Raw genomic sequence first — 72,089 nt, 5'->3', positions numbered from 1 at the left:
CTCTTGTTCTTCAACATTCAAATTTGCGTTGAGAGCTTAAAGTGTAGCCTTAATGGCATCATCTGCCTCTTTCCTCCTCCTCTCATCCTCCTCTTCCTTCTCTTTCATTGATGTGCGTCGGATATGTCTAAAAGAATGACCCTCACAACTAAGCTTTAAATATAAAACGAAAATCCTAAAACCACACACAACCGACATGTGTACCGATCGCAAGTAGTATAGAGCTAGGAAGTCCGAGTATCGAACACAAGGGCACGTCAGAACGCTAATGATCACTAACCCTAGACAAGACCTACCTAAGAATAATATTTTAATTGATTTTAATTTTAGTTTTTATTTTTTTAAAACTAATTTAAACTAATTTAACTAACTTACTTAACTTAACTTAACGGAGCTAACGGGAAAACTTAACGGCACTAACTAGATTTTAACGAATATGGAGAAATGACTACGTAGGCAGGAATCCTATTGGCGGTTCAACGGCTAACGGAATTAACTAATCACACGACACTGGGTTCTTAAAAATAAATCAACTAAGGCTCACGAAAGTTCGCTAGATCACCTCTCAGTCTCACCAACTAACTCTCACGAATCTAAGAAGGTTAAATCAACCTACCGGGATAAAGATTACTAAGGTACCCTAATGACGTATCTCCTCTCGGTCTCAACGACACAAAACCCGCTAAAAATTGGTACTAGCAACTCTAGGGATAAAGGGGTAACAATATCTAACTTGATCTAGGACACTTATCTGCACGCAAATCTAAACCGGGCATGACCAAAACTCACTCTCGCGCAATTCTAACCTAACCGGATAAAGACACGAGACAAACCGACTCCCCATTACCTCTCGGTCGCAAGGAAGGTGAACCTATTGAATTTTAGTAATTAATTGCATAAAAGATTCCTTTGGTCGCGCTAACCATAAATAGATCAAACACACCAAGTCTATGAACTAAACGTAGAACCATAACCGAACGACACACAACCAATCAATCAAAGTCATACGCGGAATCAAAAGCAATATTTTAACACACCCAAGATCAAATTATATAAAGTTTTTCGATAATAATACGTCGTGTAACTAGTCAAAACCAAATAAACCGTCAAACTAAATCAATATTCATCTCAACCTAGGTAGTTAAAGAGGTTTAGCCAATAATCATACCCAGCGACACAAAAATATAATTGTAATAAATATTATGTTTCATTGTCAAAAACCTCACCACGAAAATAATAATATAACTTGGTGGCGAATTCTTTATTGTCCTTCGTATCATGCAGCTTTCCTTTGAAGAGAATAAATGCCCTTTTGCTCTTGTTTAATTCTTTCTTCCTCCCAATAATAGCTGCAACTCAATCAATTCACCTCAAAACCCACAGCTGCCTCTCCAAGCTGACTTATGCTCCACAAATTCAAACACAAAAGATATCAAGTGGCGGCCCCACTTTCCTTTGACTTTTTTCTCTGCCCCCCGTGTAGGGTTTTGTTTTTTCTTTTTTATAACCCCTCATCACACATAAAACCCTTTGATTTATTAATAGCCTAGTAGCCCATATAATCTTCTCATATTCGTAGCCCATAGTTCAAAAGTTTAAATCTTCATGTAGTAATTCCACCTCCAATTAGTGATGCACATGTCAATGTATGAAAACAAACATAATTCATTTAATGCCTCATTACTTTGTATAACAATTATTAAAACCCCTTAATAAAATCGACATAGTATTGGTATAATATAATTATCATCCACTTATCGTAATATGCATTAGATAGATGTAATTCTCTAAAAAAAAAATAGTTTAAAGTGTATAAGAATATTTGTAATATTTATACATAATTTAGAGCACATCAAATATCCCCACACTTAAACATTTTTCGTCCCTGAAAAAGAGTTTTACACAGGATCATAACCGAGTTCAGCCGACACTTAAACATTTAAACATTATTATTATTATTATTATTATTATTATTTCTTTTTAAAGTATTAGAACAAGTGACCCGTTACCCAAATATTTCTTCCAACTCTCACCTAATAAGCTAGATCAGGTCGATTGCCGGTATTGCTATCCACTTAAACCCATGCCCCTAATATTTACCGAGGAAAATAAGGCGTGATAATTTCATTAGTTTGTATGACCAAGCGGGACCCACACTTAAAAGCCCTGCCGCCACTTCACCACGTTCCATTATGGTTTTACCCCGAATCACCCTAATTTGACTTAAACCTATTGCCACATGATCAAAACATTTTCGACTCATATACAACCTATAAACTCTAGCTTGGTCCTTGATCGACCGACAGTAGTTTACTTCATGGTGGTTTTGATTTGATAAATTTTTTTTTGCCTTTTGGCTTTTTGCATTGTCTTTTTGGCTTTTTGCATTTATTTTTTTATTTTTGTTATTTTTTTGAAAATACACCATGTTGGACGATAATACAGACTGCTTCAAGGCTCAGGTCTGCGCCACCGCGCAACAAAGGGCCGAGCAAAACTGTCTTTTGCTATTTGCAGGAATAGATACGTATATATAAGATTATACATATAAGTACATATACAAAAATTAGGTTTTTATATAAAGGTGATCATATGACTCGAGGCTTGAGTATAACCCGGCTTTTCATTCCAGTCCTATTAAGGGCTTAGTTAAACAAACAAAACTCTAAGATGTTTCCCAATAAATTCAGGCCATTTAAAAGGTTCAATTAGGTCAACAACCAAACCGCCCTTTCATTCTCAAAGGCTGAGCCTACCAGCACATCGATTATTGAGTCTAAAGTGTTCGGTTGCCATACATTATGTGCGGGTCTAATGGGCCCTGTTCTTATTTATTATATATATATATATGTATATATATACATATATATATATTTGAAAACACCAAGAAGTTATAAAATAACCACTACTCGGTAATAATATCATTTCCTATTTAACGTATAGAAAACAAATTTCAAGGGACTACTTTTTTTCAAATTTTTCGATTTTTTTATTTATTATTATTATTATTATTATTATTATTTTCAAAAATTTTTCTACAACTAAGTAAAATAAATCCCATCCCCAAACTTAGAACGACATCGTCCTTGATGAGAACAAGGAAAAGAAATAAAATAAAATAAAAATAAAACAAAAATAAAAATATAATATACAAGACTAAAACAAAGAACGGGTTACTCCTCTAGTTTGTGTGCAGAATCTTCCGCAGCTGCGTAGTAACCAAGCGACCGTATAGCATTTCATTCGCGGCCGCAACCTCGGAGAACCTGTTCCAAAACGCCATCGTAGCTACCATGCGCATAATATAACCTGCAAAACTCAAACTCGCTCGCATGTAGCGGCGTACAAAATGGAAAACAAAAACATAAAGAAATAAACGTATTTTTTGTGTTTTTGGTTTTTATAATTTTTTTTATATATATATAGAACACCCCTTAAATCGACCGACTCGAATGGTGATTGAGTACGAGCGGTTTCATTTTGGAACCAAATAACAAATAAACAGATAGCACAACCAAATAACAGAGATAAAAACTCTACAACTCGGGCAGTCTCCCGAGTGATGCATCCATCATGTCTACTTCTCGAAGAGCGAGTCAAGGTAGAATACCTCGACAGCTGATCAGCCATCGGCTCGCCAATGTAGTGCTTCAGTCCATGACTGTTCACCTTAAACTTCCCGCTTTTATCCTCTATCCCTATAGTACCATATGGGAAGACCTCAGTGACCGTGAACGGTCCCGACCATCGGGATTTCAACTTTCTCGGGAATAACGGCAACCGTGAATTATACAATAAGATCGAATCCCCACACTTGAACTGCTTGTTCCCCTTCAATTTCCTATCGTGCAGTTCCTTCGTCCGCTCCTTATATCTAAATGACTGTGCGTTGGCGTGATCCCTCAGCTCCTCTGACTTGTGCAACAGGTGGAAACGAGTGCTCTCTGCGGCGGACATATCAAAATTGACCCTCTGTAGGGCCTACGACGCACGGTGCTCTAACTCAACAGGAAGGTGGCAGGCCTTCCCATAAATCATCCGAAACGGTGTGGAATTGGTCGGAGTTTTGTAGGCTGTACGGAAGGCCCATAGCGCATCATCCAATTTGTCGGACCAATCTCGACGATTCGAACCAACCATTTTCTCAAGAATACGTTTGATCCCCCGATTACTCACTTCTACCTGCCACTAGTCTGTGGGTGGTAGGCAGTCGCAAGCCGATGGGTGACCTCATAGCATCGCAACGCCTTCTCCATCTGCACATTGCAGAAGTGAGTAACTCTATCACTGATCAACGCCTTCGGGACACCAAAACGAGCAAAGAGGCTTTTGAGAAAACGGATTACAACTCGGGCATCATTCATGGGTAAGGCATTGGCCTCAACCCACTTCGAAACATAGTCAACCGCCACGAGTATGTACTTGTTTCCACGCGAAGATGGAAACGGTCCCATGAAATTAATGCCCCATACATCAAAAACCTCACAAACCTGAATAGCAATCTGGGGCATTTCATTTCGCGACGAAATGTTGCCGACACGCTGGCAACGATCACAACTCCTAACAAACGCGTGCGCATCCTTAAAAATCGAAGGCCGATAAAAACCACAATCAAAGACCTTCTTCGCTGTCAAACTCGCACCGTGGTGACCTCCTGTCGGTCCAACATGGCAATGGCTCAGAATCTCCCATCCCTCCTTAACGTCACACACCTCATGATCAAATGGTCAGCACCTATACGAAAGAGATATGGGTCGTCCCAAAGGTAAAACTTAACATCAGCAAAGAATTTCTTCTGTTGCTGATAAGACATCTTCGGGTAGTACCCGTCTGCAAGATAGTTCGCGAAGTCGGCGAACCATGGATAACCCTCATATGTCAGAAAGTGGTCATTAATCCTGACCCTCGGCTCTCCTAACTCAGCTGCCTCAAGACACGAAAGATGATCGGCTGCCACATTCTCGGCCCCCTTTTTATCACGGATTTAAATATCAAACTCTTGAAGCAACAGGATCCATCAGATAAGGCGTGTCTTAGCATCCTGTTTGCTAAAGAGATAATGAATGGCAGAATGATCCGTGTACACAATCATCTTGGACAAAACAAGATAGGACCTGAATTTATCGAATGCAAACACCATAGCTAAAAGCTCTTTCTCGGTGGTGGTGTAACTCTCCTGTGCACCATTCAGGGTCCGGCTTGCATAGTAAATCAGATGGAAGTGTTTATCCTTCCACTGTCCAAGAACCGCTCCGACTACGAAGTCGCTCGCATCACACATCAACTCAAAGGGAAGCGACCAGTCGGGAGCAATCATGATTGGGGCGTTAACGAGTTTGTCTTTTAAAAAATCAAACGCCTCGATACACTACTCAGAAAACACAAATGGGGCATCCTTCTCCAGAAGTTTGGTCAGTTATCTCGCGATCTTAGAAAAATCTTTAATGAACCGATGGTAGAACCTATCGTAACCCAAGAAACTCCGGATGGATCTCACAGAAGTGGGCGGGGGAAGATTAGAAATGGTCTCGACCTTCGCTTGGTCGACCTCTATCCCCGCACTTGAAATACGATTCCCCAAAACAATGCCCTCGCGTACCATGAAGTGACACTTCTCCCAGTTAAGGACTAGGTTGGTGTCAACGAATCGGGCCAACATCCTCTCAAGGTTGGAGAGACAATGATCAAAAGAGCTCCCAAACACAGAAAAATCGTCCATGAACACCTCCGTGGAGTCCTCGATCATGTCATGAAAAATAGCCACCATGCACCTATGAAATGTGGCTGGAGCGTTACACAGTCCGAACAGCATACGTCTATAGGCAAACGTTCTGTATGGGCAGGTAAACGTGGTTTTCTCCTGGTCATCTGGAGCAATCGGAATCTGAAAGTACCCGAAGAAACCATCCAAGAAGCAGTAGTACTGCTGACCTGCCAAACGCTCCAACATCTGATCGATGAAAGGTAAAGGAAAGTGTTCTTTCCTCGTGGCATCATTCAGTCTGCGGTAATCAATGTAGACTCTCCAACCGGTCACAGTCCTAGTGGGAAAGAGTTCGCTCCTCTCATTGGTGACGATAGTCATGCCACCCTTTTTAGGAACCACTTGGACTGGACTAACCCACGAACAATCAGAAATGGGGAAAATGATCCCCGCATCAAGGAGTTTGATAATCTCCTTCTTCATGACCTCCTGCATCTTCGGATTAAGCCGCCGCTACGGCTGAACAACAGTCCTATAATTATTCTCCATGAGGATTTTATTAGTGCAGAACGAAGGGTTGATACCCTTAACGTCGATAATCTTCCATGCAATGGCCTCCTTGTGCTCTCTCAGCACCCTCAACAACCTCTCTCTCTCGACCTCCGTCAAAGCAGATGCAATGATAACCGGCAGCTTCCTTTCCTCGTCCAAAAACGTGTACTCCAAATGGGCGGGTAATTCCTTAAGCTCTAAGGAAGGAGGGGGACTCTCGACGGAAGGTCGGTCCATCAGATCTTCTCGTACGATCCCAGCAGATACTTCAGACTCGGTGTCATCTTCCGTTGACTGATCGGTCAAGGCAACCATCTCAATCTCCGGAATGTCCCTATCGAGAATCTGAGTGCCGGAGGCAGATCCTCCACATATCTCACTGAAAAACTCCCTAACATGCTCCATGATGGTATCGATAAAGTACAAGGAGTCATCAGCAGACTTGGGGTGTTTAAGTGACTGTCGAACGTTAAAGGTGACATTCTCATCCCCAACTCTCAAGATAAACTTACCCTCGCAGACATCGATCAACGCTTGTGCAGTGGCAAGGAATGGTCGGCCTAAGATAAGCGGTACACTATCCTTATCGTTCATGTCTAGAATGACAAAGTCCACCGGGAAGATAAACTTGTTGACACGAACCAGCATGTTCTCGACCACCCCTCGAGGGGATTTCACAGAACGATCAGCAAGCTGGATACTCATCTTGGTAGGCCTCGGTTCGCCTAAGCCCAGATTGCTGTACACGGAATACGGCATAAGATTAATATTGGCACCGAGATCAGCCAGCGCATGAATCACCGTATCATCACTCAAGATGCAAGGAATCGTGAAACTCCCTGGATCGGATATCTTCTCTGGTAACTTCCTCTGTAAGACAGCAGAACAACTACCGCTCAAATGGATGGAAGCGACCTCAGCTAACTTCTCCTTATTCGAGAGAATATCCTTAAGGAACATCGCATGTTTAGGTATCTGAGTCAATGCCTCAAAGAATGGAATATTAAGGTGAAGCTGCTTCAAAAGATCAAGGAATTTGGAATTATGCTCCTCATCTCTATCTCTGCGGAGTCTCCCGGGGAATGGTACTCTGGGTTTGTAGACTCTCGGCGGCTTGCTCGGTAACTGCTGTCTTTGGGCCTGTGCTGAACTCCCTGGGCTGCTCCTCTGATGCACCTGGGCCGGTGGAGACTCCATCTGAATCTCCTCATCCACCTGCTCCTCTCCATCATCAACTGCAGGCTCTTTGAATCCTCCTCCTCTAGACCTCTGCTGAATCCCAGGCTTATCTCGCGCCCCTGCACCGCTTCTTGTCGTCACAGCTTTCGCGAATTGCCTCGTGTTCTGCTCGGTATTACTCGGTAGCGTACCCTGCGGCCTCTCATTCAATCGACTGGATATCTCTCCCATCTGCCGCTCGAGACTCTAAATCGACGCTCCTTGATTCCTCATGAACTGCTTGTGCTCGCGAAACTTCTCCTGGGTCTTTTTATGTCGGAAATCCTCTTGTGTCATGAGCTGTGACAACATCTGCGTCTGCTGCGCCATCATCTCCTCTAAAGTGGGCTTCTTCTCCCCACTGCTCACTCCCTCACCGGCATCCTGGAATAAACTCTGACGCTGCTGGAAACCGGACTGATTGTCGCTCCTCCAGTTGGAATTTTGATTGCCTCTCCACCCCGAATTATAAGAATTGAAAGAATTTGGATTTCGGTTTGGATTTCCAATAAAGTCAACGGGCTCCTCCTGTGAACTGACTGGGCACTGAACGGTATCATGCCCTCCTCTGCATATCTTGCACAATTTGCTCTTCGTCTGCAAGTCCTTCACCAGCTTCACCAACGCGTCTACCTCTGCCGTGAGTGCGGTTGTGGTGTCCACCAAATGCATGCCGCGTGATATGGAATCGACGGTCTTACCTCCTCTGGTGGGTGGTCTCTGGTATCCACTCATAGCTAACCCGTTAAATTAAGCATTGCACTCATCCGGGTCCTTCGTCGTCAAAAGAAATCCTCCCGCAGCCGTGTCGAGCATATTCTGCGTCGCGTACGTCACTACATTATAAAATTTCTCAACAACCACCCAATCTTGCAAGCCGTGGTTCGGGCACAACGCTAACAGATTTTTAAAAAGCTCCCATGCCTCGTAGAAACTCTCGGTGTCCTTCATCTGAAGAGAATGAATCTGGTTACGCAAACGAGCGGTCTTAGCTGGAGGATCGTATTTCTCAAGAAATTGGGTCTACATGGCAGCCCGAGTAGCTATAGAGCCCTGTGGGAGGGACTCGAGCCACAGACTCGCCTGATCAACGAGTGAAAACGGAAAGACGCGGAGCTTAACGGCGTCTTCGGATATGCCGGTGATGTGCGTCGGATAACCTTATAACAATGACCCCCACAACTAAGCTTTAAATATAAAACAAAAATCCTAAAACCACACAAAACCGGCAAGTGTACCGATCGCAAATAGTATAGACCTACGAAGTCCGAGTATCGAACACGTGGACACGTAAGACGCTAATGATTACTAACCCTAGACAAGACCTACCTTAATATAATATTTAATTGATATTTGATTTTTAATTACCTAACTGAACTAACCTAACTGACTGAGAAAAGTTACCTAAAATAGAAAACTTAACGGGGAACTAACTGTGTCAACTTAGGATGGAGAAAAACGTCTACCTAGGTCTGAATCAAACTGTAGGCCTGACAAGCTAATGGATTTGATGACTTCAAGACACCGGTCCCTAAAGATGACACGACTAAGGATCGCTCGGGCTCACTGGATCACTGCTCGGTCTCATTCAATACACCTAAACTACTCAAAATCGCCTTATCGACCAAACCGGCAAACAATTGTTAACGTGTTCTAATGTTGACTCGCCTCTCGGTCTCACCAACACTCGAACCTAATGGCAATGAATACTACAAAACCAAGGATAGAGGAACAATTCTACTTAAACCAAAATAGATCAACTAGTCGCTCAAAATACCTAAACCTGACAAGAAACGAACTCGCTCTCGCGCAATCCTTATTCTAGCATGCAAAGGTAATGAGACGACCCTAACTTCTTATCACCTCTAGGTCTCTAAGAAGGTGCCTAACCTCTGTACTTAATCCAAAAAATCATGCAAAAAAACCCTACGGTTGTACCTACCGCAAACAAACCCTAAACACAAAGTCTAGAATCAAGCAATGCCCCGATCAATCAACACAAAACTAATTAACCAACACACGGGGTTTATGCAATGAATCACCAAAATTTCTAGCCACTAAACACAACCTATTTCATGTCTAAATCAAACTTTACATTAACAAATCAAGTCTATCAATCAAACAATCTATAAAACTCATCAAACACTAACAATTAACATCATTCCTATGTAGAACTAACAAGATTAGCCAAGCATATTATTTGGACAGCAGAAAATACTCAATAAAAACATCTTATAACTCATCTCAAATATCAATTCAAACATTCAATGATCAACAAATATCATAAACAAGTCAATATCTCAAGCAATTGCAAAACTACTAATCAATTGAACAAGTAAATCAAAGTGTATGAACAATGAAAAAAAAGATGAAAGGATATGGCTGTTCCGGGCTGCTCTTGGCTGTCAAAAACAATGGAGAATCAATCCCGAGTCTTGGTTCTTGTGTCTTCTTCCTTCCCTAGCCGCTACACGATCAAACCCTAAGCCGGAAAAACGTTTTTTTCTTTTTCTCCTTGCTGCCTCCTGTTGCGATACGCCAGACCTCGCACCCCTTAGGGTTTTTTTTTCTTTTTTTATATTATGATATAATATGAGGCTTGGGCTTTTTCATGTTGTAGACGGGCCGTGCTTTGAGTTTTACTTGAAAACGTATGCGTAAAAGGCTCGTAAACTCCTCGAAAAGCTTGTTTTTTTCTTCCTTGTAACCCATAACCTACAATATGATTAAAGCTATGTAAAACCTATATAAAACAAATTAAAATACATATAATATAATATAAAAACGTGGATAAAAGGTGCGGAAAATGCGTGTGTTTTGCAACACATCAAATACCCCACACTTAAGACTTTTTCGTCCCTAAAAAAGAATACTACACAAGATCATATCCGAGTTCAACCGACAACTCTTGGTTTTATTTATTATTATTATTATATATATATATATATATATATATATATTTCTTTTTAATGTAATAGAACAAGTGACCCGTTACCCAATATTTCTTCCAAGTTTCACCTAATAAGCTAGATCAGGTCGATTGCCGGTATTGCTGTCCACTTTAAACCCATGCCCCTAATGCTTACCGAGGCAGATAAGGCGTGACAATTTAATTAATTTGTATGACTAAGTGGAACCCACACCTAAAAGCCTTGCTGCCACTTCACCAATTCCATTATGGTTTTACCGGGCCGTGCCACCTCAACTTGACTTAAACTTTTTTGTCACATGATTAAAACATTTCGACTCATATACAAATTATAAACTCTAGCTCTCTTTCAAGTGCACACAATTACAAATGTATCTTTTTTTTTCTTTCTCTGCCTTTTGGCTTTTTGCAATTTTTTTTTTGATACTCATAGTACATGGCTTTGCATGAATAGAATACAAAAGATAAAACAGCTAATATATACAGACGATCATGTAACTCGAGGCTTGAGTATGACCGGGCTTTTCATTCCAATCCTCTCATGAGCTTAGTTAAACAAAAAAAATCCCTAAGATGTTCCACTAAAGTCAGGCCATTTAAGAGGTTCAATTAGGTCAACAACCAAACCGCCCTTTCATTCTCAAAGACTGAGCCTACCGACACATCAATTACTGAGTCTAAACCGTTCGGTTGCCATACATTAAGTGCGGGTCTAATGGGCACTGATCTTATTTATTATATATATATTTTTGAAACCACCAAGAATTTATAAAATAACCACTACTCGGTAATAATATCTTCTCCTGTTTAATGTAGAGAAAACAAATTTCAAGGGACTATTTTTTTAAAAATTTTTCAATTTTTTATTATTTTTTTTTTCAAAAATTTTCCTACAACTAAGTAAAATAAACCCATCCCCACACTTAGAACAAAATCGTCCTCGATGAGTACAAGGAAAAGAAATAAAATAAAATAAAAATAAAACATAAAAAATAAAAATAAAGTATACAAAACTAAAACAAAGAACGGGTTACTCCCCTGGTTTGTGTGCAGAATCATCAATAGCTATGTAGTAACCAAACGACCGTATAGCATTTCATTTGCGGCCGCAACCTCGGGAGAACCTGTTCCAAGATGCCATCGTAGCTACGTACAACATAGAAAACGTATAACCTGCAAAACTCAAACTCGCTCGCATGTAGTGGCGTAAAACACAGAAAACAAAAACATAAAGAAATAACACATATTTTTGTGTTTTTGGTTTTTATAATTTTTTTTTAATTTTTTTTTCGATAATGGAACACCCCTTAAATTGACCGACTCAAATGGAGATTGAGTACGAGCAGTTTCATCTTGGAACATCCTGAAATAGACAAAACAAATAAAACAGATAGTACACACAAATACAGAAATACAAACTCTACAACTCGAGCAGGCTCCCGAGCGGTGCATCCATCCATCTATGTCTCGGGGAGCGAATCAAGGTAGAATACCTCGACCATCTGATCAGTCACCGGCTCGCCAATGTAGTGCTTCAGTCTGTGACCGTTCACCATAAAGTTCCCGCCTTTATCCTCTATCTCAATAGTGCCGTACGGGAAGACCTCATTGACCGTGAACGGTCCCGACCATCGAGATCTCAACTTTCCCGGAAATAAGCTCAACCGGGAGTTATACAATAAAACCAAATCCCCACACTTGAACTGCTTGTTACCCTTCAACTTCCTATCGTGTAGTTCCTTCGTCCGCTCCTGATACCACAATGACTGCGCGTAAGCGTGATCTCTCAGCTCCTCTAACTCGTGCAACTGGTGGAAACGAGTGCTCTCTGCGGCAGACATATCAAATTTGACCCTCTGTAGGGCCCAAGAAGTACGGTGCTCTGACTCAACAGGCTGGTGGTAGGCCTTCCCATAAATCATCTGAAACAGTGTGGAACCGGTCGGAATTTTGTAGGCTGTATGGAAGGCCCACAACGCGTCATCCAACTTGTTGGACCAATCCCGACGATTCGAACCAACCGTTTTGTCAAGAATACGTTTGATTCCCCGATTACTCACTTCCACCTGCCCACTAGTCTGTGAGTGGTAGGCGGTTGCAAGCTGATGGGTGACCCCATAGCGTCGCAACGCCTTCTCTATCTGCACATTGCAGAAGTGAGTACCTCTATCACTAATCAACGCCTTTGGGACACCAAAACGAGCAAAAAGGCTCTTGAGAAAACGGAGTACAATTCGGGCATCATTCGTGGGTAAGGCCTTGGCCTCAACCCACTTCGAGAGATAATCAACCGCGACGATTATGTACTTGTTTCCACGCGAAGATGGAAACGGTCCCATGAAATCAATACCCCACACATCAAAAACCTCACAAACCTGAATAGCATTTTAGGGCATTTCATTTCGCGACGAGATGTTGCCGACCTGCTGGCAACGATCACAACTCCTCACAAACGTGTGCGCATCCTTAAAAATTGAAGGCCAATAAAATCCACAATAGAAAACCTTCTTCACTGTCAAACTCGCACCGTGGTGACCTCCAGTCGGTCCAACATGGCAATGGCTTAGAATCTGCCATCCCTCTTTAACGTCCACACACCTCCTGATCAACTGGTCAACACCTATACGAAAGAGATATGGGTCGTCCCATAGGTAAAACTTAACATCAGCAAAGAATTTCTTCTTTTGCTGGTAAGACATCTTCGGGTAGTACCTGTCCGCAAGATAGTTCGCGAAGTCGGCGAACCATGGAAAATCCTCATGCTGAGTTGAAACAAACAAGAGACTCTCTGTCAGAAAGTGGTCATTATCCTGACCCCCGGCTCTCCTAACTTAGCTCCCTCAAGATGCGAAAGATGATCGGCCGCCACATTCTCGGCTCCCTTTTTATCACGGATTTCAATATCAAACTCTTGAAGCAAAAGGATCCATCGGATAAGGCATGGCTTAGCATCCTGTTTGCAAAAGAGATAACGAATGGCAGAATGATCCGTATACATAATCATCTTGGACAGAACAAGATAGGACCTGAATTTATCAAATGCAAACACCACAGCTAAAAGCCCTTTCTCGGTGGTGGTGTAACTCCCCTGTGCACCATTCAGGGTCCGGCTAGCATAGTAAATCGGATGGAAGTGTTTATCCTTCCGCTGTCCAAGAACCGCTCCGACTGCGATGTCGCACGCATCACACATCAACTCAAAGGGAAGCGACCAGTCGGGAGCAATCATGATCGGGGCGTTAACGAGTTTGTCTTTAAAAAGATTAAATGCCTTGACACACTGCTCAGAAAACACAAACGGGGCATCCTTCTCCAGAAGTTTGGTCATGGGTCTCGCGATTTTAGAAAAGTCTTTAATGAACCGGCGATAAAACCCAACGTGACCCAGAAAACTCCGGATGGATCTCACAGAAGTGGGTGGGGGAAGATTAGAAATGGTCTCGACCTTCGCTCGGTCGACCTCTATCCCCACACTCGAAATACGATGCCTCAAAACGATGCCCTCGCGTACCACGAAGTGACACTTCTCCCAGTTAAGACTAGGTTGGTGTCAACGCATCGGGCCAACATCCTCTCAAGGTTGGAGAGACACTGATAGAAAGAGCTCCCAAACACAGAAAAATCGTCCATGAACACCTCCATGGAGTCCTCAATCATGTCATGAAATATAGCCACCATACACCTTTGAAATGTGGCTGGAGCATTACACAGTCCGAACGGCATACGTCTATAGGAAAACGTGCCGTATTGGCAGGTAAACGTGGTTTTCTCCTGGTTATCGAGAGCAATCGGAATCTGAAAGTACCCGGAGAAACCATCCAAGAAGCAGTAGTACTGCTGACCTGCCAAACGCTCCAACATCTGATCGATGAAAGGTAAAGGAAAGTGGTCTTTCCTCGTGGCATCATTCAGTCTGCGGTAATCAATGTAGACTCTCCAACCGGTCACAGTCCTAGTGGGAATGAGTTCGCTCCTCTCATTGGTGACAACAGTCATGCCACCCTTTTTAGGAACCACTTGGACTGGACTAACCCATGAACTATCAGAAAGGAGGAAAATGATCCCCGCATCAAGGAGTTTAATGATCTCCTTCTTCACGACCTCCTATATCTTTGGATAAAGCCGCCGCTGCGGCTGAACGACAGTCCTATAGTTTTCCTCCATGAGGATTTTATGCGTGCAAAACGAAGGGTTTATACCCTTAATGTCGATAATCTTCCATGCAATGGCCTCCTTGTGCTCTCGTAGCACCCTCAACAATCTCTCTCTCTCTCTACCTCCGTCAAAGCAGATGCAATAATAACCGGAAGCTTACTCTACTCGTCCAAAAACGCATACTCCAGATGGGCAGGGAAATCCTTAAGCTCTAAGGAAGGAGGGGGACTCTCGACGGAAGGTCGGTCCATCGGACCGTCTCGTACGATCCCAGCAGACACCTCAGACTCATGGGTATGAAACTTGGTGTCATCTTCCGTTGACTGATCGGTCATGGCAACCATCTCAATCTCCGGAATGTCCCTATCAAGAATCTGAGTGTCGGAGGTAGATCCTTCACAGATCTCGCTGAAAAAGTCCCCAACATGCTCCATGATGGTATCGATAAAGTACTAGGAGTCATCAGCAGACTTGGGATGTTTAAGTGACTGTCGAACGTCAAAGGTGACGTTCTCATCCCCAACTCTCAAGATCAACTTACCCTCGCAGACGTCGATCAACGACTGTGCAGTGGCAAGGAATGGTCGGCCTAAAATAAGTGGTACGCTATCATCCTCGTTCATGTCCAGATGACATAGTCCACCGGGAAGATGAACTTGTCGACACGAACCAGCATGTTCTCGACCAGCCCTCGAGGGTATTTCACAGAACGATCAGCAAGTTGGATACTCATCCTGGTAGGCCTCGGTTTGCTTAAACCCAGCTTGCGATATACGGAATACGGCATGAGATTAATGATGGCACCGAGATCGGCTAGCGCATGAATAACCGTATCATCACTCAAGATGCAAGGAATCGTGAAACTCCCTGGATCGGACATCTTTTCTGGTAACTTCCTCTGTAAGACAGCAGAACAACTAGCACTCAATGGGATGGAAGCGACTTCAGCAAGCTTCTCCTTATTCGAAAGAATATCCTTGAGGAACTTCGCGTGTTTAGGCATCTGAGTCAGTACCTCAAGGAATGGAATGTTAAGGTGAAGTTGCTTCAAAAGATCAAGGAATTTGGAGTTCTGCTCCTCATCTCTATCTCTGCGGAGTCTCCTGGGGAATGGTACTCTGGGTTTGTAGACTCTCGGCGGCTTGCTCAGTAACTGCTGTCTTTGGCCTTGTGCTGAACTCCCTGGGCTGCTCCTCTGATGCACCTGAGCTGGTGGAGACTCCATCTGAATCTCCTCATCCACCTGCTCCTCTCCATCATCAACTGCAGGCTCCTCGACAACTCTCACTCTCGACCTCTCCTGAATCCCGGGCTCATCTCGTGCCCCTGCACCGCTCCTCGTTGTCACATATTTTGCGAATCCCTTCGGGTTCTGCTTGGTGTTACTCGGTAGTGTACCCTGCGGCCTCTCGTTCAATAAACTGGCTATCTCCGCCATCTGCCGCTCGAGACTTTGAATCGACGCTCCTTGATTCCTCATGAACTGCTCGTGCTACCGAAACTTCTCCTGGGTCTCCTTATGTCGGGAATCCTCTCGCGTCATAAGCTGCGACAACATCTGCGTCTGTTGCGCCATCATTTCCTGCAGAGTGGGCTTCTTCTCCCCACTTCTCGCTCCCTCACCGGCATCCTGGAAAAGGCTCTGACGCTACTGAAAACCGGACTGATTACCGCCCCTCTAGTTGGAATTCTGGTTGCCTCTCCATCCCAAATTATAAGAATTGAAAGAATTAGGATTTCGGTTTGGATTTCCAATGAAGTCTACGACCTTCTCCAGCGAACTGACTGGTCACTGAACGGTATCATGCCCTCCTATGCATATCTCGCACAGCTTGCTCTTCGTCTGCAGGTCCTTCACAATCCGCGCCAACGCTTTTACCTGTGCCGTGAGTGCGGTGGTCGTGTCCACCGAATGAATGCCGCGTGAAATGGAATCAACGATCTTACCACCCTTGGCGGGCAGTCTCTGGTATCCACTCATAGCTAACCCAGTAAACAAAGCGATACACTCATCCGGGTCCTTCGTCGTCAGCAAATTTCCTCCCGCAGCTGTGTCGAGCATATTTTGCGTCACGTACGTCACTCCATTGTAGAACTTCTCGACAACCGCCCAATCTTGCAAGCCGTGGTTCGGGCACAATGCTAAAAGATTTTTGAATCGCTCCCATGCCTCATAGAAACTCTCGGTGTCCTCTATCTGAAAAGAATGAATCTTATTACGTAGACGAGCGGCCTTAGCCGGAGGATCATATTTCTCAAGAAACAAGGTCTACATGGCAGCCCAAGTTGCTATGGAGCCCTGTGGGAGGGACTCGAGCCACAGACTCGCTTTATCGATGAGCAAGAACAGAAAAACGCGGAGTTTCACGGTGTCTTCGGATACGCTGGCAAGATGGAAGGTGTCGCAGATACCCGCGATGCGAGTGAGATGATGATGCGGGTTTTTGTGAAGTAACCCGTGGAACTGAGCAGAATGAGAAATGGTATTCAGAATGTTCGACGGAATCTGCCAGTTCGCGTTAACTCCAATGGCGGGTGGTGCCATGCTGGATCTCGCGCCAGCATTGGCCGGACGGGCCCGGTCTGCAACTATCCTCATTGGTGGTGGAATGTCGCCCATGATCCTATCCCTATCGTTGGAGTTAACGGATGAAGAAGTGGAAGATGGCGAAACGGCTCGACGTCTCTCACGAAACTCTCTCTCTGGCTCGGGAAATGCTTCCGTGTCGGGTGGTCCTTGAGATCGAGTTTGTCGCATAAAACTATAATTAGAAATAAAGTTAACTAAACTATTCTAACAAATAAGCAAAACAAAACAAAAATCAATACAAGTAGCACACAAGGGAAGTCCTAACTCGGATTGCTCTCTAAACGCCTAAAACTGTGTCCCTGGCAACGGCGCCAAAAACTTGATGTGCGTCGGATAACCCTATAACAATGACCCTCACAACTAAGCTTTAAATATAAAATGAAAATCCTAAAACCACACAAAACCGACATGTAAGACGCTAACGATTACTAACCCTAGACAAGACGTACCTTAATATAATATTTAATTGATTTTTGATTTTTAATTACCTAACTGAAGTAACCTAACTGACTGAGAAAAGTTACCTAAAATAGAAAACTTAACGGGGAACTAACTGTGTTAACTTAGGATGGAGAAAAACGTCTACCTAGGACTGAATCAAACTGTAAGCCTGACAAGCTAATGGATTGGATGACTTTAAGACACCGGTCCCTAAAGATGACACGACTAAGGATCGCTCGGGCTTACTGGATCACCTCTCGGTCTCACTCAAAAAACCTAAACTACTCAAAATCGCCTAAACAACCAAACCAAGAAACAATTGTTAACATGTTCTAATGTTGACTTGCCTCTCGGTCTCATCAACACTCGACCCTAATGGCAATGAATACTACACAACCAAAGATAAAGGAACAATTCAACTTAAACCCAAATAGATCAACTAGTCGCTCAAAACACCTAAACCTGACAAGAAACGAACTCGCTCTCGCACAATCCTTATTCTAGAATGCAAAGGTTATGAGACGACCCTAACTTCTTATCACCTCTCGGTCTCTAAGAAGGATGGTTGTACCTACCGCAAAAAAACCCTAAACACAAAGTCTAGAATCAAGCAATGCACCGATCAATCAACACAAAACTAGTTAACCGACACACGGGGTTTATGCGATGAATCACCAAAATTTCCAGCCACTAAACACAACCTATTTCATGTCTAAATCAAACTTTACATTAACAAATTAAGTCTATCAATCAAACAATCCATAAAACTCATCAAACACTTATAATTAACATCATTCCTTGGTAGAACTAACAAGATTAGCCAATCATATTATTTGGACAGCAGCAAATAGTCAATAAAAACATCTTATAACTCATCTCAAACATCAATTCAAACATTCAATGATCAACAAATATCATAAACAAGTCAGTATCTCAAGCAATTGCAAAACTACAAATCAATTGAACAAGTAAATCAAAGTGTATGAACAATGAAAAAAAGATGAAAGGATATGGCTGTTCCGGGCTGCTCTTGGCTGTCAAAAATGATGAAGAATCAATCCCGAGGCTTGGTTCTTGTGTCTTCTTCCTTCCCTAGCCGCTACACGATCAAACCCTAAGCCGGAAAAACTTTTGTTTCTTCTTCTCCTTGCTGCCTCCTGTTGCGATCGGCCAAACCTCGCACCCCTTAGGGTTTTTTTTCTTTTTTTATATTATGATATAAGATGAGGCTTGGGCTTTTTCATGTTGTAGACGGGCCGGGCTTTGAGTTTTACTTGAAAACGTATGCGTAAAAGGCTCGTAAACTCCTCGAAAGGCTCGGTTTTTTTCTTCCTTGTAACCCATAACCTACAATATGATTAAAGCTATGTAAAACCTATATAAAACAAATTAAAATACATATAATATAATATATAAACGTGGATAAAAGGTGCGGAAAATGCGTGTGTTTTGCAACACATCAGCCGGAAAGATGGAAAGTGTCAAAGATACGCACGATGCGAGTAAGATGAGAGTGCGGGTTCTCGTGAAGCAACCCGTGGAACTGAGCTGAATGAGCCATTCAGAATGTTCGATTGAATCTGCCTGTTTCTAGTAACTCCAATGGCGGGTGGTGCGATGCTGGATCTCGCGTCAGCATTGGCCGGATGGGCCCGGTCTGCAACTGTCCTCCTCGGTTCGGCCATAACCCTATCCCTGTCGTCGATGTCAAAAAACGTGGGGGAAGAAGCTAGACTACCAATGGATGATGAGGTGGACGATGGTGAAACGGTGCGACGTCTCTCACAAAACTCTCTCTCTGGCTCGGGAAATACTTCAGTGTCGGGTGGTCCACGAGATCGATTCTGTCGCATACAACTATAGAAATCAATAAAAGTAGCCAACTATTCTAACAAATAAGCAAAGCAAAACAAAAATAATTACAAGTAGCAAACAAGGTAAATCCTAACTCAAGTCGCTCTCAAAACGCCTAAAACCGTATCCCCGGCAACGGCTCCAAAAAAACTTGATGTGCATCGGATATGTCTAAAAGAATGACCCTCACAACTAAGCTTTAAATATAAAACGAAAATCCTAAAACCAAACACAACCGGCAAGTGTACCTATCACAAGTAGTATAGAGCTAGGAAGTCCGAGTATCGAACACAAGGACACGTCAGAACGCTAATGATCACTAACCCTAGACAAGACCTACCTAAGAATAATATTTTAATTGATTTTAATTTTAGTTTTTTTTAAAACTAATTTAACTAACTTACTGTACTTAACGGAGCTAACGGGAAAACTTAACGGCACTAACTAGGTTTTAACGAATATGGAGAAACGACCACCTAGGCAAGAATCCTATTGACGGTTCAACGGCTAACAGAATTAACTAATCACACGACACCGGGATCTTAAAAATAAATCAACTAAGGCTCATGAAAGTTTGCTAGATCACCTCTTGGTCTCACCAACTAACTCTCACGGATCTAAGAAGATTAAATCAACCTACCGGGATAAAGATTACTAAGGTACCCTAATGACGTATCTCCTCTCGGTCTCAACGACACAAAACTCGCTAAAAATTGGTACTAGCAACTCTAGGGATAAAGGGGTAACAATATCTAACTTGATCTAGGACCCTTATCTGCACGCAAATCTAAACCGGGCAAGACCAAAACTCGCTCTCGCGCAATTCTAACCTAACCGGATAAAGACACGAGACAAACCGACTCCCTATTACCTCTCGGTCGGAAGGAAGGTGAACCTATTGAATTTTAATAATTAATTGCATAAAAGATTCCTATGGTCGCGCTAACCACAAATAGATCAAAAACACCAAGTCTATGAACTAAATGTAGAACCCTAACCGAACGACACATAATCAATCAATCAAAGTCATACGCGGAATCAAAAGCAATAATTATATAAAAACAATATTTTAACACACCCAAGATCAAATTATATAAAGATTTTCAATAATAATACGTCGTGTAACTAGTCAAAACCAAATAAACAGTCAAACTAAATCAATATTCATCTCAACCTAGGTAGTTAAAGAGGTTTAGCCAATAATCATAACCAGTGACACAAAACTATAATTATAATAAATATTATGTTTCATTGTCAAAAACCTCACCACGAAAATAATAATATAACTTTGTGGCAAATTCTTTATTGTCCTTCATATCACGCAGCTTTCCTTTGAAGAGAATAAATGCCCTTTTGCTCCTATTTAATTCTTTCTTCTTCCCAATAATAGCTGCAACCCAATCAATTCACCTGAAAACCCACGACTGCCTCTCCAAGCTGACTTATGCTCCACAAAATTCAAACACAAAAGATATCAAGTGGCGGCCCCACTTTCCTCTGACTTTTTTCTCTGCCCCCCGTGTAGGGTTTTGTTTTTTCTTTTTTATAACCCCTCATCACACATAAAACCCTTTGATTTATTAATAGCCTAGTAGCCCATATAATCTTCTCATATTCGTAGCCCATAGTTCAAAAGTTTAAATCTTCATGTAGTAATTCCACCTCCAATTAGTGATGCACATGCCTACATATGAAAACAAACATAATTCAGTTAATGCCTCATTACTTTGTATAACAATTATTAAAACCCCTTAATAAAATCGACATAGTATTGGTATAATATAATTATCAGCCAATTATCATAATATGCATTAGATAGATGTAATTCTCTAAAAAAATAGTTTAAGGTGTATAAGAATATTTGTAATAATTATACATAATTTAGAGCACATCATTCATCTTTATCAGTGCTTCAATTACTTCCTGAGGAATTTCCTCCTCTTCTTCTCGATCCATAGAGTCTAATTCTTCATTCATCAACCTTATGGCGGTCTTGACAGATTCAGCTTCTGCAACATCAGGATCAATCAAATTTTTCTTGTGTATTATATCATCAGATTGAACTTTATGTCGGGGCAGGGGATGTAAATCATCATCAGTAAGTGCAATCCCCTTTCCGTTTTCTTTTATTTTCAACATTTCTTCTTCAGTTTCTTCTTCTTCCTTATTCTCCCCCTCATCACCAAATTTTTCATCTTCATACTCTTCATTTATTAACTTCAGTGCATCTGATGGTCCAACTTCCACAATTTCCTCATCAGAACTTTCATATAATTCTCCGATCACCTTTAAACTCTCTGCACCTTCAGGTTTCTCCCCCTGTTTTGGTGCATCTGAGGTCTTCTCAACCTCAGACTGCCCCTCCAGGGTTCAAATCCTTAACAAAGCTTCATTCAATGCAGCCTCCAATGTCGAGTTCCTTGTAGTTAAGATGGGATTGTTTTCTCTCAACATGATGTTTTCAAATTCAAGCTTGGCATTCTCACAACAAATATCATAAAGATTAGGGCTTGAGGGTGGAGTTTCTTGATTTGGCTTTGGTGCAGGTTCAGACCATGGTTCAGACTTAGCTGTCTCTGGAGATAGAGCTTTATACGGTTCAGAATATGGGATTGATTGAGTTGGTGGGGTAGTGGCAGTAGCAGGTTGATCTTGTACTGGGGAAGATGGTGGTGATTGAATGGGTTGGGATAGTTGAGGTGGTGAGGTATGAAGTGGATCTCGTAGTGGAGATGTAGGTGGTGTTGTAACAGGAATGTTATCAGTTGGTTCAGTATCATATAAAGCAGGTTCAGTTGTGGGTGGTGAGGAAGGAATATCGTCATTTACATCATCTATCTCAATAGAGTCCGTGTCATCATGGTAAACTTCAGGTGGTGGTGAGTCTGGTGGAGTTATTCTGTTGACTGTTTCAGCAACATCTGATACAACATGTGCTGTAAATACATCATCATCCATTGGTTCTGTAGCTTGGTTGACTAGACCCACAACCTGTTCATCTGTCTCCTCATGTACCTCTACCTCAGCATTATCTGTCTCATGTGCAAATTGTTCAATCAAAGGCACATTTCCCTCAACAACCTCTTGTGCATCATCATTACTACCAATAACCATGTCATTTCCTCCTTCTGGACCATTGTCCCCATCGTCGTTTTGATCATTATCATCACCACCATCATTCACATCATCATCTTCTTCAACATCACTTTCCCTGGGGTTCTAGGCACATCAATTTCTCCTAGAGCATGTACAAGCAACCATGGGAGTACATCCCAGTCATCATTGTCAACAAATTTGCTCTGAGCATCTTTCATTCTCTTGCATATGTTGGGGTCCTGTAGTCTCAAAACCTCTCCCATTCTCTGAAGATCAGGCAATTCTCTATTTATCAAAATCTGTAGAAACCTTGGATACATAAGAAATAGTTGATTCACTTGCTTCTCTGCATTTGATACCAACCCTTGGAAGATAAATCTTGAAATGTTGAAAGGTTGCTGGTATAAAATCGCAACAGTGAGAGTCCCTAGCTCTCTACTCAATAATGTCCAAGTCCCTCTCCTAGGAGACAAGGACTAGATGACGTGGTGTATCAGGAAACGGTAGATTAACGGCCCTCCTTCACTTCTCCTTGGTATCCCATACTCTCCTGAAAGACTCTCAACAATCTGGGAACCGAGTAGGATGGTTGTGCATTAAAGTTATCATTTAGTTCCAATGCAGCTCGTATAGATGCTTCAGTGATCTCAATATCGTGATTTAGGACCGATGCCTCCATTCTTTCTCCGTTAACATTACTGGCATAGGTAGCTGAGCCCAAAAAATCTGCAATATGATTTCTGTAAATTGTGGGTCTTTCAGTAAGAGCTACTCTCAAGTTAGAGTTCCTCAAAAAGTTTATCATTAACTCCATTTCTTGATTGTCAACATCGAGCTCCAACTGAGCGCACATATTGTGCCTCTTCTCGAATTTTAAGGCCATCAGTTCTGGAAAATAAAAAAATATGTCAGTACACAAAGTTGTAGAACTAATAATCGAAGATGAGTAGATGATTTTAGTGTCTTCAATAACCTGTTCCGTAGTAATATGCGTACCTGCACAAACAAGTAAAAAATTAGTTCGTAAAGCAATTGGAAACCCTAATTCCGAAATCGGTGTAACGATTATCGAATAACGATGTCTTACCAAAGTCGAAACAGAGCTAATGGCTGTATTCGAAGTAAAATTTAGCAAGTATTAGAGTAATAGAGCAAGCGGAAGATAACACGAGCAAGAGGGTTTTTTTTGTGTTTAGGTTTTAGAGAAGAAGAAATATGTGAAAAAGTTTCTAAGTCCCCCTTTTATACCTAACGTTTGGGTGGTACAGTACCTCGATTAGTCGTCTAGCACACAAAAGTTGTCATTTAATTTCAAATTTAATGTACCTCCCTTGCTCGAGCATACAGCCAAGGCAACAGCTATCTCCCACTGTACTCGGTAACAGTTAATGAGTCAAGTGTTGTCATAAACAGTTAACAGTTAATGAGTCAAGTGTACCTCGATTAGTCGTTAACAGCTATCTCCCACTGTACCTCGATTAGTCGTCTAGCACACAAAAGTTGTCATAAACACTTGTACTAGGTAACAGTTAATGAGTCAAGTGCATAAATTGGTTTGAGAAAAGTCCATTACACGCGTCACCAGGTGAGTTCATGCTTTTTCCAACTTGTTTTCTGGATTGAAAAGAACAAAGGATTTTACTTGTTTCCCGGATTGAAAACAGAAAACATTTGCGTACACTTGTTTTCTGGATTGAAAACACCAAAACATTTTCTTACTTGTTTTCTGGAATGAAAACACAAACATTAGCCTATGCTTGTTTTCTAGATTGAAAACACGGACATACTTACATACTGGTTTTCTGAAGGAAAACACAACGACTTAATTTGGATTTATGTATTTCTTATATATCACAAGTGGTAGCAAAGTGTCAAGACTATAAAGTATGTGTGAAAGAAGTAATAGCAAAGTAAGGTATGAATACGTATCTTCAGATGCGTATGAGTAAGGGCAGGAATGTACTGTATGTTAAATTGATTAACTAGAACTCACTCAGCATAGCTGACTTTTAGTATGCACGCAGGCAGATAGGTTGAGACAGCTGGCTTGAGGAAGGACACATGGCACGAGATAAAGAGACTGGCATCTATGATGAAGTGTCAAGACTATTTTATGTTATGTTATGAGAAGACAATTTGTATGTTATGACAAAAATGCATGTTTGTAATGTGATGTTGAAGTTTTAAATTATTTCCGCGAAAGTTTAAATTAACTCTGGTGTTAGAATTGTGTTTATGAGTAAATCCAACACCAAAGTAGGGTTACCGGGAACGGGGCCTCACAAAGAACATCAAAGCCATTAGGTTTATAACAACAACTGGAGATACCTATTTGGAAGTGGGATATGATAACCATGGATTTCATCATGAAATTACCAAAGACTTTTCATCAAAATGATGCAATCTGGGTTATTATAGATAGACTTACGAAGTCTGCCCATTTCATTCCAATTCAATAATCATTTAGCATGGATAAGTTAGCACAATTATACGTAGAAAATGTCGTATCATTACACAGTGTGCCTCTATCCATTATTTCAGATAGAGACAGTCGTTTTACCTCAATTTTTTAGAGAAGTTTTCAAGAAGCGGTTAAATTTAAGTATAGCCTATCACCCACAAACATATGGACAAAGTGAAAGGATAATTCAAACACTGGAAGATATGCTTCGTGCCCGTGTTATAAATTTAGGTGGTAGTTAGGACATTCATCAATCCTTAATGGAATTTTCGTATAACAAAAGCTATAATACAAGTATTCAAATGGCACCATATGAATCATTATTCGGACGAAAACGTAGAACGCCCGTATGTTGGTCTGAAATCGCTGATAATAAATTATCAAGACCCCCGAAATTGTTCAAAGAACGACTGATCAAGTAAATCAGATTAGAGAATGGTTGAAAGCAGCAAGAGATAGACAAAAGAGTTATGCTGATATGCACAAAAAACCGTTAGAATTTCAAGAAGGAGACAAAGTGTTGCTTAAGATATCACCTTGGAAAGGTGTCATACGTTTTGGAAAGAAAACAGAGTTAATTCCGCGATTTGTCAGACCACTCAAAATTCTTGAAAGAATAGGTCCTGTAGCTTATCGTTTAGAACTACCGCAAGAAATGAAGGGAATTCATGACGTGTTTCACGTCTCCAATCTACGTAAGTGTTTAGCTGATGAATCACTTGCAATGCCTTTGAAAGATGTGCAAGTAAATGAGAAACTTAAGCTTGTAGAGGAACCGATACAAGTTGAGGATAGTCAAATCAAGTTCCTTAAGCGCAAAAGATTGAAATTAGTGAAAGTTAGGTGGAATTCCCGACACGGTCCGGAATTTACTTGGGAACTTGAATCCGAAATGTCCGCATCTATTACCGTAAATCTCGAGGACGAGATTTTTCTAAAGGTGGGGAGGATGTAACACCATGAAAATACCCCATTTAATTTTGGGCTAAAAATGTCAAATCTAAAAGTTAAGGAGTTAAAATGAAATTTTTGATTTTTAAAGTTCTTCGCACTACTCGAAGCAGACAATGAACCTACTTCGTGCTACGCGAAGTAGCAGGAACAGATGCCGAGACAATGATGTTTCTCGCTACGCGAAACCACGTTAAGTAACTGGGTACACGTGTCCAAGTACGTGTCAACACGTGGCAAAATATTGCAGGCCACATTGCATGATCAGATAAGATGCCTTCACGCGACGCGAAGGAACATTGACTTAAGTCCTTCTCACGACGCGCAGTAGTCAAATTTCAACTATAAAAGGGAGCGATACGGGCTTGAGCCCAAATTATCCCAAAACACCTTCCTAAACACATACTTTCTAGAAATCTGTGTCCTAACCTTCCCGGCTTTCCGACAGTTTGTTTTCTCGAAGTTTGTGCAAGAATTGAAGTCCTGAATCTCTGTTAACGTACAACCATTTTAATTAGAGAAGTCATGTCGACCAGTTGCTGGTCTATTCTTGTTCTCATTCTCAAGTGATCGTTTAAGGTAAGGATTATGATTAAATTATTTCGATATATATAGTTATAGTAGCTTAAGACCTAGTCAAGAATATAATCGTTAACCGTAAATGATTTCTAAATAATGTTTTATAAAAGTAATAAAGTTACTTTCACAAGTAATATTATCAAATTATATATTTTGACGGGCATGTAGTAACTGGAAAGGGGGGTATCATTAGTAGAAGTTTCTTGCCTAAGGAAAATAATTCGTACAAATCCTAATCAACCGCGGGACCCGTTTACTTACCTAGAGAAACTTACCAACGTGATTGAACCTATTAGGCCAAAGCATGCTATCCCAAACGTCATATGTAAATACAAATATATTTTTTGTAAAACGACTATAACTCTACCAAAGTTAAATCATACCTAAGGTCTGCTGATTAATCAAGAAACACCGTCAAGGTATTTATGTAAACCTATTTCAAATATAGGTTGACAGCATACAGACATGAAAAGTTTTCAAACGAAACCGAACTAACAATCACAGGTGAATACATTAAACCTTTTACAGACAGAACAATTTTTACACTTGTAGTAAACAGGTTGTTTATTGCAAAGAGTCTGATAAATATTTGCATGTGATTACAAATCTCTAAAATTGTGATAACACAAAATAGAAAATAGAAAGCAACTCAGATCGAATACACATGTGAATAGATCCATTCATAGCTAACTAATTGGCATACAAAACCAAGTCAGTCATAACCGGTTCTCCTTTTTGGGTCACATAGCTCGGGGAATGCTGTCTCCAAACCGGGGCTATGTAACTCGGGGAACTCTTGATTGTGTGTGTAGGGCAGTGGTACAAATCCCGTAATGACCGCATTCCTGCTGAGATTGTGAAACAGAAAACTATGTTTGTATTTAACGACTGTTATAAATTCTTTTAAGAGTCAGTCAACGTTTCACCAGCTCATCGCTGTCGTATTTTTCCCAACCAGTACAGGAAATTAAGTGTAGGTAGCTATAGACAAGGATTAGAGTCATGGAGATAGATGATCGCAATACAAGATGGCTCAATTTTGAATATAATCCTTGTATTATCATAAAAACAATATTTTGTAACCTAATACTCGGGTATTTAAATCCCGAGTAAGTTTCAATTTAAATTAATACTTTTAAAGTCATCCGCTAAAATAAATCCGCAACTCTGATATATTTACAAAACAGGTACTAACTGTTCGTCACACTCCTAGGCCCTGAGTCAGGGTGTGACAGAATGTGGCTCCCAACATGCATCTTAGAAGGCCCACCATGCCTAACCGTGCCATCTCTAAATTCAAGTCGTTGTCTTCCTCAACTTTAGTGATGCGAGAAGAGGTGTAGATGCTAATGTGACAACAATATTGATGTGTTGCTCGCCTGTGGAAAGTGTTGTGGATGATGTCAACTTACCAGCAATGCATTGAAATATTCATTTGTTATGTACGTATATACCTCATGTACAAATAAATGCGTATACTATGCATGAGTATCTATGTTGTTCATGTATAATTGTATATCTAACAATGAAACTAATGCGGTGTTAATATTATGTATATACCTATGTAGTGCATGCATGAATGAAATGTATGTTTGGGTTTGCAATTTGCAAAAACTGATGTGAAGCTTTGAAAATGGTTATATAATGGTTTCCAAAAATAAACCTAATTCGCTATAACCAATGTCTCTGATATCAATCTGTCACACCCTCAATTTTTAACTAACAGGGTTTTACAGGTAGGCACGCGACATACCAAGGTGCACATCTAGGCGCCCAGATATAACATTTAATGAAAAGCTCTAAGCATGATTAGATGCTTGATGAAATCCATGCATCCATGAATTAACCTATTTTCTGGCATGCACCTTAGTGACTTGAGAACGACATGCTAAAAAGTGTCAACACAATGGTTGGTGAGTTCGCGAGTTTATAAATAGATAAAGCAGTGTATTCCCAATCCATGTTCGTGCTACTAATAGTTGTTCTAAACTAAAGCTGACTATTTAGTTTGTGTGCCTCCCGCCATGTCTTACCAATACAGTGGCACTGTGTTAGCATAATTTACACTCGTCCTTCCTTCAATCGAGTTTTAGCGCAGGTGGGGTTTGTTAAACCCGGCAGTACTACTTAAATCTCCTTGCAATAAATGCTAACGGTCTGAGGTATGAGAGGGTATTCAAGTTGGCAATGTGCCACAATATTACGCATGTGATATACAATTTTACAAAATCAAGAACGTGTGTTTGTGTGCATGCTTTCACCCCAACAGGAAAAGTATGTAAAAGAGAGGGGTTGTGAAACTCAGCTAGAATGCGTGTGTTAGAGCATAATGTCTATTCTAGGGTCTTAGATGTATAGGTATGATTGAATAGGGCTATAATTGTCAAATGTTTAAAGTGTATGTTGGTAATAGTGCATAAGTCACAAAAACCGCATAAGTTATGCGGCGTATATCTTATATGCCATATAACTTATATGGGGTTTGATACCTTAAATGTCGAGTCCTATAAATAGTGTACTTATGCGTTATTATGTAGTGTTTTGGCAGATGTTAGAGTGAGAGATATGAGAGAGAAAGTAATCAAAGTGTCATATCTTGTAATACTTCAAGTTATCAATGAATGTGTGCTTAATGTTTTACTTGTTTATGTTCATTGTCAATGGATTCCGCACATTGAGTTATAGGCTGTAACATCTAGATATCTTGTGTGTCATATACACCATCATTCAAGGTCTTTTCAAGTGGTATCAGAGCACTATGGCTCGTTACCAGCTTGAACACTTCAAGTTTTCTAAGGTTTTCTCTCTATCTACCAATTTAACCGTCAAAAGTTCACCAAACTTTCACAAGTTATTTCTTAACTATCCATGACAAACCCTTAAAAATTCACTCAATTTCATCATCATTTGAAACTTTAAATTCCCAAAATACTAAAATGATGATTTCCCTCGTATATGTCATGGCACCGTATATGTTGATCAGGTATAACATATACGGCGTATAACATATACGCCGCATATGTTATAAGGTGAACACATATACATTGACCAAACCTAAAGTCTTATACGTTGACCTTATTTGACCTCATAACATATCCGTTGACCAGAAACATATACGTTGACCATTTCTTCTTCATACATATCCATTGATTCATTTTGACCAAGATGGAAAACCTAAGTGCGTTTGTGTCACAGCCTTCTACCCTACTTCAAAACATTAACCTGGAAAATGAAATGGGGACTGCCAACAAGCCTCCTAAGATTCTTAGAATGGAAGACTATTTGTCATGGGCCGACAAGTTTGAGACGTATGTTCAAGCTTTGAACTACGAAACATGGACAGCAGCTGAGGAAGAGTACATAATTCACAAGAATGAGAATGGGGAAAATTATCGATTGTCTCAAATTGCTTATGCAGATAAAGCTTTGTTTCTAAAAGAGAAGAAAATGTTGAATCTCTTTCAACAAGCCATCAAAGCTGAGATCTTTCAACTATTGCAGCATAATGGTTCATGTTATTCAATATGGCATGCATTCTTGAACAAAGATCGAGGAAACCCTGACATGAGAAAGAGAAAAATAGCACTATTAAAGAAAGAATTTGATATCTTTACTCAAGTAAAGGGAGAATCTTTCTTACAGTTGGTTGAAAGATATTGCTACCTGGTGAATGAAATGAAGAGACTGAAGATTGACAAACCAGAGTATGAATACATAGATAAACTTGCTGATGCATTACCTGAAGAATGGGGAACTTTTATAATGATTCAACAATCAAACCCCATTGCATATGCTTGTCTAAATCTTGCAAGTTTTATCAAGAAGCTGGAAGCTCATGAGCTAGAGCTCAGAAAGAAGCAAAAGATGAAATTAACCGCAGTATCACAAGATGTGGGATTATACTACAAAGGTTCACAGTCAAGTGCTTCTTCAAATCCCAAAATTCCTTCTGTATTCTATGTTGAACAAACTAGTCAAGCCTTTGCAACTAGTGTACCTGTTACTTCTGCTACTCCATAATATAGTAGTAGTTATTCAAGCACCATTCCTATATCTCAAGCTTTTAACACACAACAACTAGATGTGTTACAGTGCAACATTGCTATAAATTTGAAGAAAACTGGGTGCCTAACCACTGAAATTGTCAAGGAACATATGGGCATTTCTGGGTTCAATGCTGGAATCTTGTGAATGTTTAGTTGCTAGACGAATTGGCAACTACAACATGACAAGGGAAGATTATGATCAAATCGACCCAGAAGAGATGGAGATGATTGACATTCGTTAGTACATGGACAAAGATTCAAAGAGATCACTGGAAGAAATGTATTGGATGGATCCAATTCAAAGCTTGGCTTTGACAAATCCAAAGTGAGATGTTTTAGATGCAAAGAAAATGGACATTTTAAAAGAGAATGTACAAGCAAGAATATAGATGACAATGCTGCAAATCCATTTAGAATGGACTATTATAACCAAGTAATTTATCATCGTCCTTCTCAAAATGAGGATGATGCAATCAAAGGTAAATGATCATAGGCTTCTACTTCTCAACAAAAAGCTGCTACTACACAGATGGATGAGGGGTTCAACTGGAACTCGGTATTTCAAGCAAATATAGCTGAAGTTGTTGATGAGTGTGAAAAGGTTGAAATAAGGGAAGAAGTCAAGTCGGTTGAGAAATAGTTGATGGATGATAGCAAAGAGGTTGACAAAGTTGATCAAGAGGATGATCAAGATAATTCTGATGACAACTTTCCAAGAACCTATGGCAGAATTCACACAGTTCCTTCTGATTATCTTACCTCATTATTTCCACCTGATATAATTGAAAGCTTTGCAGGTTGGTTTAATGGCGAGGAAGTGCCACACGGTAAGATAGATTTTGGAGAGGAAGAAATTGATGAATCAGATGCCAAGGAATCAAGTAAGGTTGAAGATTCAAAAGAAAAGGTGGTTGATGAAATTATTGAAGTCGTTACTGATGAAGATTAAGAAAATTCAAGTGATGAACCAACCGATCAAGCATTCATGGCAAATGAGGTAACTCTAAACTCAAATTTATGTGAAAAATGTGAATTGCCTTGTGATGAATGTGACTTTAAGACTCTTGAAATTAAAGAGTTAAAAAGACACTATGACAAATCATTGTTTGATCTGAATGTTGTTAATGAGGCATATTTGAAACTTCAGTAGTCTGAAAAGTATTTATGGGAAAGGATTTTATAAGATTAGAAAACCATTTCAAGGTTAAAACACACGGTTGAAGAAAAACAAATTGCCATCAACAGACACATAGATGAAAATGCAGCACTCAAACTTGAGCTTCAAACACTCAAGATTGAGACTGAAAGAGTTAATTTGAAATAGTAAGTTATGCTGCATCGTCATATGTACTTTATCACATTATTCCTAAAAATTCATCAACACACAAGGATAATGGGACCGAGAACATAAAAGAGGATTATCATATTATGCCTCCACCTATGTGGAATGCTTATATTCCAAAGAAACCAAAAGGTTTCAAAAAGGCACTAAATGTGGAACTCAACACTCCACATCATGATAACTCAAAATCTGCTAATGATAATTGTGTTAAGTCTGAGAAGAATGAAAGTTCTGGATGTGATTTGTCAACTAGTGTAAAAGTGGTAGAATCGGTGTTAACCAAGGAAAAGGTTAAGGATTATGGGTTGGGTAATGAAAAAGAAATTGTGAATTCAAAAAGATTTGCAAAAACAAGTTTTTATCACAAACAATCTAAACCACTTCAAGAGAAAAAGATTGTGTTTGTGCATGGTAAAACATCTGAATCTGAAAAAGAAGTTGTGTTTAAAAATCAATCGAATAAAGAGTTTTATCGGTTGAAAGCAAAACGTGATCAGGTTGAAACTACATCTCAAATCAATAAGTTTATTGATAGGGCACGTGTTTTACGCTCGTCCCGGTCGATATAAACATGATCACATTCCGCCTCAAAAGACTGTGAGAAAGAAACCTGGCCTAGGTTATGTGAGTGAGAAGAAACCAATGAGTGTTCCAAAAACTGTTAAAATCTTAAAAAGAGATGAGTCAGTTAAAATTGATGTCGAAAAGGTTGTTAAAACTGATGTTCCAAAATCAAAAGTTACAAAATCAATTCAAACATCGTTTTATAACAAAAGACAAGCCACAGGTCAAAACTGAGTGGTAAAAACTGTTGTTAAACCACTAGAGGTTGTTGAGAAAGTAATAACTAAATATGAGTCACAAGTGACTAGTGAAGATTCATTAACTGGTGATTTAGATTATGATGATGTTAGGTTGTTATACAAGAACTTCAAACAACCCAAGACCAAGAAGGCTTGGGTTTCCTTGTTTCACTAAACTTTAAATTGTATGCGCAGGGGCTTCTAAGATCCCACGATACTCGTTGAATAATGGATAGTGGAGCCTCTAGGCACATGATAGGTACTCTCTACTTGCTGAATGATGTCAAATCAATAAGAGGAGGGTATGTTGGTTTTGTTGGAAATCAAGGAGGACAGATAGTTGGTGAGGGAACATTAACAAATGGGAAAGCAACTTTCAAGAATGCTAACTACATTTCAGAATTGGAGAATAATTTGCTCAGCATATCACAGATTTGTGATAAACACTTCTACACACTTCACGAACTGAGAATGTTTGATTTTGAAACCGGGTTTCAAAATTCTACAAGAGTGAATTCTTATGCGGGCTCCACGAGAGAGTGATCTTTACGTCATGAGTATGAGCACTACATTAAAATCTCAAGAGCATCTGAACGGGAATCCGTTTTATGGCATCGAAGGATGGGACATATGAGTTTGAGGAAGATGAACCATCTGGTTCACAAGAACTTGGTAAAGGGAGTGAATTCAAGAAATTTTCAATTAAGCGAAGAATGTTTGGACTGTAAAAAGGGAAAGCAGACAAAGAAACCTCATCCAAAGAAAATTGTCAACACCATTAACTTACAGTTCAAACTTCTCCTTATGGATCTATTTGGACCAGTTAATGTCAAAAGTATCACAGGAGAGCTTTATTGTCTTGTGGTTACTGATGATTTCAATTGATTTTTGTGGGTGATGTTTTTGGAATCAAAGGATGACACATATGATTATCTAATGATCTTATTCAAGAAGCTGGAATATTTGTATAATCTACCGATTCGATGAATAAGAAGTGATAATGGGACGGAATTCAAGAACAACAAGATGATAGAGTATTTTAATGATCGGGGGATTCTTCATAAATTTAGTGCACCATACACTCAACAGCAAAATGGGGTTGCTGAACGAAAGAATCGGAGCTTGATTAAAACGGCTCGAACTATGCTTTCATATTCAAAATTAGCAGTTAACTTTTTGTCAAAAGCAGTAGCGGTAGCTTGTTATACTCTAAACCGGGTACTTACAGTCAAGAAATTCGGCAAGGCGTGTTTGGAGCTACTTAATCATCGAAAACCTAATCCTAGGTGGCTTGAACCGTTTGGATCAACGTGTACTGTTCTTGAACCAAATGGCAAATTTGGTCCCAAATCTGTCGAAGGTTTCTTCGTGGGATATGCTAGTCCACTCAGACAAGTCTACATTCCTAGCCTCCACATGATTTTTCAAGTCCAAAATGTCGATTGTCAAAAATACACTTCTACCATTCAACGACCAGGGGATTCTAGGCTATTTGATTATGAGAGTCTTTGGGAGAGTTTCAAACTTCCTAAGGAAGATTTTTTCAAAGAAACTTTGACTATGATTTACAATCAACAATTATCGAAAAATCAAGTGACTATGCCTGAAGAACCTACGTCTATTCCTCAAGAAGTACCTGACCATGTTCAATCTGATGATGTTCCAGAATCTAATCCAGTTTTTGATGCCGATGGTGAATCAGATGAGGAGATTATTTAAGCTATTTCTCCATCCACTGTTATTACTGAAATGTGTGAGAACAATCTCCAGCCTGAAGTGACAATACCTACTGAAGTGATGCCGAGAACTTTATCTTACCATCCCGAGGATAATATAATAGGAGATCTGAATGCTGGAGTGCAAACTAGACGTCAAATCGATCAGAATCTCTAGTGTTTCTATTCTCGTGTATCTCCTTTACAAAATCAATTCTCATTTAAATGTTTTATTTCTCAGGTTGAGCAGAAAACGTATAAAGAAGCTCTAACTGAAGAAAGCTGGGTCAATGCCATGCAAGAGGAGCTTATGCACTTACCTGAAGACAATATATAGAATAACACCAAATGGCAGATCTTTTCACCAAAGCTTTGGATAAGTCAAGATTTCATTACTTATTAAAACTAAATGATTTAAAAGTTTTGGGAGGTGTTGATAAGGGGGTTACCGAGATTACAAGTGTGTTGGATACCTTGTGAACCCAAACATCAGAGTCAAATTTTATTTTGTAAATATTTTTCACATAGTTTTTTATTTTACGGGGAGAAAATTTCTAGAAAAACCAAAAACACTGAAACTTTTGAAAAAGCCAAAAATATTTTAAAATTCAAAAAATGACAAAAACATTAAAAATGTTGCTCCTCTGAAAATGAGTTTTTGAAGCAAAAAGAGAAGATGATAGTACATTGATCATCTGGTCCCATATCTAGTAAAAAGTAGGTATAAAAGGTTCTTTAGTTAATTGTATTGGTGCATTGGTAGGCCTTTAAAACAAACAAGTAGGGAAAAGTAAGTGATATAAACTTAAAATTTCCAAATTGATGGGGTGTTAGTTTCTAGCAAAAGTCTTGATAATGATGGCAGAAATGTAATAGCTGTTCATACTCAAGCCTTTTAATCAGAATGATTGTTTAAATTTGTTAAAACATAGCTATCAGTGAGTGGTTAAAGCTTCAATGATGTATGGTTTTATGGCCTTAAATCATGTATTGATGGGATGCTTTAAGGTTCCTGGATCCATTGGGTCTTTATGCGGTTTATCATTTGGGTATTCATTTCGGTGAATATTTAAACAAGCTTTAAAAAGCAAACCCGCAGATTAAGCTGCTTTACAAGTCATTAAACTTGATCGCACAAGTACTTATGTACTAAACTCATTACTGACTTGATCAAAATCCGCTGTTAGACACACGTTGTCCCCTTGCTCGCCAACACCTTGGAATGGTATATCTTGTAGTGGGGATTATTTGCTGATATGCTTAATATAAAAGTCTTTTTATCTTCTGATTCTAAGGTTTAAGTCAAGTTGGGGTGACTAAGTAACAATCAAATTACGCCTGAATCAAGATTAGAACCGATAATTCCTGATATTTTGTGCCTAATTGAACCATTTAAATATATCACAGAAATTTCTGAATCATTTGTTTAAAAGGTTTAGGTGGAAGGACAATTTGGTCAATATGATTCCCTGCTCAAACTCACAAAAATATGTGATTTCTATATTGATTTCTAGTTTCTGTTTCAGTTGTTAAGTTTCATTTGAAATTTGTTTCTATTTGAAAAACCAAAAAGATTTTCTTTCTGATTTAGTTTTCGACTCTTGATATGCGGGTGAACTATCTCTCTGGGTGTTTCTTTGAATAACAAATTTTGCCAAGTTTGATAAAAAAAAAAGATCAAAAGTTTATCTGTTTTGCTCAAGGTCATTAATTTGGCCTTAGTAAAATAGTAATTTTTTTTAAACTGGGTATTTTTTTAAGTTATTCTTTTATTGTACAAGGACATTAATTTGTACTTGAAACATTACATTGGTGTGAATTGGAAATAAGAACAATGATGGGTCTGACATACTTGTGCAACGTATAAGTATTGAGACTTATATGCCGCATAAGTTATGCGTCGTATAAGTCTCACACTTATACGACGCATATGTTCATGTGTATATATAAGGTGTTATAAACCGTATAACAAATGGAGGAATGATGGAAGTGACTCTGACAGAGCTGAAGAAGAAAGGTTAATCTTGGAGTTTAAACCCGTGGGAAAACGTTTTATCAAGATTGAATCTGACTCAGAGGGTGAATCTATTGCACCCAATAAAAAGAAGCAAAAAATTGTGAAGAAAGAGGTCGTTACTCCGGTCACACAAGAAGAGGTCTATTCTGCAACATCTGAGAAAGATCCTGAGGAAACTGAGTCTGATTCAGAAGGCCGGAGAATGAGACTAGCCAATCCAAGGGCTAAGTATAAGAAAAGGGCTGAGAGTTCTAAGAAACGAAAAACTACTGATGAACAGGATGATACATATAATCCTGAAGGTGTTATGGAGAGAACTGTGAAGAAAAAGGTGGTTCGTATCAAGAAGAAATCAAAGAGAGCTGATTCACCAAAGTTAAAGTTGATTGATGAACCTGATAGTGAAAAACCAGAGGTTATAGTGACCCCGATCAATCCAACATTTGTTGTGGAAGAACCAGTTGTGGACTTGGGCAGAGATGATAATATATTGAAGACGCCAGTGGTGGAACCATCTCCACAAGAACAAGTGCCACAAGTTTCACCAAAACCTACTGATGAAGTTCCTGATTTTAGCTTACCGTCTCTGGATGCAAGCTGTTTTGGAGATTTTTTTTCCTACTTTCAAAGATCTTGATTCATTAAAGGCTACTGTTACTGAACAAGGAATAAGAATTGATAGTCTGGTGGTTGAGAATGAAAGACTAAGGAAAGAAAATGCTGAACAAAGACAGATTATTGAAGATGGTGAGATAAGGAGAAAGCATCAAGCTTATTTGTTGAATCTTCATATGAGATACTTTACCATATTGGAAGACAAATTAGGAATCAATCTTGTTGAAGAACTTAGGAGGTCAGAAGATAAAGTGTTCACTAGAGTATATGGTGGTGAACCACTGACTGAAGAAAGTAATTTCAAAGTACAATATGACCAAGACCGGGTTGAGGGAAAAGGTAAAGGGAAAGTTGATGGACCAATTGTTCATTTTGATATTCCAGAAGTTAGTGGATCATCATCGAGATTTATGCATATTAATGAACCAGAGCAGGTGGTTGAGCCGGTGTTGGAAAAGGTGGTTATTGAGCAAGAAAAAGAACAAGTTGTTGATGAACCAGTTGAAGCTGATACTGCTATACCAACTGAGCCAGTAGATGAAGAAGAAAAGGAAAATGAAGAATTATTAGACAATGGAGATTTTCTTTCTCAGGATGATAATGATGATGATGATTAGGATGATCCAAGTGCTGGTGGTGGTTTAGGTGTGTTGGTTGGGTCTGGTACAAGTGTAAATGTTGAATCTGTGGTTGAACCAGTAATTGAAAGTGAACCTATTCAAGAATCTACTCAAGCAGGTGGTAATGTTGATGAGAATGAGATACTTGATGTTGATCCGATTGCATATAAGCCTCCTGTAAGATTTTCATCTACTAGAGAAGAATTGGAAGAAGGAGAGATCGAGGTGACACGAGCTGATCTAGCTAGAATGCTAAACATAACTGAAGAAGAGTTTGATTTCGATTTTGAAAAGGATTTGGGTTCAATTGATGATAATGTTCTTGTGAATGAACATATTTCAAAGGAAGAATTGGAGAAAGAACCAGTGACATATGTAAATGTTGCGGATCATGTGTTTCCTGATTTTGATGAGGAAATTGACATGATAAGTCAGGAATTTGATGATCAAGGAAATCCTGTACCTTCTGATAAAAGTAAGACTACTGAAGAAGCTGAGGTAAACAGTCAGGAACAGGAGGACTGGTTTGAGAAGAAAAAGATTGAACTGAAATGTATACACTTAAATCCTGTCAAGTATTACAAGAAAGGAAAAGAAGCTAAGCTTGGGAAGGTTGTAAGTATTGCATATTTGCCAAAGATCCGAAAGATTGCTGTAAGAAGAACGTATGGCGTGCAATATTTTGAGAGCCTATGTGAATTAAAGTCTTTACTGTGGATGGACGTGGTGGATATTATGGAAAAGGAGTTATTAAATTATCCAAAATGTGGGCCGATAAAAGAGATTTAGGAGTTTATTAAACGTCAAGCCAAATGCAGATTCAGAAACTGGACTCCTCAAACTCCATATCTTCATGTATCGAAAGTAAAGTAAGATCCTGAAACAGATGACTTTGTGAAGACATGGAGGTATAAACAGGCTGAAACTCTGAAGGTGATTCCTATGTACCCAATGGAGCAAGACTTTCATGTGTATTTTCGTTGGTGGTACTATGATGAAAACAGGGGAGAGGCTCAGATTGTGCTAAACCAAGATGGTGTCTGGGACGTAATAGATATGATGGACCCCATGTGGACTAAAGAATTAATCGATTTGGTTAAGTTTTCAATAGGTTATGACTCTTGGAACTCAAGGTTACGAAACTGTCAAAACTCAGCAAACATCAAAACTCAACAATCCAACATGATCGCCTTTAAATTTCAGAAGGATTACACCCATATCAAGATTTTGATATCGGATTTCCATATCTCCAATCTCAAGAACACAAAGAATAAATTATAGCATAACCAACTACTCGATGTATGCAAAGAAATCAACCAATTAAGCCTCTAGGTATTGTTCTTGATCCAACTCCATAAGAAAGTATATGTGTGTGTATTCTTGAGAGAAAAATGAGTCAAGTGTGTGTGCGCACGCGCATGTGTGTCTGTGTGTGTATAGGATTTCATCCCAGAGAAGAAGAAAGGAAGAAGAAGGAAAGAAAGACCAAAGGATAAGAAACCAACTTGATTCTTAATGTATTCATAATTTATCATTAGTGTTTTGCATCAATGTCCTACTTAATTAACTTCGTTAATTTATTTTCTACAATAGATTATGTTAACTTATGAAATAATATAAGTATTACATATACATGTAGCAAGTAGGCATGCATCATGTCATATAAGTATTGCATTACATATATTAACTTATGAAATAATATTTCGTGTAGGCACGTATTATATTCCAACACGTAATAAATACATGTAAAGTGATCTTTGAACACATAGCTCCTAATACATATAAATGTATATTTTTATTCTTATTTGTAACTTGTTATTCTTATTAGAACACTAACGTTCGTGGACAGAATCATGTTTGTGTTTCATGTAACACTTACGTGACATGCATGTGTATTTCCTAACTTACTTAACGAATATAACGGAGTTTAGTTAACGGAGTTAACCTGAATATGTCAGGTGTCACATGGAAGAGTAGATAATAGTAGTTTAGAAATTAAATTAGTTTTACTTTTAAAAGTTAATATATATATATATATATATATATATATATATATGAAAAATAAAAAAAATAAAAAAAAACTAAGAATTTAACTTAAAATTTAAAATTTTTATCTTTGAAATGAAAATATTAATCGCTCAAATTCTTAAACGGGTTAATAGGTCAACCCACTTTTTAACGATCGTGTTTGGGTTGACCCATTTAAGAAAACAGGTAGTGTCAGCTGGCCCAAAACCGATAATTTTTTGTTGGGTTTCTGGTTGTGTTAGGAATTGCCGCCCCTAACACGCATCGGGATAGTCACATGGAAAATTTGAGACAAAGATTTGTACACTTAGATTTTAAACACATAGAGGTCGATTATCAACCACAATCCATATGGATTCAACAACGGGTCTATGAAGCGTGTAATCTTATAATTGAATGGCTTATTCCTTGGCAGCTGGCAAAACAACTCCTTTTTTTCGACTTGAGGACAAATAGATATTTTGGAAGGGATGTATTATTAAGTATCTGAAGAGGTAGGTCCCAGCAGAGCCCAGTTGGACCCGCAAGACTCACCTCAAAGAGGGACGTCTGCGCAGTTGAACCCGCAAGACTCACCTTCAACAGGGACGTCTTCGCAAAGGCTAAACTCGCAACTCACCTTGAAGAGGGACATCTGCGCAGAAACCAACTGGATCCGCAGGACCCACCATGCTCAGAGACGTGACGTCCTTACGCGCAGTACGCAAGCTGTTCCCGCAGGAAAAGCCTCCCAATGGTGAAGTACCCCGCCTGTTCCCGCAGCTGCGGATACAAGCCATCAGGGAAGGCTACTTGCGCAGCAAGGCTACACGCACAAGGCACTTAACTCTTAAATAATTCAGTAATGTCACCTGAAGAAGGAGTGAGCAAGTCGGGAATACTCCCGCACAAAGTCGGGAAAACTCCCACCCAAATGGGCCAGTCCGTACGATACTGGAGGATCTTTTGTATTGTACCTGACGAGGTATGGACAAAAGATCTGACCAAAGATACGAAAGCTCACTGACAACAGTATGACGAGCAGCACGCTCTTGTACTGTGTCACTATCAGCCGCTGCCTACTCACCAACCTGTCGGAGGACGTGCATAGCCTGCAGTTGGTGGAACAGGAATAGTACACAGCCGGCCTGGTCACTATCAGCCGCTGCCTACCCACCAACCACTAGCATGGCATGTGCGTAGCCCACAATTGGAAGAACAGAAATACTATTCAGCCGGCTGTACCTTCTTGGAAACCTACCTTCGGCTATAAATACTCCAACACCTTGGAATGGTATGGACACATTACATTACCTTATCACATCTTATCTTCTCTAGCAATCTCTTAATATACACTTATATTCAAGAGCAATCTAGTCTGATTCTCACGTTGGAGGGTGGTCACAAGGAGGTACCCCCCCCCCTTCTCAGTGACGAGCTCACGGTGTCTGTTTTGCAGGTCACCAGAAGAACCATCTTTGCCGGACATAACCCCTCGTGGGAAACATCTATTTAACCCCCAGATTATCCGTAATCTGCCCGGGGTCGATTAGTGTTTCTTCATTGGCGCCATCCGTGCATAAAAGCTAGAACTAATTCCCAGTTTTTTCAAAACCTCCGAAAAGATGGTTAACGTTACTCAGGTCCCCAGGCCAGGGAGTGACCAAGAAACCCCGGTAACCACAACCCCAGCAACTGGGGGGAACACCGGCGAATACACACATTTTACGAACACTACCCCGGTTACCCAAGTCGGGGCAAGTGCAGTAAATTTTACGAACACTACCCCGGTTACCCGAGCCGGGGCAAGTGCAGTAAACAATCCTCCCCTGGGATTCATTGATACCCAGGTGGAAAGACAACAGACGAGGCCCCCCCGCCAAACACTTGAACAAGTTAAAGCGTGGGCGGAAAAACGTCAAAGGGAATTCCATGCTGAGTTGGATGAACGCTTACGTTCACTCCAACAGGCTGACGAATTCGGAAGCACTCGACAACAGCTCAACATGAGCAATGAGTGCGAGTACTTGGACGATGATTCGGAGGAATCCGACACCGACGTAAACCCTCGCCATAGGGCGAAAGGGAAGCGTAAGGACACGGACTTCCAACCGAGAAGGAATTTAGGAGAAAATTTCAAACCAAAAAACACGGGTAGAAACCCACGTGACTTCTCCAAAGCTTTTAGACCAACTGTTGCAAATTCGGGAACGTCCAAGTTTGCAAGGGACATTGCGGAAGCAATCGCCTCGAAGAGTGCCAAGCAGATGCCCAACATCGGCACTTATGATGGTATATCCGACCCAGACGATCATTTGAACAGATTCATAGCGGGGGCAACCGTCAGCAACTGGACGGAACCCACGTGGTATTATATGTTCCAGATGACGCTAGTTGGAGCGGCTAGAGCGTGGTTTGACCGTCTACCGGTCCACCACATCTATGATTGGGCAGACTTCCAACAGAAGTTTAGCCAACACTTCAGCCAACAAAGAAAGTATACCGAAGAGCAATGGACAATCCTCAATTGCATTCGAGAGGAAGATGAATCTTTGCTAGACTTCATCACTCGCTTCAACTCAAAGAAGCTAAGTCTGGGTAGTATTAGCGAAGATCTTGTTCGCGCTGCTTTCATCCAGGGCACAAAAGACCCAGAGCTCATCCGCACCTTAACGGGTAAAGATGGCATGCCATCCACATGGGATGCCAACATGACAGCAGCTAAACGCTTCGCGGAAACGGAAAAGCAACTGGGTAGAGATCTTCCCCAGAGCACAAACCTCTACACCCAGAAAACAAGAGAAAACAATGTCCTTACCGCCCGACTAAACAAAAAGAGGAAGCTAGGCATTTGGCAGACAAGGGTAAACTTTGACACCTCATCCGGCTCGCACCCTCGGTTAGGCGGAAAGGATAACATGCCTTCGTCAAACCGGAACTCCAGATGGACGCCACTCACCAAAAGAGTCACCGAGATATTCGACACCGAGAGACTCCCATGGCCAAAGGCTCCAATAATCCGAGAGCGTCACAACGCTGATCAGAGCAAATTCTGTGACTTCCACAGGACAAGAGGCCACAACACCGAGGAATGCGTAGACTTGAAGGACATCGTCGAAGCATTTTTCAGAGATGGGACGCTCACGCACCTCGTGGCGTAATGAACACTGAGCAGGCTAATGCGTGTAGAACCCCAGTTGGGGAAAACACGAATAAAACTGCAGCTTCAATGTCGGAGACTACATACTGCGTAAACAACGAGATTCCGAACCAAGTGCATATCGGCTCGAAAGGCTCGATGACACTCCCAAGAACATGGAAGGGAGCTCAATTACACAGTCTGCATGTAGATCAATTCCAAACTTGTAAAAGAAAAGGCCCAGAGCCACTTCTAATGGAAATGATTCTCCTTATCACATTGACGATGATGGTCTTACATTTATACTTAATGAACTTTCCACACTGATATACCGGTCTTCACCGCATAGATAAGTGGGAAAACAAGTCGTTGCATGTGGAAGGCGGCAAAACCCGCATAAACACAAAACGAAAAATTTCTAAAGAAAATATAAGGAAAGCCTTCACGCAGGTCAGTCATAGGTAAAGTTTGATCATCCTACTAAATGAAAGTGCCGGTCCTAACCGCACAAATCATGATAAGAGGACATCGAACTAACCTATTGACAACCGCGCGTCGAACGGTTAATTTATTCAAAACACTGATATGCCGGTTTTCATCGCATAAATAAGTATGAAGAAATCGTTGCGTGTGGAAAGCGGCAAAACCCGCATAAACACAAAAAACGGCAAACCTTCACGCAGGTCAGTCATAGGTGAAGTTCGGTCATCCCACTAAATGAAAGTGCCGAGCCTAACCGCACAAATCATGATAGAGGAAACTAACTTTAACCTATTGACAACCGCGCGTCGAATGGTTAACTTATTCAGAACACTTAGAAAATATCTTCAAGGAAAAAATGAGGAAAACCTCCACGCAGGTCAGATATAGGTAAAGTTTAGCCATCCTACTAAGTGCAAGTGACGGTCTTACCCGCACAATCACGAAAGAGGAAGCAAAACTTTAACCTATTATCTGCCACGTTGATAGGTTAACTTATTCAAAGTACTTAAGAAATTGCTAAGTTAAACTAAAGTATGCACAAGCGAATCATATATTGTTTATGCGGCAAAACAAGTGCCAAATTAAACTATAATATGCATGAGCAAGTCGTATAACGTTTATAAAGCAAGAGTGACGGTCCTACCCGCACAAAAAATTTACATTCCATAAAAATTCAAGTATTACAAGAATGGCCGGGTATCTACCCGCCTACAAGAGTGTAAATCTATACAAAAACATAAACCTATCCTAACAGTGGGAAGGGATCTAAAGGTTCAAGCTTCAGGACCACTTCCTCCAAACCCACTTGTACCCGCACCATCAGTTGGCTGTGGCGGTTCAAGGAAGGTCTTGAGAATGGTTAACCCATCATCAGCAGCAGCAACTTCGTTCACCTTCTCCACCACTGGATGCGGGAAGGCAGCATACAAGTTCACTGCTTGGTCATAAGCATCTTCAGTATCCACATCATATAAAGGGAAGTTGGAAGGCGGGATGCCCTTCTCAACGAACCCTAGACCATGCAGGAAGCCAGCCTTTTCCCCATCCTCATGAGAAGCGTTGAGGGCTGCGCTCATGGCATCGTCATATGATGTGTCCCTGAAGACCCGATGCACAACCTACAAAACAAAAAAAAAAAGTATCAAAACCTTTTCTAAGTATAAAGAAAAGCGTGAAGACATTATGAAGCTAAGCTTACCTGCGACAACGCTTCTCGTAGAAGCCATTCCTTGGTAACCAGAGCCTCCTGGAGGGCATCTTGAGCTTGGTTACAGGCACGTTCGGCTTCACTTTTGTTAAGGTTGGCAAGCAACACTTTCTTAGCAGCAGCCTCTTCAACGCCCTTTAGCTTACGCTCAGTATGGTCAAGCATACCCCTCTGGTCCAAGATTTCTTGAAGCTTCTTGGCGTCTTCCATTGCCAAGGCGTCATGAGCCTGCTGGAGACTCTCTAATTTGGCTTTGAGCTCCTCATTCTCGGTGCGTAGAGGCTCAGCAACAGCTTCAGCCCTGGTGGCCCTCTCAGTTGTGTTCCGAGCGGTTTCCTTAGCCAACCGAAGCTGTTCGTTAACAGCTTGGGCAGCCTTGGAACGGGCCTCGAGACGGGCCTGAACTTCAACCTCAAGGGCCTTGAAGGCCTTCTCCTTCTCCGCAGCAACGGCGGAGAGCCTCCTGTTCTCCTCCCGGACAGCCCGCGCCTGAGCTACTTCTTGGATACGAGCTGCTTTTAACTTGTCGTTTTCACGACAAAGCAGCTCGACGCGCGGCTGCATCCGGGCGAGAAGAATTCGAAGCTCGTTCGTCAGCCTACCCTCCTGGTAGCTTGACATAGCTTCTCCCTGTGCACCACTAGGGGCGGCGTGGCGTGCCCACTCGACGCAATCCACAGCCGTCCGAAGGGTGGTTCCCCGGCGGATGTTCCACCGCGGAACAAACACCTCATTCAAATCCGACACTGCAAAAAACAAAAAGCAGTTAGGAAATGATAAAAAAAAAAAAACATAACAGGCCAAAATAACCCTACGCACCTGTATGGTCGACGACAGGCCTGTAGCCGCCAAACCCATCACCCGAACCTAACGGATATCCATCCAAGAGGTCAGGCAGATGGGAAGGAGGCAGAGATTGGCTAGACGCCCCAACCCCAAACATACCTGCTGAACCGGCCGGGAGCGAGGTGGTCGCCGGTGCCGGAGGCACGGTTGAAGCCGCCGTCGTAGGAACCAACGGAGGTGAACTCACCGGAAGTGAACTCACAACCGTGGTCGCCGCTGCGGAAGAGCCCGCAGAAAAACTCACCGCCGGCTCAGTGAAGGAATCAGTGAATATGGCACTGACAGCCGGCGGAGACGACGTCACAGTTGGAACAGTTGCCTCAACCGAGTGAGCAACTGAACCAACACTTGAAGCAGGCGCAGCCGCCTGGGTCATCGCCTCGGGTAGGTTGACCAAACCTACCGTCATGGGTCCAGAGCTGCTCCTCCCCGCATCACTTTGGAATGCAGTTGCATCCACGCCTGCATGAAGACAAGATATTAAAAACAAATGGCGGAAAGGTATGCAGTTAAAGTAAAAGAAGTTTATACTTACGAGTCTTCTTAAGCTTGAAGGATCGGATAGGCGGGGACGAACCCGATGGAGCCGGCCTCTTCACGCCGGTCACCGTCGTTGTCCTGGGCTGCTCGGAGGTGACGGCTGTATCGACCTCCGGAACAGTGGTCTCAACACCACCAGGGTTCCCCGCCGCCTCCTCGCTTTCGGTCTCTGACTCAGACCGATTCACCGGATCGGCACTGGAGGCAACCTTCGCCTTGCCCTTCCCGCCGGCAGCCTTCTTCTTCCTAGCCAAGAAAGGACCATCTGCGGATTCCTCATCAGAAGATGACAAAATTAGAGGAATTCCCGCAGAGGTTTGAGCATTGAGAGGGCGAGGGTCAAAAAGTTCTTTACCTGGCCGCCTGGCGCTCAGGATCTCGTGGCCTGGCGGGTAGACCTCCACGAACCGATCCGCCGTTTGCTCAAAGATGGGCAACTCGTTCTCATCTAGAGCACGAGTACCCATCCGAGCGGGACCATCACTCTCCCGCGGCTGCAGGAGAGACTGTAAGTCGTTTCCCTCTGAAAACAAAAAGAAAAAACGGTTAGAACAAAAACCCTAAATTAACGGATAATATGAAGCATACCGTAAGGGACAGAGTTCAAACCGTATTCGAGGACGATGGGAATCTGTGACGCCTCCTTCCACACCCGGCTCATCCCGAGCATCACCATCCCGGACTCCGCAAAGCGGTAAACCGGAGACTGGATCCGGGAAACCTTGGAGAACCATTCCGCCTCCTGGTAATTGGAGGCGTGAAGGTTCGGGAGAGCTCTCCCGTTCTTGAACGTCATCGCTATGGGGACGACGCGAGCGGAGATATAGAAGAACTCCCGCTTCCAAGATCGAACACTGCGCTCGGTAGCGCAGATCTTCAAACCCTTGATCCGATTGACCAAGGAATACCACCCCTGGATGCACCTCCAGGAATAGAAGGTCATCAGGCGGTCAACATGGGGCTCCACACCCAGAATGAGACACACCCACTCGAAATGGCGGATCTTGGCGATGGCCATTGGGTGTACCTCAGTCAGATGCACACCGTGTCTCTCCAGAACACGGTATACAAACTTCGTCAATGGGAACCTGAGATTCCCATAGACGAAGAATGCAGCGTACACCCCTATCTTGCCCTTGGGGGCATCGTACACCGTCTGATGAGATGCCGGAAACTCAGGCTCGAAAGGCTCGAGCATGAACTTCCTAACGACGTACTGATAGAGGTCGATCGGAAGAGCACACTGGCACTCGCCAGCAGTACTCTTGTCATCCTTGTCCGACGTGGACGACGGATTCTCGAGGTATACATCGGACTCCTCGACAGTAACATCAGGATCATGAGAAGACATGTTTGGGATGTAAACAAGAACGATTTCAGGAGAATGCTCGACAGAAAAGTTAGAGTATTCGCCGGAAATCGTTTAGAAGAAGAAGAGAGGTGAAACTGTGAGTTGAGATGCAACCTCTCCTCTCTTTATATACTCATCGCAATGAATGCGATGAATTTAATGCGGAAGAGAGAGGAAAACGCTGGTGCAATGAAACTATGACACGTGGAAAAAGCAAGCTGGCAACAGCTGTTGACAGGACGCGTGCCGTAAACTTCGCGGCCACGCGCCCGAAAACTCGCGCTCACGCGCCTGAAAAAGCGTCTGGAATGACCATATACTGTCACGTCGTCATAACTTCCTGCACGTCCTGACACTGTCAGAAGAAACCGTCGGACGACGTTTCAACAGTTTGGACTGTTCTTATCCTTTCACCAACTCTTCGAATTTCAAAAAGATTCAAAAAGATTCAAAAGTAAGCGGGACTATACCCCTTACCTTGGCAACCAAGTAGCTATAAGACAGGTGCGAGTACAGTGTTAAGGCAAAACCCTTCACATACTTAGCACCTGCAGGGAATTGAAGCCAAGAATACCTCGGCAACCAAGTAACTATAAGACGGGTGCGGGTACAGTGTCAAGGCAAAACCCTTCACATACTTGGCACCCGCAGGGAATTGAAGCCAGGAATACCTTGGAAGTAAAGTAACTATAAGACGAGTGCGGGTACAGTGTCAAGGCGAAACCCTTCACATACCTAGCACTCCGCAGGGAATTGAAACCAAGAAGGATCTTCTGGGCCATGCTTGCGGAAACGGGAATAACATCCTCGCATAGCGGGAACGTCGAGAACTAGATTGTTTGAAGCTCCAAGATGGAATTGGTTGTTTAACATAATTGATCACTATGTTCAAAACTACCAAAACCTCATGAAGAATCTACACAAGTGGAACTCAACGCTCCTGACTTGCGAGGAGGTTACAGACCTACCCGCATCATACCCAAGGATCAAGCAGAAAAGTCGGGAATTTCTGCACGTGACATTAGGACTTCCGCGGGAAGAATCCCCATGGAAAACCTTAAAACTAAACCCTTTTCAAAACCCTTTGCTTAAGTCCAAAAGTTCACCTCACTTATTAACAATTCATGAGAAGAACATTGGACTGGGGGGACTTGAAGAGGTAGGTCCCAGCAGAGCCCAGTTGGACCCGCAAGACTCACCTCAAAGAGGGACGTCTGCGCAGTTGAACCCGCAAGACTCACCTTCAACAGGGACGTCTGCGCAAAGGCTAAACTCGCAACTCACCTTGAAGAGGGACGTCTGCGCAGAAACCAACTGGATCCGCAGGACCCACCATGCTCAGAGACGTGACGTCCTTACGCGCAGTACGCAAGCTGTTCCCGCAGGAAAAGCCTCCCAATGGTGAAGTACCCCGCCTGTTCCCGCAGCTGCGGATACAAGCCATCAGGGAAGGCTACTTGCACAGCAAGGCTACACGCACAAGGCACTTAACTCTTAAATAATTCAGTAATGTCACCTGAAGAAGGAGTGAGCAAGCCGGGAATACTCCCGCACAAAGCCGGGAAAACTCCCGCCCAAATGGGCCAATCCGTACGATACTGGAGGATCTTTTGTATTGTACCTGACGAGGTATGGACAAAAGATCTGACCAAAGATACGACAGCTCACTGACAACAGTATGACGAGCAGCACGCTCTTGTACTGTGTCACTATCAGCCGCTGCCTACTCACCAACCTGTCGGAGGACGTGCATAGCCTGCAGTTGGTGGAACAGGAATAGTACACAGCCGGCCTGGTCACTATCAGCCGCTGCCTACCCACCAACCACTAGCATGGCATGTGCGTAGCCCACGGTTGGCAGAACAGGAATACTATTCAGCCGGCTGTACCTTCTTGGAAACCTACCTTCGGCTATAAATACTCCAACACCTTGGAATGGTATGGACACATTACATTACCTTATCACATCTTATCTTCTCTAGCAATCTCTTAATATACACTTATATTCAAGAGCAATCTAGTCTGATTCTCACGCCGGAGGGTGGTCACAAGGAGGTACCCCCCCCCCCCCTTCTCAGTGACGAGCTCACGGTGTCTGTTTTGTAGGTCACCAGAAGAACCATCTTTGCCGGACATAACCCCTCGTGGGAAACATCTATTTAACCCCCAGATTATCCGTAATCTGCCCGGGGTCGATTAGTGTTTCTTCAGTATCCTAATGACCCGGCCAAATGAAAATTAGTTTCATCCATAACCCAGTTAATTGAACAATTAATTGCAGTTCTAATCATCTTTATCCAACGGAGAAACTGATGTGTTTTTATTTAATATTTAGTGTCTTTAAATAAAGTTGTTTAAAGAGAGAATAGTAGTCGAGTATTATGATATGGTTTATTCATATAATTAGAGACTTGCCATTTTGAATTGGTTATATCAGAGTTTTTACCTTTCTCGAATTGGGTTATTATCATTTCAATTTCAGTTTGTAATTTCGGTTCCTATCAAAAGATGAGACAGCCATGGGAGAATTTTAGAGTGATCTTTGATTGTAAATCTCCTTACCAAATGAGGACCAGTTCTACAATTAATAAACCAATTTACAATACAAGTACTTAAAAATGAATCAATTAGATCATTCACATCGTATCCATTATTTTTTGGTAAGAGGGGTTTAGGGTGTTGTACGAGAAGAGAAAAAATACACTGATTTTTCTGCATATTTGAAAAGCTATTGTTTATTCCCTATAATTTTTTTAATATTTGTTGAATATGGTTGTTAGTGGAGTAAATAGAAAAGATAATAATAAAGGTATCACTAGTACAGAAGAACCCTAAAGATACGGTGATTTTGGCTAAAAGGTGCGAGCCAAGGCCCGCACTTTATACCGTGGCATCTTTTACTAAAATGGAACCCCACCTTCTATTCTTTTAAATTTGAACCGCATCTTCTGCTTGCACCAAATCAATTAAATATGAACCTCCTAATATGCACCTTTCTTATATGAACCTGCTTGTATCAAAAGATGCTGCTTTGTTGACCGCATCTTCTGCTTCTTTTGATTTTTTTTTATTTTCAGAAAACAAATAATATTATATATATAACCTAATCTAAATTTGCAGAAAACCATAAATCCAGTATAAATTTCAATAAAACCCAAAGAGAATTGTACCACAAATATACATATGTTTAAAATTAAAATTAATACACAAAACCTTTTAGAACCTAAATCTTCATTCTTACAACCCGAACCAACTTCTTCATTCCTGCTACACGAACCGATGTCTTTTTTGTCGCAACCCGGCCCGTAAAATCATCTAACAAAACATAACGCTACATTAATAAAATGAAGCTTAAAAATATATGCAAGTGTGTTCATTAAGAAAATGAATGTATCCTTGTTCGTTTATTTTCGTTCATTAACAATATTAAACAAACGGTTCACGGTCGTAAACAAACAAACATTAATGAGTTAAACATGTCAGCTACATATTATAGTTTATTTGCAAGTAGGCTGGTCGTTTGCTTGTCAAGGGTATTTCTGGTATTAGGCAATTTTGGGTCACAAGCTTTAAATGTTATTGCAAATTGAACAAAAAAAATAATTTTTTTACGGTTTTTCTCACAAGTCAAACCGCAAGTTGTAGCACAAAATATCATTTAGAAACAAATTTTGTTAATGGGTCATAATCTAAGCAGATTTGGTACATGTCTACATTAGCAGAATATTAACATGTTGGCTTCAAAGGGTGTTTTAGTTACTATCTTTGACGATTTTAGTCAAACTACAATTTATCATTTAGGCATGGCCCGTTAGATATAAACAAACATTAAAATGGTAGATTACAGGAAAAACTTGAGATGCCTCAACAGTCCATCTCTCAAACATGGGTACATCCCGAGTAATATATATTTGACCCGATCACGGCTCAACATTCAACGGGCCTCTTCACCACGGGATTTTAAAACCTGAGTAATATATTTGACCCGCCAGAATGATGATCACGCCACACGGGCCTCTCCACCACGGGATTTGAACACCCGAGTTATATATTTGACCCGAACGTGATCACCATGCACACACACATCAATATGCCTACTCACATCATTCTTAGTCACGAGGAACTAAATATCATCGCATAACCGTAGGCTATAAGGTAACACATACTCATACATACATACATACCTCCATACATACATACATACATACATACATACATATATATATATATATATATATATATAAACATCCCAACGTGAACCAAGTAAATAGGTCTACTCGTATTCAATTTCTACCAAGTCTATTAACATCCTCGAGTCTAGACCATCAATAATGTATGTAACCTTAAAGGATACAAGACCATAAACAAGTCTAAAATATCCTAGAGCATGTAAAATAATTCAAATATAACTTTCAAAATGCACAATCACGAGTTAGACCGTGTAATACCATTCAAATAGTTGTAACGGGTAAAATCGTATAAAATTGGATTTCGGTGTGTATGCTAGCCCAAAACGTAAAAAGAGTAAAAAGGGCATCATGAACTCACCTGAGGTCAACCAAACACCAATAACGAGCTAAGGACTCCCTAAGTACTCACTCACAAGCAAGGGCCTGTAAATTGCACGCAACGCATCACTAAACTGGACCGTAAAAACACTCTTGCCTAATGGGCCGTTCAAGCCCAACACTTTGGCCCAAGGCCCAACACCTTGGCCCAAGGCCTAACACTTGGCCCAAGGGCCAACCACTTAGCCCAAGGCCCAACAACTTGGGCCGAGGCCCAACCCAAACCCAATTACATTACCTCAGCCCCTAAAACCTCAACTAACCAAATCCACTCTACGATTATGGCGGGGGCTAACCATGATGCACAACTCACCCGCCGGTAATCAAATCGAGTCGAATACGCGCGTAATAAATCTTAAAACAAATTGTCAAACGAATCAGCCCCAAAGGGACCAAATTCCCATCTTAACCTTTTCTTACATCATAATTATGTCACCTGAGTTGATAGGGTTGACGGTTCCTTTTTACAACTTTCAATTTAACATTTAAACGAAAATTCGCGCACCGCCGACTCGATTGACCAATCACCAACCAAAACAGCCCCGAGTATCAAAATTTTAATTTTCCTACAGCCCTTAAACCCCCCTAGGGCTGTACAAACTAATTCGGTCGGTCATCCGATCGATTAACGCATCAAACTCAACAATTGCCAATCCTACACCCGATAAACCATAGTTTTCGAACTAAAATCGATTGACCGACCTAAACACCTCCATTGGCCATGAAATTTTGGTATGTTGTAAGTGACATACCTAGGAAGTTTGTGGTGCAAAAACCTTAGCCAAAACAGCCCCGAAACTGCCCAATTGGACAGCCACCTGACAAGCCTAAAAACAACCGAATTTCGACGAATAAACACGCCATAAGGATGAATTAAGGTGAAAAAGATGTATACATATAATACCGACCTGTAATTGAAGTTTGGATGGCCGGAACGAGCTGGTCTTGAACGAAAATCGAGAAGAGAGGGGGAGGGAGGGCGCCGATCGGACCTGCTAGGTTTAGGGTTTTATTATTTTTTTTTATTATAATATAATAATAATACATCCTAGCCCCTCCACTTTACTAATGATCGAATTTGTAAGAAAAGTTAAGTGAGAAACGTTTACGAGGGTGGCCAGGAGCTCTCGGAAGAATGCCGGGTCAAGCCTGAAGGTGAACACAATGCTACTAGATTAACCCTTTTTATCAGAAATTTATGGACGTTACAATTTAAGGTTTTTAAGGTTTAAATAGGCAAATCCCAAAGGCTTTTTAGGAACATAATCATCCTTAAGTCCATTAGCCTCTCTTAACCTTATCCATTTTCAATATTTAATTGATTTAAATGACGTCATATAACACGATAACTAAAACAACTCGCGATATTTTATTTATTTATTTATTATCGAAACTAGGACGTTACATATTTGGGTTGAAATACCCAAGTTCGGGTTGACCCGAATAACCCGAAGTATAATACATCGATGCATGCATCCCTAAATTTTATAGGGTAGTTTAGCGCTAAAGTAACATAGTGGCCTTATGTATTCTTGTTTGGCTGTTCTCTAGACTCCAATTAATATTGGATCTATAAAGCATGTTGAGAATGTATTTTCCATTCAAAAACTTAAATAGTGTAGTATTTAAACCAATATGTATTGAGCATGTTTCTTCAATCTACACAAGTATTGATCCACATGTTACAACACTCATACATCCCATCTAATGTATGTTTGTATGATAAATTTTATGTTTTGCTAAAGAATATATGTTATTGTTGAATATGAGCGTATATTACGGTTTTATAACGACTTGGAATATGGTTTTTTAATTTATGATATTGTTAAAGGTGGATAATTTTTTTTAAACCCGAAACGCGACCCGAATTTTCTCGACCCGTTCAACCCGAAACCCAAACAAACCGAACTTATTTGGGTCGGTTTTTGGGTAAATTTATTTGACCTCAAACCCAAACAACCCGAAATCCAAATAAATAAACCGAAGAACACTCCTACCTTAATTCATTCGATTTATGACAAAAATAAGCGATTTGGATACTAAAAACGAATTAGGAATGGAAATCAAGAGATGGATCTATGCAGACCTCTCCCCGCGCCACGCGGCCACAAGGAGGGCCGCCGTCGCGCGGCGCTCTGGCCACCATGAGGTAGAAAATTCAATTTTGAAGATTTAGGTCCTTGTAGTTTGTTAATTGGGCATTTAAGGAACCTTTGATGAATAAAATAAGAAACGAACAACATATAAAGTATGAAGGGTATAAAATGAACATAAGAAACTTAAATACTTATAAATATTTATTTTTATTAATAATAAAGATCTAAAATGTTCCAGTGTCTGATTAAACGTAAACGAATATGAGTTCAAAAAATCCGAGATGTTACATCCACCTTATCTACTTATAAATAATCAATCAATCAATCAATCAATCATGCCCAGTAAAATCCCACCGACAGCAAAGCTATAAGTAGGGTCAGGGGAGGGTGGGATGTAGGCACACCGTACCTCTATCCAAAGGAATAAAGAGGTGGCTTCCAGAGAGACCCTCGGCTCTAAGTACATGTGTATGAAGCAAAATAAAGGAAATCAAAGTTTAACAGTTATATAAAAACTACTACTAATTATAATAATATTAATAATAAGATCACAGTTTAACAGCTATATAAAAGCTAATAATAATTATAATAATAATAATAATATATGTAAGGGAAATACCATTATGGTATGTGACCTAAATAAGTTAAGTCTAAGCCCTAAGGTATACAATTCTCTTTAAAAATCCTTAACTTATAAATAAATATATTTAATAAAAACTCTAGAGGATGTATATTAAGCTTTCAGAACTAATTGCATAGAAGACATCTATTTTGGATTATAGCGGTTTCATAATAAAGAAAAGAAAAAATTAAAAAAGAACCGCACCTTTTGCTTCCATTTTTATTTAAAATTTAAACCTGCCTTTTTAAACGCACCTTATGCTTCCATTTATATTTAAAATTTAATTACTCTCAGAGGGTGCGTTTGATGTATGGAACTGCACCTTTTGGTTTTTTGACATCGCACCCTTTGATCACTTTGTAGTAGTGTATAAAAAGGTTTTATTTAATTGAATAGGAGAGAGATTATGTAATGATTTTTAGTGTAATTTTAAATTTTAAGATAAAGAAATGATAAGAATGTTTTGACAAGTGAGAACTTTTATGAAAAAAGTAATATATATTTATAAATTGCATAACAGCTAGTAGCTAACTATTAGCCCATTTCATACCTACAGCCTTCTTTAAACGTTTGTTCTCATTTTCTAGTTTTTATCGATGTTTGATTCTTCTTACAAGTACACAAGCTCTTTCTATCTTTTCTTCCTTTTCTTTTTTCTCTAAAATTTCTAATGTTTTTTTCTTCCTCTATATTAAGAGGCCTATTAAAAATACTAATGAAAGCCTAAAATAAATAATAGTAAAAGAAAAAACAACGCATTTTATATAGGTGTTGAGTGGGGCGCCCTTCCCAGATGCATCGCATTTCAACGAAATTGAAGTATATTATTGTTATTACATCTATCGAACTTAGTCTTTACAGTACGGCCTCGCATTGTTGATGTCCCAGCCATCGTTGTTATTACCCGCACCTCATACACCACCCTTGTCTCTGTCACCTACACCGTCAGCTCCCATGACGTAGGTCATCACAACCATCGTTTCTGCCAGCAAGACCATCACGTAGTAGTGGTGTATGTGACAATGTTGGAAATGAGGTCGCGACAATAGTCCTGGCGACTGTGAAGGTGATGGCATCGAGATGTTGATCTTCCTGGTCATTGTAATGGCAACGACGCTAATAAAAAAAGAACAAGATATTAAAATTTTATTAATTTTTCAACCAAAGAAAATTTTTTTGAATCGTATTTTAATTCTAGCATAATTAAAAAAACAAAAACTACATTATTTTCATAATAGAAAAATGTATGTAATTAGTTTACACAAATGACCTTGACCTAAAATAAAATCAATTAAATAACAAAACTACATGCATTTGAGCATTCATATGTATTAGACCTTCAGTAGGGACTATAAAACACACACTCCTCTTCTTCATTCTTTGTTACCTTCTCTCTTTCCTCTCTCACAAGCCACCACTATGATTTCGATCATATAAATTTCTTCTGGGGTTTTGAGAAGCAGAAGCTTCGTTTCTCTCTTCAACACATGACCTGTGTCTCTAAACCATCAACTCGATCCAGATAATATTATATTAACTCCCTTCCACCTTTTCATCATTAACCAGCTCATTCATATTCATAGGAGCACGTTAAATATCTTTATTAAAACCCCTACTTTTTGTTAGTGTTCCGGTGCAATGGGTTGCACATCATCGAAAGAATCAGTATGCCGGAACTGTCAAGCTCAGTATTCTCCGGTACGGAAGAGCTATTCTTCTGTCCCGAACCCCTCTCCTCCGCGAGACTCCAGCGGCCACCACGTCGTCGCACTCACCTCCACGACGCTTGGTTACCTTCTCGTCGAATCCGACACCAAGCCCAATCAGTTTCACCAAGATTCAAAGGTCGTCCCACAGAAGAAAAGTGAAGATTTTGCAGTGGGGCTGATAGAAGCCAAGACATGGTCTAAAATGATTGATGAAAAGATTAATAAAGTTGTCCCGAAAACGCCTATATTAACACCTCCGGGTGAGCCCGAGACGATTAACACGTGGGAATTAATGGAAGGTTTGGATGATTCAAGCTCTGTTCAACCGGATCAACCTGTATTGCCATCGGTTTCAAATGCGAATGACACGTCTATAGACTCAAGTTTTGATCATATTCCAAACAAGGCTAACCTAAAGCCGGAATTGATCAAGGAAGAGCATGATCATGCAAAGAAATCGTTACAAGCCGATGAAAATGAAAACGTATCGCATAACAAAGAGAAGTTGATTTTATACTTTACAAGCTTAAGGGGAGTTAGAAAGACATATGAAGATTGTTGTCATGTTCGAGTGATACTAAAAAACTCGGGTGCTCGAGTCGATGAACGCGATGTATCTATGCACTCGGGATTCAAGGACGAACTTAAAGAGTTATTGAGTGATGCATATAATGGTGGAGGGTTGCCCAAGGTGTTTGTGGGGAAGAAATACATAGGTGGTGCTGATGAAATTAGAAGATTCCATGATGAATATCAGCTAGATAAGGTGTTAGATGGTTGTGAAATGGTGGATGATTGTGGCGGTGACGGTGGTGTTGGCGGAGGAGGATGTGAGGTCTGTGGGGATATAAGGTTTTTACCATGCGAGACATGTTCTGGTAGTTGTAAAGTTTATTACGAAGTAAACTCTGATGTTGGTGAGGATGAAGATGCTGAAGAAAGCGATTGTGGGTTTCAAAGATGTCCCGATTGCAACGAAAATGGACTCGTAAGGTGTCCTATTTGTTGTGATTAAACGTATAAATGTTTATAGTTATGTATTTAAAATTTGTTATGTATTAAATTTGGTTCTTTTTTTCTATATGTATATCGTAAATTGGAGATGTATCATGTGACTTTAATTTGTATATAACAATGAGTGCTTAAATGTTTGTTTTCTACGATAATGCATATACAAATATCTGCGTCAAGAAAATTTAATAATATAATGTTGTTAAGATAGTGTGTTCCAATTTCGGTTTAGATTTAATGTGATGTTGGCCAAAGATGAGGACAATAGGACGTGTGGTGGTAAATTTAACCTCATATTTGATTATCAAATTGTGTCTTCAATCTGGTTTTATAGTGCAAAAACTCTGTTGTATATTGGGTATACTTGTTTTTTTATTTTTAATGAAGAAAAAAAAAGCTACTCATTGGTAATTCTAAGTATATATATTTCATTTTCTTTTTTTTTCTTTTTTCTCTTACCATTCTAACTATTTTTGCTTGATGCTTTTAAATTAAAACAACAAATTAAAATACGATAATTTCCATCCATATCATTATCTAATTAGTATAATTGAAAAGTTTGGTATCACAAAAAATTTTCCTTAATATTTTTAAATATAAGACATATTTGTGGAATAAAGACATAATCTAATTCTTTGATAGTGTAGCTTGTGTGGATTGCTATAAAGGCATTTGGTTGTTACCGTAGCAACCAGAGTTTGAATCTGGTTGTTCACAACAGTGGATATTTTTTTGGTTTTGCACTCTATGTAGCAACACATAGACTTGTGTTCTAAGTTTTCTAACAAGGTTTAGAAGTCATTGTATGCGTGTATTTACTTTCACATGTTCTTATATGTGTCTCTGCTACCATTTTTCTTTTTGATTGTAGTTGCACACGCCTCCATCTACATCTTCGATTGTTTTTCCATTGCGAACGTAACTGACACCGATCGAATTTGCGCCGACTTACTGTGTAACGCTTGAGTTTTATCAACGCATGGGTTTCAACGCAGGGGTTTTACCAGTTGTCTCGGCAACGCGCCGGGTTAAAAAAACTAGTTATAACTATAGGAAAAGTTTTTTACTTTTTTTTTTGTTTTTCTTTATATTTTGAGTTATTAATTTTTTAGGGATTTTTTTTTTATTTTATAAAATTTTCTTATCCTTTTTATTTTTGTCTTTGATTGTTGAATAACTTGAACATATAACTGTATATATTATTAGGTATCATAAATATTATATTTGATTGTGAAATAAATTCCTAAATAATTTCAGATTTCATGATATACAAAATATAGATCAAATTGTATCTTAAAAGAAAAGTTAAAGTTAATTTTCATCTATAAAACTACCAGAATTAATTAGTATTATTTGACAAATGTTTAGGGAAAATAAAAGTAAAAAAATTCTGAGTATGCATTGTTTCTGTAATTAGATCATGTATCATCTAATACATATCATACTCAAAATTGTAAATTTGTTTTATCAATCTCATATTCGGTCCCATACACCTGTCATCCATATATGCAAACATCCAAAATCATGAAGGTTCCTCCATTAACTATCATAATCAATTGACACCCAACATGCACAACAACAATAACTCATTTCTAATACTTTGACCGATCGCAATAGACAAGACATGTGTTTTCCATTGTTAGTGATGAATATTGAACAAAACCGTTGTACTAACTCTGGGATCGTAGTAACTTTTCTTGATCTCAAACAAGGACATTAAGATAAGATTAATTGCTAGAAAACACATTAAAACACAATACAATCATTTTGTGCCAAAATATGTGGGTGCCTCATGTATGTACCTGCTCTCACTTGGCATTGGCATCACGTGTATCGTATCTATTCATACATTCATGATTTTATGACAGCAAAGCATGAATGATAGTTATTCAAGAATACTAGACAATGTTGATAAAGTTTTGTTATAAGACTTATAAGATAATTGATTATTTAATTACGTAACTAGGAATGTTGAATGTGTATCTCATATTAAAAATATATAATGCTTCTAGAAATTAATTTAGGAAAAAAATAAATAAAAGTTAAATAACCCGGCTAAGGATTTTTCAAACGAACGTTTCAAATCAGAATGTAAAGCTGGGGGTGGGGGGGTGTATATAATGAAGAAGAAAAAAAGGTGAATGATAATAGTAAAAAAGGAAAAAAAAGTAATAGGATAGAGTTGGGAAATGAGATCAGGGATATTTTTAGAAATTTATAACATAACATTTTTTGAAGGGTGTTTGCCTGAACTGTTGTGTATGCGTTGCCTGTTTCCGTTTTCAAAACAACCAAGGAGGTACATGACAGTCTGATTATCTCGGTGTTGCCGGGTTCCATTTAGAAACCCTAGGTGATGGTGGAGGTGAGACCGGCGCCTGTTGACCAACGATCGTTTACATGGCAGTGATAGTTCGGTGAACAAAGAGATGAAAAAGCAAACATTACACTAACATCATAAACAAAAATGTGACTATGATGATGGTTTGAATCTATATCTACGTGATAGAGGTTGTTGCTTCTTTTGTTGATGATGATACAGAACGAGTATGTTTATGGCTATGATGATAGTCTATTATATGAGCCTTCTTTTGTTATAATTTTTACATATTTTTTTACTTAATCTGTGCTTTTTATTTGGTTTACGTTGTTGGTTTGATGAGGATGAGTGTACTCTCATCCAAGAGATGGTTCGATTTCTTATCCATTTGACTTCTTTAATGCTTCGATTTGTTTGAGGTTGATGCGTGCTATCAACTTTTCGGTGTTTAGCTTTGTTTCGATTTATGATATCAGACCCTAAATTTGGTTGTGACTGATTCAAGATTGGATCAAGAATGAAACTAAAATTGGTTTTTTAGTGGCATATGGCATTTGTCTTTTGGTATTTTGTTTGGTAAGTATAACATCCGGCGCTTCTAAATAATAAATAAAAAAATAATTAAATAAATTTTATTATTTAATTACGAATGTTTAATTGACGTTAAATAAATAACAAAATAACTTAGTGGGCGGTAGGCTTAAATAGAGATGGACATAGAATAAATCATGGACTTAGTGTGTCAATAGGCCTAAGGTCCATGGGCTTATGGAGTATGAATACCCCTTAAACCCTAAAACTCAAGCCACTTTCCATTTTTACCAATAAACACTCAAAACACACACACAAATACTCTCCACCATTTCGGACCAAGATCCAAGGAAAAACCGGAGATTGTTGGTGTTCGAGCATCTCAACAAGCAAGAAATACACCAAGACTCGATTTTGTTCACTACAAAAAAAAAATAAAAAAACAGATCATTTAGTGGCACACATTTTTAATGACATTTAGCTTTTATGCCACTATTTTATGTTTTAATGGCACTCTGCCTATGCCACATTTGCTTTGCACACCCTTTTTGTGACATTTAGCATTTGATGTGCCAAACAAATTTAGGTGTTAATGATACTTTATATAGGCAACATTTGCTTTGAATACACTTATAATGGCATTTAGTATTAGTGTCATTAAAATTTAGATATTTAATAACATCTTGCGTATGCCATAATTTCTTGGAAACATATAGTGGCATTTAGCATTTAAGCCACGTAAGTTTGTGCTTTTAATGTCACTTTGTGTGTGTCATATTTTCTTGTCACACATTTTGAAAAGTGTTAGGCCCCGTTTTATATGTTTAGTCTTTTGTATTGGTTGTTTATGTTTTGGGCTTATCAAAGTCGTTTTGTATATATTGTGCCCAAGGCCACACTTGTAAACAAGCTCATTGGGCACATGATGAATATAACACTTCTCATGCATGCTCTCCTATAAATAGGGAGCATGCCATGAGAAACAAAATCTTTTAGCAAAATTCTTAACTCATCTATCTTACTTTCTCTCTAGCTCTCCCTCTCTTTCTCACATCCTCTCCACCTGAAAATAAACTCAAGATCCGAGACCAATAGGTGACTTGGTGTGATTTCCGCTAGCACTAAGTTTGGTTGATCCAAGACATGTTGTTAGATCCACCCGCGTTGGGACCTACAATTGGTATCAGAGCTTCGGCTCACTAGTTGAGGTTTTTGGATCACAATCTTGGGTTTTGATCTTGAGAAAGTAGAAGACAAAGTGTTCTTGCAAGAAAACTACAAAAATACAAAAAGAATCGGATTCAAAGTTCATAAAAATAACCTAGAAGTTGTTCTTGGTAGAAATTACAAGTTTAAAAGTTGTTAAAACTCAAGAAACAAAAACTCAAAAGTTGCTAAAAATGGACAGTTTATAATTTCGCTTCGCATGTACTGAAAAGTTGTTGTACCAAACTGAAAAGATTAGGTGGACAGATACCAAGAAAGATTGTTTCTGGAAGATTTAAGAATTTTGCTTCTCATGACCCTTTCGCTTCGCACGATGTTTCGCATCGCATAGCCTTCGCGTCGCTTGAGATTGCGTTTTGCTTCGCATCACTGTTTCGCTTCGCTTGGAACAGTTTCGCATCGCATAAACACGGTTTTGCTTCGCTTGGAACTGTTTCGCTTCGCACAGCCATTTCGCTTCGCTTCGTAATTGGTTTCGCTTCGCTTGTGTTTTTCGCTTCGTTTAGAACAACAGTTTCACTTCGCATAAGCCCGTTTCGCGGGAAATTCTTGTTCGTTTAAGATTTTGAACTGTTTAAGGACTGTTAAGTGTTTCGGACTGTGTAGCCATGACGAGTACTGATTCTGAGTTGTTAAAGGGTTACTTGTTGCTCGAGAACCAAGTAGGAACACCTACAAAACCTCCAAAGTACATGATCTTAGATGACAACTTTGCCGATTTTTTCATGAACTTTATCTCATTGATTGACTCTGAGTTAATGCGATGTTTTGAGATAGGTCCTCACGTTCCCATGATAGCCACTACAAATGGGGAACGACCAAAACCAGTTGAAAACTAAGATCAAAATGATAGGACCTTGATTGAGCAAGACAAGAAGGCATACCTCACTCTCACTATTTCTCTTTCCAATGAGATTACTGAGACTCTTCATGAACATACAAGTGCCAAAGGTTTGTGGGATGCACTTCTGAGATAAGGGAAAATAAGAAAGCATTGTTGAAAGAAGAATTCAATATGTTTAACCATCGTTAAGGTGAGAATGTGTTGGACTTGATAAAGAGATTTAAAAAGTTGATGGTAAAAATCAGAGCTGCTACTGTCAACATCATGAACTCTGAAATCAACCACAAGCTGATGAATTCTTTGCCGTACAGATGGAGTACCAACACCGTGACAATCAAGAGAACCACCAACCTAAATGCCATGACAAATACTGATTTGATTTCCATTATCAAATCATTTGAAATGGATGAGCAATGAGAATGAACAATCATCTGAGTTCTCTAAATCAAGCTGGGGTGAACACTGCCTCATCAATGCCAACTGCTTTCATTAGCAAAACCTAGCAGAATATGTATCCAGTGACCACTCCAAAGTACTTATCAAGTGTACCACCACAGACAACAGCATTTATCTCAACCGGCAATCAGTCCACATCATCTGGTTCAAGCTCGTTTCAAAAGGAAGTTGATAGTGCAGTTGAACAAGCATTGAAAGCTCATGGGATCTCATCTTCGTCAAAGATTCAGCAAAGCAAAAGTTCCAGCTACTGTGAAGCACTCCCAATGCTGAATGACTCAAATGTATCACTAGTTCATGCATTCTTGTCAAGTCATGAAGAGTTACGGCAAGGAAATCTGTTGCCACCAGAATTTGAGACTGGAGATCTAAAAGATATCAACCAGAAGGATCTCAAGAAGATGGATATCAAGTACCAAATAGCCATGGCGGTACACAGAGCCACAAACTTCATGAAGACTTATGGAAAAGACAGCTTCAAGGACTCTGACAGGAAATTGATTGGTTTTGATAAAAAGAAGCTTCGGTGTTACAACTGTGGTGAAAAGGGTCACTTTTCAAGGGAGTGCACAAATCCTCCCAAACCAGCAAACGATATTCGTGTGACCGAAGTGACTGAAAGAAACTAGTAAGTCAGCTGGAAAGAAGCATGAAGTGCACAAGTCAAGCAGCTTAGCTCCAAGAATTGGAGGTCATCCACATAAGGGCACTTCAAGCTCAAACTCAAGGGACCTTGTCTCGCAAACAGAGGTCCAGGCTGGTATGGATTGGGATGATCAGTTTCAAGAGCTGCAGAACCACCTCAACATGGCAGGAATGGATTTTACTTCAAACCACGAAGCATCTTCATCTTTAGCTGCAAGTTTAGAGGCATCACCTAGCGATGAGGTACTTAGCAATTTATGTTCTAAAGCTTACATTGATAAGGTTACATATTATAGATATCATCAAAATGAAGTCTTGAAAGAAAATTCAAAACTTCGAGAATTAAATGCTGAATATGTTAAATCTGACAAGATTTACGTTGAAAAGATTGAAACTCACCGTGATAATGTAGCAAACCTTAGAATTGAAAATTTTCAATTTGAGCAAGAAGTAATATATTATAAAAACACAATTTCAAAATTAAAAGATGAAACTGAAAGCTTGAAACTTGATGCTTGTGATAAAAGGAAACAAGAAAAGATAGTCGAAAAGTTTGAAACATCATCTGAGAGGTTAGATGATATTATTGGAGCCCAGAGAAGTAATAAAGTAAAAGCGGGGCTGGGGTACGATTACACTGCTTTACCTCCACTTTTGAATGACAATTACACCAGTTTGCCCCACTTTAGCTATAATACTTCTCCCGACGAAGAAATGTCATATGGGGTTGGTAGAATACCAAAACCAGTGAAGTTTGTTCCTGCAGTGTCAAAAACTGCTGCTCCAGTTCAATCATTTGATGAGTCTAACATCAATGTGTCTTGTGAAGCAGGTGATGTAATCAATGGTGATTGTGGGAAGGTTAATTTGGGTTGTAAGCTAAAAGGAGAATTAGAAGCACATTTTGAATCTTGTGTGGATCTAACCAAAACAATTAACAATCCAGTTTGTAATAAAGTTTGTGAATCTATGTTGGGAAGTTTAATGTCAGGATCAAAAGTTGTATTTTGTGAAACTTCTAGTGATGAAAGTCGTAAAGATGTTTTTAATGAAACTGAATGTTCTACATCTGATTCAGATTGTGAAACAGTGTTTGATGAAACAATCGAAGCTAAGGTTGACGAACGGACTAGTCCTAGTTGCTCATCAATTGATCATAATATTGAGAATTTGAGAAGAATCAATTTTTGAAAATGAAAAACCAATCACTTCCTGTAAATATGTGCCACCTAAGAAAACCTCATTTTCTCAAAATACAAATTATGTTCTCAACACTATGATCAATTTGATAGGCCTACTACTACTCTAGACAAAAACCTAGGCATTCAAATTATTTTGCTACTCAACGTTCAAATGTTCATAATTATCAGTCAGATAGAGGTTGCAAACATGTTAACCCAACTACATCACTTCATCACACATACTTCAGTGATCAAGATATCTATAAATGCAACCAAAGAAAGTGTTGCTTTGTTTGTGGAAATCCTTCTCATCTTGCGAGACATTGCAAGAACTGGCACAAACAACAAAGAGAACTAAACAGTGCGTTTGGTCAGGCATTTCCTAAGGTTGATCACAAAGCTAAGAAAATGCCTAACCAAACTCACTCCGCTGCCAGTGAGACGGATTTCAAACCCAAAAGTGATAAGAAACCAAAGAAACCATTTTGGCTAACCCAAAAAGAAAGAAACGGTTAGCAAAGGGTTCGGAAGCTGAAAAGCCAAAGGGCCTTTCAAATGTTTTCAACAAGAAACACACCGAGGACTTTGTTGTTAAGTCCAAACCAAAATGAAGGCAATTCAGAAAACCTTTCCAAAACCGAGGAAATCATAATTCAAGTTCCTCAAGGGATTGTTCTTTAGATTCTGATTCACCAATAGACTAAATTTTCAAGAATCATATGACAGGAGATGAGTTCCTGCTGTTTGATGTTAAACCATTCGATGGCGGACATGTCTCCTTTGCTGGTGACGTAGGAGGAGAAATCACGAAACAAGGAATGGTCTCAAATGGTACATTGACCTTTGATGAAGTCAATCTTGTGGAAGAACTCAACCACAATCTGCTCAGTGTCTCCCAAATCTGTGATAAGCTTTTCTCAACTCTATTTATAGAAAATGAGTATCTTATTCTTAAACCAGGTTTTAAAGTCCCTGAAGAGTGGATTATGTTGCGTACTCCGAGGCATAATGATGCCTACATTCTGGACATGAGAAGTAATTATTCCATGCGTACTACTTCTTGTTTGATGTCCAAGGCCTCGGAGAACGACTCATCCCTATGGCATCGACGCTTGGGTCATGTCAACTTTAAGAACTTGAACAAGTTGGATAAAGGTGACCACGTGAGGGGTTTGCCTGTAAAATCCTTTCATTGTGCTGAAAAATGTTTATCTTGCTCTAAGTGCAAACAACACAAACTCCCTCACAGACCCAAGACCGTCAATTCCATAAACTCCACTCTTCAACTGTTACATATGGATCTTTTTGGTCCAATTCAACCATTGGCAATAGATCAAAAAGCCTATTGCCTGGTTATTACTGATGATTACTCGCGTTTCAGTTGGACTTTTCTGCTAGGGCATAAGGATGAAACATCTCAGTTTCTGCTAAGGTTCATTGTGTTGGTTGAGAATCAAACAGAGAAAAGAGTCAAATGTATTAGAAGTGACAATGGAACAGAATTCTGCAGCAAGGTGGTGAATGAATTCTGTCACAACAAGGGAATCCTTCGTCAATTCAGCGCACCTTACACTCTCGAACAAAATGGGGTGGCTTAAAGGCGAAACCGTACACTGGTAGAAGCTGTAAGAACAATGTTGTCATATTCAAAGCTTCCATTGATTTTCTGGGGTGAAGCCGTCAATGCTGCCTGCTTTACCCAGAACCGTGTGCTTCTGAACAAAAGATTGAACAAGACTCCGTATGAAGTCTTCTATGGAACGAAGCCAAGGGTTAATTTCTTTAGAACGTTTGGATGTCCTTGCACCGTGCTCCAAACAAATGCCATTTCAACCTCCAAGTTTGCTGAAAAGGCTGATGAGTGCTATTTCGTAGGCTACTCAGCCGACAAAAGTGCTTATCGTGTCTACAAAAAGAAGACCAGAGTAATCTTGGAATCATTCTACATTGATTGGCAAGAATTAAACCCTACTGATGCACACAACGGTCCTGACTGGATGTTTGACTATGAAAGTTTGTTCAAGCAGTTTCGTGGGATGTACGTGACACCTGTTGCACCAACGGTTTCCCCTGTTTCTCCTGTTCCTGCTCAACCTGAAGATGATCAGTCAATTTTGATGCGTGCCGTTTTGAGAGGTCTGGAAGATGTTCAAGTAGCTACACCTGCACCTGTACTTAATGTTCCACCCGTGGCCAATCAACCAGCCCCGGTTAATGAAGTTCAGGAACCCACACACACTACTGAAATACCCATTGTCGAAGACACCGATGATTCAGATACTAATTCATATGTGTCAGCTGACAATGCTGAAAACGATCAGACAGATCAAGCGGTAAATCCTCCAGAAGGACCTAGTGTGGTGGAGTCTGTTCCCACACCTCCTTTAGAAGAAGAAAATCAAGGTCCTTCTGAGGAGGCTGGTGCATCAAATGTTCAGGTTAAACCACATCAGAATGAAGCTTCTGGCAACACCGACTCTACTTCAGTTCCAGCCATCGTTGTGCCTTTCTATGACAACCTATGGGAGGGTCCCATTGCTCAAGAACATCTGGTTAATCAATAAGAAGATGCCACTGATTCTCAACCACATGCCCCTGTCAATGTGACTATTGTCTTTCATCCCATAGAGAGCTTATCAATCGAGCTTGAAGCAACACCAGTCGAGCATGTCGAACAAATTCCTCAGTTACCGATCCACCGACGACATCCGACTGAAAACATCATTGGAGATCCGTCTGCTGGCATTCAAACACGCAGTACTTCTGGTAACATTAACATATGTATTTTTGCTTGTTTTATTTCACAGGTCGAGCCCAAGGACTATCAAGTCACATTGAAGGAGAATTCTTGTGTTGAAGCAATGCAAGAGGAGCTGTTACAGTTCAAGAAGCTGAATGTTTGGAAGCTAGTGAAGAAACCGATTGGAACAAAGTGGGTGTTCCGAAATAAAAAGGACGACAAGGGGGTTATCATCAGAAATAAAGCCCGGCTTGTTGTGCAAGGCTTTAGCAACGTGAAGGACTTGATTACGATGAAGTTTATGTACCTGTAGCCAGATTAGAGGCAATTCGTATCTTTCTGTCCGACGCATCGTATATGAACTTCAAAGTATATCAGACGGACGTGAAGACTGCTTTCTTGTACGGGAAGGTGAAAGAAGAAATCTACGTCAGTCAACCTCCAGATTTTGAAGACCCAGATCATCCTGATCATGTTTATCGACTTGATAAAGCACTTTATGGTCTTCACCAAGCACCTCGTGCTTGGTATGCCACACTGGCTGACCATTATTGAAGAATGGGTACAAAATAGGAATTGTCGATCAAACTCTTTATGTCAAGAAGGTTAAGGGTGATCTGATTCTGGTCTAAATGTATGTTGATGACATTATTTTCGGGTCCACGAATGAGAATCTATGCAAGGAGTTTTCTGAGATTATGCAGAAGCGATTTGAGATTAGTTCCTTGGGGGAGATGACATTCTTCCTGGGCCTACAAGTTCAACAAAAGAAGGGCGGGACTTTGATACACCAAGAAAAGTACGTTCATGACATTGTTCAGAAATTTGGATTCAAGGACTCAACGGCATTCATGACTCCAATCGCTACAAGACCTGTTCTCGCTCCTCATCCATCAAGAAAGCCAGTTGATCAGCACCTGTATAGGTGCATGATTGGCTCACTGATGTATCTCACTGCAAGCAGACCGGACATCGTGTTCCCTGTTTGTCAGTGTGCCAGATATTAGTCAGATCCAAGAGAATCCCACATGACCGCTGTCAAGCGTATTTTCAGATACTTGAAGGGAATACCACGTTTAGGACTCTAGTACCAAAGGAGTCCCCCTTAGAACTTCATGCTTACACTGACAGTGATTATGGGGGATGCAATTTAGACAGAAAATCAACATCGGAAGGATGCCAATTCCTAGGAGACCGGTTGATTTCATGGCAGTGTAAGAAACAAGTCACTATGTCCACTTCCACAGCAGAAGCCGAGTACATCGCCGCATCCAGTTGCTGTTCCCAAGTCATTTGGATCCAGCATCAGCTGCTGGATTACAGTTTGAATTTCTATGATACAACGATCAAATGTGATAATGAGGCTGCCGTTGCAATTGTTAAAAACCCAGTCCAGCACTCAAAGACTAAGCACATCGACATCCGAATACACTTTATTCGTGATTGTTTTGATCGTAAGCTTGTCAAAATAAAAAGGGTTCATACTGATTTTAACTTTGCAGATCTCTTTACCAAAGCTTTTAGTCGTGCCCGATTTTTATTTCTAGTTGAGTCATTTGGCATGATTTCTTTGGAGTAAATTTTATCTTTTATTTTAAACTGTAAATATTTTTAAAAATATGTCACAATTTTAGAGGGAGAAAATGAGTTAACTTTAACTCAACAAAAAGATTTTCAATTTACTTTAAGAAAAACAAAAATCGAGTCACTTGACTTAACAAAAGATTTATTTTATATATATAATATTAATTTCATCATTACTCCTATTTAAGATATATTTAAGAAAATTCAAAAATAATTATCCCGTTTAGAGGGGAGCTCCTGTTTAGAGTGAGTTGGATATTTTAAAATTTTCAATTCAGAATTTGATCCGACCTTGTGGAAAGTGATAGTACATTGGTATGTAATGATCCTAGCGCGTGAAAAGAGTAAATCAAAAGGCTACAAGGTCACTCATGGATAGGATTGACAAACAAGTAAGTGTTGGGTGATATAAACTTAAAATATTACCGATGCTAGTGGCTATACGTTTATGAAGTGGTTGCATGATTCCGTTAAAGTCATATCAATGAAGGAAGAAATGTAATTACATATGTCATACCCAAGCCTCCATTTACCTGATCAAAGTCATCTTATGTAATATGTGTCAACTTTTTTAATTTTGATTGAGTCAAGAAAAGAGTCAAGTAAAGCGTCAAGAAAAACAAGAAAAAGGAAAACAAAAGAGTCAGAAAAGAAAAAGAGTCAGTTATAAGAATTTTAACTTCTGCTTTATTTCTTGATTTATTTTATGACTCAAGCCTTGGACTTTCTCCTGCGCGATAATATGGTATTATCCGACCTGATTGTTAAGGCCCTGAGTCTTCTGCTTTGTTTTATTTTCTATATTTTGTTCAAGTCTTGGACTTTCTTTGCGCGATAATATGGTATTATCCGACCTGGTTGTTATGGCCTGAACTTCTGCTTTATTTTAATCTTTCTAGATTGATTCAAAAGTACAAAGTGTCTAGTGTACAAAGTACAAAGTGTCAAGTATGTTAATAAGAGTATTGTGATCAACTAAGAAAGGTTTAAGTCAAGTTGAGGTGATATGTCAACACAAACTAGGCCCGATATATGATGGAATTCGTAACATGTCTGACTAAGTGGGGACCACATAAGTACCGTGCTTAAATGAACCTTAACTGTATCACGTTAACATCAAAACACTTGTCAAGTTAAAAAGGTGGACAATATCTACAATCGATGATGAACTTGTGTCAAAATAATATCAAAATGGAAACGCGATCTAGGGCTTTGCAAACCAATATGATTCCATGTCGAGATTGTTCTTTGTAAATAAATCAAAGAAAAGAACTTATGTAAATTAATTCAATATTAATGTTAATTTTAAAATTGTTTTAATTCAATTTTATTTTAGTTTATTTTGTTTTGTTTTTATTTTCTAAAATATTATTTACCTTGGTAATTTAATATTTTATGTTTATTTTTAATTTTATTTTTAATTTTATTTTCAATTTTAATTTAATTTTATTTTTATTTTACTTTTAACTTTACCTTTTATTTTAATTTTATTCTATTACTTTTGGTTTTGTTAAAGAGATCAATCTTGCAAACGTTGTCAGTTATTGACCGACAAAAGAAAATTAAGAAAAATAAACAAGTGCTTGGATTCGGTGGGTAAATATTTTTCGGGTTTGAATGTGCAAATGTTTTTAAAGACCGAGGACTGAGAGTGTATTTTCGGTGAATACTCACGATGTTTTGACCTTATCGCGAGATAGGCTGACCCTATATATATGGGTCACCAAAAATCTCCTTCACTATTCACCTAACCTTTCACATTCTACTCTCTCATTTTCTCTCTCTTACTTTCCTCTTCAAACCCTAACCTTTTCATCTTCCTTATTCAAGATTCGGCCTTCTGTATCATCTTTGATCACGAATATGGATCCAACACCCTCGGTATAACATCACAAACACCATAATAATCCTTTCATCTTCTTATTTCTGGGTTCACGCGGATCTAGTCGGCGGCTCAGATGAACCGTCGGCTAGATCTGAGTTTAGATTTTCAAGATCTGTGTTGTTATCATGTTTAGAATATGTTATTATGACTTTTCGATCTTGTTAATCATCATTATTTGTCAGCTTTAGGTTTGATTGTTGTACAGTTTGTAGATCTAGGTTTGTTCATACTTTCTATGGTCCGATTGACCAAGTAAACCAAAGGGGTTTTGACCCAAACTCTCCAGGATTGCAATTTGGGTTTATACGACCATGTGGAAAGGAAAAGGAATCAAAAAGTGGCTAAGTTGATTTTTTCGCATGATGAGGCTTTTTCGCTTCGCTTGGACTCATGGGAAGCGAATGGAATTTCTGTTTTGCTTTGCTTGGACTCATGCGAAGCGAATGGAATCTCTGTTTCGCTTCGCTTGACCTCATGCGAAGTGAATGAAGTTTCTGCATCACTTCGCTTGGACTCATGCGAAGCAAATGGATTGTCTGTTTCGCTTCGCATGACCCCATGCGAAGTGAAATAATGACCATGCGAAAATTCTATACTTAGAAATTTTTAAATTTTATGGACTGAGACCTACGGGACTGATTTGGGACTGATGGACTGTTTTACCCTTGGACTATTTGGAACATTCAAAGACAATATATTTTGGACTTGTTAACTTTTTAAATAGACTAAAATCTATTTTTAACTTATAAAACTCAAATGTATATTATTAATTAAGCATAAATATATATTCAAGTTAAATAATTTGTACATACTTAAGTTGGTGTATATATTACACCTTGTGTTTGTTTAAGTTAAAATGATGATTCTCATGATTTAAATGAATGATTTCAGAGACATAACTTGTATTGTGCTCTCGAGATACCAAAGGATAAAGATGACAAGGTGTTCACATCCGTGGTCAAGGGGTTAAAGCAGTCACCCCTCGAGTATGCCATCATTGCTAACCCAGCCATCTACTCCAAATGGGTCATAGACTTTTGGGCCTTTGCAAAACTTGCCGATGATGCACTTTCTATTACAACAAAGGTTGCTGGGAAGGAGTTGACTATCACAGAAGGAGATATCAGGCGTGCATTGAAGATAAAGGACGAGCCTGACTACACGTATGAGAAGGGAGACAGGGCGAAGTTGAGCAAGTTTGTGACAAATATGGGTTACGATACAGAATGGAAGAGCCTAGAGATGAAGCACCTGCCACCATACTGGAGATTTCTCTTTCATATTGTGACTCACTGTTTTGCAGACATTCGTGGTGGTTTTGATAACATGAGGGTGGACTGGGTACGGATTATGTTTGCTCTGACGACTCGGGAGAAGTTCAATTATTCACGAAGGATGTTCTTATGCAT

At 39.8% G+C, this 72,089-nt stretch overlaps 1 pseudogene; it reads left to right on the top strand.

The window, feature by feature from the left end:
* The first annotated feature begins 56,181 nt into the window (after nucleotides 1–56,181).
* On the top strand, nucleotides 56,182–57,343 carry LOC143591319 (uncharacterized protein At5g39865 pseudogene; annotated as a pseudogene).
* The last annotated feature ends 14,746 nt before the right edge of the window (nucleotides 57,344–72,089 follow it).

The sequence above is a fragment of the Bidens hawaiensis genome, unplaced genomic scaffold (assembly GCF_021521415.1).
Source record: "Bidens hawaiensis isolate Kalapana, Puna unplaced genomic scaffold, B.hawaiensis_p1.1 tig00039575_1, whole genome shotgun sequence".
In the NCBI taxonomy this organism is placed as follows: Eukaryota; Viridiplantae; Streptophyta; class Magnoliopsida; order Asterales; family Asteraceae; genus Bidens; species Bidens hawaiensis.
This window is presented reverse-complemented; position numbering and strand designations above follow the sequence as displayed.